Source organism: Antrostomus carolinensis, unplaced genomic scaffold (genome assembly GCF_000700745.2).
Source record: "Antrostomus carolinensis isolate BGI_N321 unplaced genomic scaffold, ASM70074v2 scaffold4798, whole genome shotgun sequence".
Lineage (NCBI taxonomy): Eukaryota > Metazoa > Chordata > Aves > Caprimulgiformes > Caprimulgidae > Antrostomus > Antrostomus carolinensis.
The window spans coordinates 8078-72765 of NW_010330832.1; the positions used below are offsets into that span (position 1 = coordinate 8078).

The following is a 64688-nucleotide window of genomic DNA, read 5'->3' on the forward strand; positions in this document are numbered from 1 at the left end:
AAATTCCAGCCTGTGATTATTCACCCTGCGATGGAGAGCGAGTCAGGTGATCTGAGCAGGAGATAAAAGGTCCTTGATCCTCAGTAGTTCTGGTAGAGGCATAAACAGATCTGCAGCTTATTAAACTATGCTGTCTTTTTAGTTTGGGGGTTTTTTTTCCCCTCAGTTGGCTATAAGCAGAAAATGCCTATTAAAGGTGTTCCATTTCTGGCACCCTATGGGGTGGGTCTAGCAAGGTACTGATGGCATTTGGTTGGATAAATGCAGGGCTTCTTGCAGTTTGTGTATCTGAAAGCAGAAGGGTGTTACTGAAATCTTGCTTCAGCTGAGTCCATGCTGTGTCTCTAAGCTGGAGAAAAGCATGTGTGTTCCTGTGGTGTGTGTCCTCAAGAGCTGCAGCCCTGGTTTCATAACAAAACCTTTGGCAGCAGTATTGGCTCGGGATACTCTCACCTCTTAACACCTCACTCTTTTCCATCTTGGAGAGCACGGGTGCCTCAGCTCTGTGTTTTGTAAAGCTGTGAACTTTGGCAAACTGGAGAGGGGCAATTGATTAAACTTTTAGAAATGTAAGCTTTATTTCTTTAAAAAAAAAAAAAGCACTGAATCATTTACTTCATTTCATGAGCTGTGAGAGCATTTATAGGTAACAAAATTCTTAATTATTTTGATAGAGTTTTTTTTAACCTTTTGTGGCAATCCTGAAAAAATAAATACTGAACAACACAAGGCTGAAGCCCGTCTTGTGACAGCAAAAAGTAGAGCTCATCATAGTCAAGTGCTAATGTAAATGTTTTTTGAGACAGACCTGTGTTTATTCTTAAGGACAAAACTTTAAGCGATCCCTTGTGGATTTAAAAAAAGAACAATTCTTATTGTAACTGGAATGAAAACCTACAGACTCTGGCAGTTTTGGATTGGAAGTTGCTGCAGTGCAAAGGGGGAAGCATTGTTATTTGCAGTTCACAGACAGGAAGCTGAGATGCACAGAGGTGAGGTGACCAGACTCTGGCAGTTTTGGATTCAAAGTTGCTGCAGTGAAAAGGGGGAAGCATTGTTATTTTCAGTTCACAGAACAGGAAGCTGAGATGCACAGAGGTGAGGTGAGTCGCTCAGTCACACAAACCAGCAGCAGAACCAGGCATAGATCTTGGATCTTTTGATGCTCAGCCCTCTGCTCTGTAGATGAGGGGACATTATCCCTTACAAAGGAAGAGGCTTTGGAATAAACACAGTCTGATAAATACCAAGTGGATGTCTGTGCAGGGAGTCTGCACCTTCTTCTACACCCTCGGGTAATGTGAAGTTTAGCTATGATGGTGATAGCTTTGGTTGAACACGTATTGCTATAAACCAACTGTATTTGTGGAATTTCTCCTCTCAGCTTTAAATTCTCGAGTCCTTCTTGAAAATATCCAAAATTTAAAAAATCCTATGGTGCAGAAAAAAGTCAATTATCGAGTCCCAAACAGGGAGAATCATGGATGAAGACAAGGCAAATGAGTCAGATATAAATAATCCCATTATGTCTTGGCTGCAGCCACACCTAGAAACCCTGAACAAACATTGCTGTTCTGTTTAGTTATTCCTGCGTTTGATACACTTTACTTGTTAAGTCCTGTTTTAAAATTGCAGCGTGTAAAAATTGTGTAGGGCTAGTCGTCATTAAAGACTTACAAACATTGTTTTAGTCATTTTGACCAGACATGGATACCTGTGCTAGAGTATATTTAATTTACTCTCATATTTCCCCAAAAATCAGAAAAATACAAAACCTTGGGGTTGGTGTTGCCTTGGAAGACTTTCAAGGCAATTCTTTTTGCAGTAGGCCTTTAAAAAAAAAGTCTGGCTAGAACAGCAAACAGGAAGATGTAATTACCCTTTGGCTTGTGTGTATCAAAACGTTGTTCATTGTGCAAAGCTTTGGTAAAACACTTTTAGTAGCATTATAGGTTATAGAATAGAAGCTGTAAAGAAAAGCATTGGGATCCAGCAAAATCATACTTGATGTGTTATGATTATTGTCATGTACCTTGCTAGGTAACTACTTACCTAGTAGCATGTGTCTCTTTCTTTCCTCTTTTGTGGTGGATAAGCTGATTTTTAATAAATCTGAACAAAACTATTTTTCAGGTGAGACTTAAAGAAAAAAGAAAAGCTGGACCCTTCTTCTCCCTCCCTCCCTCCTTCCTCTGATTCTAATTCTTCTGTTGTAACTTCTGTAAAGGGGAGCCTGATGTCTCGTCTGTGAAGTGTGGCTGTCCCTAATTCCAAGGGTTTTTTAGCAGAGGTTAGGGTTTGTTTTTTTGGTTCTTGTCCAAACACGTACCATTTGCTTTGCATTGTTCTTTTGTACTGACTGCTCTTCTTTGGGCTTTGTATGTGGCCTGTGCAACGTGATCCTCTGGCTTAAAAGAGTTGTAGAGATTTATCTTGGGCACACTTACCTGCAGTAATCCTTCTCGGCTGCAGTGTGACAGCTCGTGATACTCAACCCATTCATTTCCCCGGGATGAGAAGGTGATTTCTTGTGTTGAACCTGATGGAGAAAGCCAAATAGAAATAAAAGTTCATGCACTGGCAGCTCTTCAGGGGCTTATTTATGGAGGTTCACTCTCATCTACATTGAGTCTGTATCGAAGGTGATGCTTTAATTTTTTCACATTCTAGAGATTTAAATGCATTCAGCAAGGGAAAGGGGCACAAAGTAAGGTAGATGATGGTGACAAAATTCTCCACACTATGCAGGATGCCATAACTTGGCCTCTTCTCTTAGCAAAATAATTACTTCTTATGTTATCTTAATTTAAAATTACAGAATACCTTCCTGCGAACAATAAAACGGTGTGAAAGACACAGCCATGTTGTACGGCACTGCAGGCACACTCCTCTTCCAGCAGAGACAGAACTATTTGGGCAGAAGGATAAAAGGAAAGACTTGGCATGGAGAACTGGGGAAGGAGTAAATAGTCTTCTATTAGAATTGAGTTTGGCTTCAGGTTATGAGAGATCTGGCAACAGAACAGCTTAGAGTGTTTGCTACTTTTATTGCTCTTGCCCTGCGAAGTGACAACCTCTGGGTTGTGGTGGGACAGCTGCTTTTGGGTCTGACTTGGGATCTGGATTGAGGAGCTGACAGGCTTAAAAAAATTCACAATATTGCTGTTGAAGAGTTGACATCATGAGAGGATAGCCTGCAGAGTCGTCCAAGAAAGGAAGAATGAAAGGAGCTAGTGAAGTGGAGAGAGCTGGGAGGTGTGAGAGCTGGGGTTTTTTCTGTAATTCTGCTATCAAGAATAGCTATTTAATAATAGCTTAATTTTTCAGTGGGTGAAATGTGACAAAAAGTCTCCAAGAGTTATTGTCACATTGGAGTAAGCTAGCAGTTGTTGGATTGTTTCCACCTTTTAAAGGGATTGTTTGAAGCTGTTTCATAGATTCCTAGTTGAAAGGTAGTTTTCTTGCTCCTTCAGCACATTCTGCCCCGAGCAGTTGCAGACAGCATCTCTTCTTAACTCACTAAACCAGTTAATGTTTGAGCTTTGAACATATTGTCTGCTATTTAAGTGTTACATACTGTTAGATACGTAAATGAAAAAGACTGTGCTGGTTGTTCCAGGGAGTTACCTCATGGAGGGGAAAAGCTGACTTGGGTTTCCTGTGATATCCTTTACCTCTGATTGTGTAGGGTGCAAATTCAAAGCCGCCCTGTGTTATCTATGGATGGAGGCACATATGAAAAGGAAGAAGGCAGCTAGGCTAGGGCAGCTTGCCAGTTGCTTAAAGCCTTTGTTAGAGACTAAAGGAAACCTGCGCCTATTTAGGCACTAGTACAGCCCCAGGGGCTTTCTTGGCCTCGTATGTAAAGAAGATGAAGGCAGCCGCATGGAAATGATTGCACACTTTTGCATGTCAGTCTACATTAGCTCTTTAGGCCCTGCTTGTTGTGTTTGAATACTAAGATCTTGTGCTTAATTCTCAGGATTTTCATCCTGTGGGTCTGTCGGTTTAGCACTTAACCCATCTGTTGAAACGAAACCGTGAGGAAAGTCTCTTCTGCGCAAGAACGCTTGCAAAACCGGTCTGTTATTGAACTGCTCAGAGCCCGTATGTGACTTCATCCTGATCACAAGGAAGGAGATGTCTCCAGTGGTCAGGCTCTGCTGCATTACCTCTGGGAAAGGTGTCTGCCTCTTTCTCTGATGACTGGTTTCTCCATATGATAAATTCCCCATGCTCAGCTTGCTGTGTGCTGAATAAAAAGGAGAGACAAACTGGAGTATCAAAATAAATGTCAGTTTTAAACCAAGCAACCAAGCAAATTAGAAACGGACACAGTTTTACTGTCAAACCTGTGCTACTCTGCCATTCCCTTTCCTCTCTGTGAAAAGATTTTGGGGTGATTTATAGCTGCTATGCCAGTCTCCTCAGGACTCCTACGTACAGTACTGGCTGTAGAGTTGAGTGGTGACTTCTGCACGGTGCATTTCTGGGCTCAGGTTTGGTTGTTTGGGGTTTTTTCCCCCCCCCCCTTTTAGAATTTCAATCTGCACAGCACAATTGATGCAGGTATCGTGCTTCAGAGAACTGGGATGAAGGTGACAGGTTGTGAGCACATCCTGGGTTTGTGGCTTCTATGTGCTTGTGTGTTTTCATGGAGATCGTAGCTACTCAAGTGTGACTTTGGGGTTTCAGGAGAAATTTTGTTGTGTCTTCCTCCCACAGAATTAGTTAGGGCTAGAGGGAACAGCACTCCAGAGTTTCTTGAATAGAGTTAGGTATTTTTTTATGGATGCTCCAGGTTGGCTGTCAATGAAAAGGTGGGTCAGCATTGGATCTGGTAGGAAGATCTGAGCTGGGATACCCCAAGGAATTTATCCTGTTCCTGTATTTTTTGTACAGTACTGTGTTACACTTCTAGAATGCCTATTGCTTACCAAAAAAAAACCCAAACCAGATCCTGTTATACAAGGAATATTGAAGAGAAGTGATTGCTTTATTTCCCAAACATCATTATTTCTCTTAAGAGACTATTACATAGCATGGCACGACTTTTACTTATATGAAACATGTGGAGTCAGCAGACAAGGCTTACTGAACAAATTGGAAGGCAGCAATCCAAACCAATGCCTGTTGTCTACAGTCCTCCTTTGTCAGAGCTTTTGCTTAATTACAAGCTTTCTATTTGGACTTTTAATATTCTTTAGTTTCTATTTCTTGGCAGAATATCTTGTCTTAAATTATTGCTGTCAACACGTCCTTAGCCCTTCCTGCTCCCCACACCCCCCCCTAAATTTTGTAGTACTATCTGTGGTGCTTCGGATTGCTATAAAAAGGCCATTATGTTTGTAGTTGAAAGCAAAGCCTGCTGTGAATGTCATATTTTATCAAAAAAAGATACAAGCTTCTCCCTGTTAATATTATTACTTTGACACACTGGTTTTATAAACATTTCAGTGCTCTTTGAAACGGTTGATAGCCAGTGATTATGGCTCCATTAGGCATAGTAACAGATGGTTCATAGACAAGTAGTTTTTATGTTGCCATCTATAGCAGAAATGCTGAAACAAAAGGGAATGTTAAATTCTCATCTCTTCTAAGGCTGGGGAAGTTACCATGTGGTATGGTGGAGGATCTCTTATTGACGTAAGATTGTGTGACTATGGAGAAAGTAAAATAATACCTAGAATGATGCAGAATAGACTGCAGAGGGGTAATGAATCATGCTGGAGAGCATGGACACTGACACGGACTCTAAGCCAGTGGAGCAAGACTACAATGAGGATGATTTTCAGATGGGTAGACCCCAGTATTCTGTAGGATTTCCAGGTTTTAGGTAAGACTCCTGCAGATACTGAGTTAGAGGGAGAGGCCTGGAAAGTCCCTGCTGCCTTTACCAGCCAAAACAGAGGTGGAATTAGGCCATGGACATCAGGTACCTTTGCCAAGGTCATACCATGGAGCTGAAGCAGCAGCTTTGCCACGTATCTGCACTCACCCCATGCACCTGCGTTCCTTTGTGGCTTCCATCACGTTTTTTTGACAGGAATGATGTGGAATTGGAGAGCTCTGTGTCCCCACAAATGGCTCTGAGATAAAGTCTGATTTAACACAGTTCTTAGCTTGCTTTTTCAGCTGATGCTTTTGTTAAGTTCTCTCTTGGTTTTTTTGGTTTGTTTGGTTTGGGTTTTTTTCTGGACATTTTAGAGTTGTATATTATTAAATCTTGCTCTTTCCATACCTAGAGAGAAATTAATTAGCACTTCAGGGTTTTTTTTCCTGGGAGAACCAGAGAGTTCAAAGTCTTGGGCTTCTGTTTTGGGTGAGAAAGTTGGAGGGCTTACATGGTTTTTTGCACAGTGATAAAAACAGGCTTATACTGTTAGAATTAAGTGCTAGTAAAATAAAGCAATAAAGCAATAAAGATTAGTTTGTTATTTGAAATAATTCTGCTTACACCTTTGAGGGAGATTGGCTATTGCTAAGAGAAACTACACAGTCACCTTTGCTTTAAATTTATTGCAGAATAAGAAATTAAAATATGATCTCACTCTCATTAAAATTAAGTAATTGATGTCATCATTCAATTAAAAGATTTTGAGGGGGGGAGCTTTTGGCAAGTTATTCCGGGTTGCTATTAAGACCTGACCAACCAAACATCTTTAAATTAGAGGGAATGGGGTGTAGTTCTCTGTTAAGTAACTGAAAGATAAGGGAACATCTCCCCAAAATACCCAACTAGCACTATGGTAAGGGTGTGCTACCAGCATCCTCCTCCTCCTCCAAGGAGATTCCTGGCATGAGGTTAGTTAGAGTCAAAGCACAATTCTGAAGTAAAGTTGAATATATTCCTCTGAATGCACTTCTCTCTCCAGGTACCCAGCTGGAAGATGAGTGTCCTGAATGTGCACATGCATCAAAAGTGGGACTTTGAAGGGAGTGATTCTAACTTTATCCTCAGTACAAGTTTTTCTCATCATGCTAAACATAACTGTCAGGCCAGTGCGGTATCGATAACCTTTTGTCTCTGCTTTTCATTAGCTGGCATTATAACAATTAGCTGTTGTTACTAGTTTCCTGTGAATACGTTTTGCTGGTTGGTGCTTTTTCAGACAGTTTGCAGTTCCCAACCTGTACAGCTCTAGCTTGGGGTTTTTTTCTGTTTTATTCATAATTCCATCTAGGCATCAACTGTTTGCAAGAAATCTTTCATCTCTTGCTCTGGGCAATACAGAACTGGAGTGGCAAAGGAGACTTGTGTTTTTGTGCTGGCTTCATCATTTTCAGAATATTAATATTTAATTTAGGCTTTTTAAAGCTTTTAGTAGATTTGTCAGGCTTTCTTCCCCGTGGTAGTGTATGTGAGGACAACTTGAGAGAGCATTCTGATTAACTTACAATATGGAAAGTGGTTTTATTTATTTTGATTTATGACTGAAATACTTTTAAGAAGCTCATCCTGTTCTGTAAGTGACTTTGCCATAATTTTAACCATAAAATAGATCCCACAGTTTTTCCTTTTCCCCAGGTAGAGTCCAGCCAAGCAAATAAATACTCTATTGCATCCAAGTAACACTTTTACTTGCTCGTAAAGACCAGTCTGTGTTGTCATTCTCCAGTGAAAAACATGGGTGCACTCAGCTGTGCTGCGTGGGGAGTAGCAGCTTAGTGCCATCTACTCTGCCACTGCTTGTTCTCTTGCTCTGCTCCATACAGAGCAGGACACCGATGCTGAACTTCTGAACCTCCAAGTGATTTTGCCGTGGCAGAAATAACTCTGTCCTCAGCTCCAGCCCCGTGTTGGTTTCGTGCAAGCGAGCGGTGCCAATGTGGGTGTTTGGTGACAAGGAAGCGTTCGACTGTCACTTGGTGAGGGCTGAAATGTGGTTATTTACACTGCTGTTGTGTGTTTAGAAATTTATATAAATGATATTTCATAGTTTTTGTCCCATTTTAATGATAAATTTGATCTTGGAGAGGTCGCAGCTCATTAGCACAAATACACTGTGAAATTTGTACCTGTTACTAGAAACAGAGTTTCTTCTTTTCCAAATTCAAGATATTTTGTTTGAGTGAAGAGCACGTGACACAAGGGCAGACCTGGTGCAGGTAGGTTGTCTTTCAGTGCATCAGATAATTTGGCCTCAAAACTATTTGGAACCAGTTTAGAGCTTGATTGGGGTTGGTTTGTTTCACTCTGACTGTGCAGCTGCCTTCAGTACACACGCTCGTAGTTGTTTCGCATTGTGCTCCCCGAGTTCTCGTTGAGGCCTGTGCAGGAGTTTGTGCTTTTCAGCTGACAGCTCTTTCATCCCTGACCCAGGCCCACTTTGAACCTCCTGAAATCTGGTGTTGGTGATTCAAGATGGAAACAACGAAGGGGAAATGCAGTTGGCACTCTGACCTGTGGCAGGGGCCCCCGTTTTTGTTTACCAGTTCATGTTTCTTTCTAGTTGACTAGTGTTTGCTGGGTCAGTCGATCTGTTGTTTAAAAGAATTTGTTTACAGCCAACTCTGTCTTTTGATATTTTGATGCTGAATTTACCAACAGTTTGTTTTTTTTTCATTTACCTACTGAAAGCTGTGTCATTTCTAGGGGAACATGCTTGTTTTTCTTCCCTTTTATTATAAATAAACCACAATTAGGATATTTCCGCTGTGTCGAATATCTCTGGCCTTCATGGGAACAGAGTGCAGAGGTGTCAAAATCTAATAGAATGATTTGGAGAATATTTGTATTTAGGTGTTTGCTTATCCAGCAAAGCAGTGTTTGCTTGCTTGCTGTTCTGATATGCCAGGTGCTGGATGGAAAACACGCTTCCTTTTTCATTGATATTCAGCTCTTGTGTGACTCATTAATATTACAAGTGTCATACGTATTGTGTTAGGGCCAGTCCTGATTTTGCAGTCCTCTAAAGTGGAGATGGTGGTGCTGGAAACCATCCAATTTTGTTCTTCACGAGGCTTCTGTCAGTAGATTATTAGGCTTTAATCAGTCTCATGGTGATAGCTTTTGCTTTTCCAGAAGGGAATCACTTTTGTGTGTAGATCAGACCGTGCCAGAACTGGTCAGTGGCCTGTGGAGAGGGTTCCTGCTGTCATGGGAAGAGCTTACCTTGCAGTGCTGTCAGATTTCCTGAGCAATTCAGCTTTATGGAAATACCCAGCCTAGGTAGTCCAGGGCTAGGGAGGAATTCAGATGAGCTGTTTTCTCATCCTCTCTATCTAAACTGCTGCAGAAATTGTCGCTATTGTGCAAACAAAGCAGCGATTGTCCAAAGCTTTGTGTCGTCCTCTGGTTTTTGTGATATTGAGCCTCAATTCCCCACTCACTGAGAATTTCAAGCAAGGTGTTTTGGTGTAATTTGTTGTGATTACTCCGCTGTTATCGTCTGCTTTATTTTTCAGTAGTGAAAGATTAAGGAGATAGAAATTTTCTTGTGTAGAGTTTGATAATGTGAATGTTGGATGAGAAAATGTGATCTCAGAAACAGCTTTTTAACAAGGTTGCAGTGACAAATTTTGCAATAAACACACAGTATTTTGGAAGCGTATTGTATTATAAATAATTCCTGTCTTAATTTGCTGCCAAAGACTTAAGTTTTAAAACTAAATCACATCTGTAACTACAATATCTTTTTTTGGTAAGCTCTTTTGTTCATTTTGTTTGCATTCTTTCTCTTTTTGTCAAGTTGCTGACTGTGCTCTTAAATAATCCTACTGATTTCTTCATACTTCCTTCCCTCTACAAGTAAGACATTTAAGAATTCAGTTTATTTAAATTGGAAAAGGAAATATTGCACCCTTAGAGAGGCCACAGTAGGGAAATTCCCTGTAAGTAGTAATTGTGGTTTTGGAGATAGGTTGTTGAATAAGATCTGTCTTACTTTTAAGCCTGTTTAGGTTCAAGGTCCACTGGTGTCAATGTCAAAAGAATATTTGTCCTCACAGTTTTGTGAAGTGTATTATGGCAGCGGTGTTGTACTGATACAAGGCAAGAAACACCCATGTGTTAAGGTCTTGCCATTTTGGAACGACAGAAATATCTGGCTGACACTGTGATATTCTGCATAACAAGGCCAGCAAATTGAGATTGACTGTTCATTCTCTTTATGATAATTACATGGGTTTTTTTCTACTTAAAGGCAGACAGAGCAAAGGCCACTTTGTACCAAAAACTGAATGTTGTTTTCTTTAAAGAGCTATTAGTGTGCAGAATCCAGAGGAATCAGTGTGCTGGGAGAGGTACGTTTTGCCCATAATTTTGATCTGCCACGCAGCTTAAAGGCTTTCACATAAGAAGGATCTTGCCACATCCAGCTCTCCAGCCTCTGAACAAAGTGCTTCTGAAGCAGCCATTGACTCTTCTTGAGCACGCTGAAAAGAGCCCTGAACAGAAGTCATTCCTTGCATGATCTTTCTTGTAAAGAGCATTGCAGCTGACAGAATAATGGGTTTTCTTAGGCTTGCTGGTGACATGCCAACATGGTTTCCTTAGCAGTGAAATTCCTCAAGAAGCCATGGTTGCTGATGTAAACATAACTGAAAGCTAAACACAGCCTGCACTGAGCTCAGGGCCTGAGATCTGCTTCTCATGCCATACTGTGCAGTGCATTTTTCATCTGCTCTTTCTATTTAAATCTGGTTTCCCAAGCTTGTAACCAACTTGAATGGGTCGTACTCTTCAATCCAGAAAAGATGGCCTGGCCCTCTGCATAGAGGAGCCTGTGCAGAGTCCTGGGCTTGTACCCAGCAAGGATCATCACTCATTCCACGGGGCAGCCTCCCATTAATTTAGATAGCTCTGGTGTTGGAGAACTGTGTTTGGGATGGAGGATGGAGGTTTTATATATAGATATATATATATAGATATATATATATATGTGCCTTCTCCCTGGAAGTGTTGAAGGCCAGGTTGGATGAGGCTTTGAGCAACCTGGTCTAGTGGAAGGTGTCCCTGCTGCTGGCAGGGGGGTTGGGACTGGATGAGCTTTAAGGTCCCTCCCAACCCAAACTATTCTGTGATTCTATGATTTTAAATTACCCTGTGCAGAGCAGGTTTAAGGTTATTTAACAAAGTCCTTTGGTTCCCACTAGTCAGGCTTAAAAGAAGTGAAGAGCAAACCCAGGAACAGTTTCATAGCTGCTCACTGAGCCTGCCTACTCTCTTCTTGTCAGGTATGCTTCTGGAATTCGGTGGGAGTTTCCGCAAGTCAAATTACTAGTGTGGCACACTAATTGGAGGCTGAGTAAAAGATTAATAATTGTATTGCTTTAACTTTTAAGTAGTGGAGAATTCTACTGTGGTGACTAATAATGTTTAATAGTAACTATCCTAGAGTAAGCACTTGTGAAATGACTGTGGTTTGTGTTTCAGATTTCAGTGCTTTGGGAAAAACAATGTTTTTTGCCCTCTTTGAGCAGCCAGCATTTTCTCTGCTGTTTTTTTCTGTGAGTGACGTCCTTATGAATACACACTTGGTACTTCTACCTCTTTGGGAAAACCAGGGTAGGAGGCATGTGGGAAAACATGTCGTGATAGATGTCACACCTCTTTAGTTTAGAAAAAGTCATTCTTAGGATTGATTGGGTTTTTTAATTGATTTTTTTTTTTTTTAGGGGGGTGTGGTCTTTTAACTGTTACTGCTTTAATCAAGATACCTGTCTTTGTTTCATCATGCATAATCATCGAGCTCATTGCACTGTGATTTGGAATAGCACTTTCCCATCTGGAAATAAGTAATTATTGTGCTACCGTGCAGTGTGACATGCCAACTAGGTTAGTGCTCTGCTAACACTGTGTTCAAAAGAAGATCAGAGCTGCATTTCCATCCCTGAATACTTTGTGTGAGAAGCGCTGGGTTTGATCAATAGATAGGGGAATAATTACTCTTAATATCTTTCTTCTCCCATTCTTGCATCTTATTCAAGAATCTAGAATTTAATTATGGGAAATAACTTCAGGAACAGTTGGACTGAAACAGGTTGTGTATCCAAACTGCTTTTCAGGATAGTTTGGCAAGGTGTTCCCGTGGTGTCAGATTTACAGGAGAGTTACCAGCAAGAAGTACCTGTGGCTGTTGGCTTATGTTTGAGAAACTGAAACCTCTTTCAAGAGAATTATTAAATATTGGCATCCGAGAGCCATGAAAGAGCAGGTGGTGGGAATTGTGGATACAATACTACAGGATAAAACCCGTAGTAACTTCTGTTTTAGTCTTACCTCAGATAGATCCACTACAGTAATATTCTGATATTTTTAGGTGGCCACATTAGCTGCTGAACAAAAGGCTGCAAAAATACCATCAGGTTGGGGTTTTTTTTTGTGAGAGAGCTGAGGGGAAAACAGCCTCGACGAGGGCCCGTCCTCCCCTGGAACCCAGGGTGCAGAACACATGCCAGGGACTGTCTGGTTCCACTGAATACCTTGGACTGGGAACTGTGGTGTCACTGATGGCTGTGGGTGGGGTAAAAGTCGTACATCTGATTTTAATCAATCACCACGTTTGTCAGAGCCCCGGACCATCGCTGGATGCTGTTTACTGCAGGTTGTGGTAAAGCCAAGGGAAGGTGCCTTTGACTTTCTCATTGTGGGTCCCTACCTACGTGAGTCTGCAACATTTTGCAGCAAGATACAGAGTTCTCTTTGGGTGCTTGCTGGTTTTTATTTTTATTTTCTATTCCTGTGCTAAAAAAAAAAAACAACCCAGACTTGATTTAGAAATTCATCTGTCCACACTGGAGAAAGTGCAAACTGTTTAGAACAGGCAAAGAGTTTACCTGTGTGTCATCCTTTGTAGTTGGGCTGGATGGACAACTCCTAGGAGAAGGTTATCAGTGCTCACTCTGCTCAGAATTCAATTTCCACCTTAAGGAAGACAGTGAGGTACCTGCCTGCTGAATAAGTGCTGAATCACAGGGTTGTCACTCTTGCATAAAGTTTAGTCATTTCCTGGGAAACTTTTGTTTTCAGTCTGGTGGCAGAGGGCTCGGTCTGTGCATTTGTGCTGAGGATTCAAATGATGTGAATTTCTGCGAGTGTCTGGAACCAGGAGGTTAGTCAGAAAACAGTATTATTCAGGGCAGAATCACTTCATCTGGGTGGTGTTTTTTAAACACATTGTGTGAGTTGTTTCGCTTTACTCAGCTCACACTGTGAGTACAGTTAGTTCTTGTGTACATGTGTGCAACACTGTTTTTCATTTAATGCATTGTTCTGCTGCAGGACTAGTGGTATAAACACTGTTAAATGCTCCTACATCTAAACTCACATTCTTCTTATTGATGACTCAGTAAAAATAGATAAAAACATTTCTCTTGAATAGATTTTTGTACAATCCTATTTGTGACAAAGCCTTGGGTTTGTGCCCTTTGTAGCATTCAGAATGGAAAATGCATTTTTTTTTTCTCCGTGACAAATTGTAGCTATTTAAAATATTATTCCCCCCCTGGATGAGGTTACATGCAAGATTTATTATTTGTATATGGGATTAAGCTACTTGTGTGCATGTGGTGGTTTTATGGGTAACATGTAAAATTTATATGCCTGCGCTTTGCAACGTAATCTCTTGTATAAAGTTGACTTCTGGGATTGTACTTTGGGGATGTTTGTTAGAGGCAGTGAGCAGAACCTGTATTTAGTGGGGTTATCAGAATTTAGTGATGTATTTAAAGGTTTTAAGGGGTTATCTTCAAGAGTTTTTGGAACCTTTTTAAAAACATTTTACCTTTTATAAAGGTAGATGTTACCCACGCATCGATAGCGTTGAGTTGCTGATGCCCCAGTACTTTGTCCATCCTTTTGTCACAGGTACAGGTCTGGAAGTTAAAGCATCTCTGGCCTTGTAGTTCTGACATACAAAGGAACTAAAGGATAGTTCAGAGTTTGGCTTTATGGTCATTTCAGCAACTTAACTGGGGAAATTCTTTAAAGAAATGAACTGTTGAGCATGCCAGGGTCACGCTGATGCTGTGTAAACTGCTCCCGCGGTCACGTGGAAGAATGTTCTCATGTCTGCTGCAAAGAGAAGAATCAACAAATGTGTAGTACATGTACAAGAGGCTCTTTTATTTACAGTGGTAAATTTCCAAGCATTTTTCAGTGTGAAGCCTTGGGGAAACTCATTTTGCTGACCCTGAGTAGTGCCATTTTGAGCAGAAATGATAATGATAAATTACCATGCGTGTCTTTGTGTGTGTGGGGAAGGGAGGGTCTTCAGCTGCAGTTGATCTGGTGACACCTCCTTTTCTTTGGTCACCCCCTGCCCACGCACGCAAAGAAAACTCAACTCTGTCCTTAGCTCACCCAGTTTGGTGATGCATCACATATGGCATCTAAGATTACTACCCATAATACATGGGCCCAGACGGGTGAATTGAGGACAGTGGATCATCTGGAACTCTGAAATGCTGTTGTAAGATAAAAGAGATTCTTCGATATAGTTTCAGCAGTTGGATTTATTGTTTAAGGCTAAAACAACAACAGATTTTAAGAATATTTAAGGTACACAATACCCAAGTTGTGGTGAAGTGCACCTTGTGACCTGAAATGACACGGAGCCAGACCCCTGCAGTGTGGCACTCTGGCAATGACCCTGTGACAGGGTAGACCATGCCACAGAAACATCATCTTCAATTGCATTCTTTTGAAATAATAAATATTGAGATTAAAATAGTTTTAATTTGGTAAAGCAACATTCATAAACCTTTAGAAATGATTTTTTTTTTTTTGAAACTGTGGAACAGAGTCCCCACAGTGTTGGAGCCAAGTGGACTTGTACTGTGTATATAAATTAATCTGGAGCTGATCTGTCTGTGAAACTTCTAGTACTGAAACTGTAGCAGTATAATGCTTGTGCTTAACAAACACAGCTTTGTAAGACTTGCTGGTTTTTTTCAGTAGCCTATTCATGTTCTTAATGGGAACAGAATGGTGCTGTTAAAGGGAAACTGCAAAGCACAAACCTGTTCTGTTTGGTTTTCTTACTGTTTGGTTTGGGGTTTTTTTTTGTGGGGGGTGACATATGGAGCGAGTAAAGCTTTATTTCTTTTGAGAAATCAAGGTCTTTTTTTCTGGAAGATGGCATAGTTTGCAGACCTTGGTATTGTCTTCACAGAGGAAACCTGATATACAGCTTCACCAGAAGGAAGGAGGAGGGAATCTTTGAAGCTGCATCATCATTTGGCCTCAAACAGAAAGAGGCAATTGTCTAAACTTGTTTCAAACATAGTTTTTGTGCTGAAGTTATAGCCAAGGAGTGTTAGGAGTGCAGGACCATTTAACAGGTATAGTCTGTTTGAACTGTTGTCTTTTGGGTTGCTGAAGCCTGGGATTGAGGACGTCCTACTTTAAGCCTTGGTAAAACCATCAGGGGTGAGGGTGTCTAGAAGTCACCAGTCCTCCAGGAAATGGAAGATATCTAGCTGCAAAATAAATAAATGAGTGGCAACAGCATTTCTTACTGAAGTGCTGAACTGATTAGTTTGATTCCTGTTTTCTGCCTAGGCCATAACTGAGACAGTCTGAAGTGCTGAAGTGCATACCTTCCTCATTTTGGGTTTCTCAAACATGCCACCTGACACTTCCAAACACACTTGAAAGGCCTTATCTGGAAGTGGCATGCAAGAAAAGAACATTTTGGACTTTCAGCTACACTTCTGGGTTTCAATATCTCCAGTTTGGTGTCTCCTTCTGGTCAAGGATGGGAAATCCAAAATCAAGCTCTGCAAAACCAAGTTTTATGTTGTATTCTTCCGGAGTAAGTTGGAGATGGTAAAACTACAGGGAGATGTTGCCTGTTGTGTGTGCCTAGAGATCAGTCAGGGGAGTAGGCAGGAAAGGTGAAGTCATCAAGGTCACTTATAGGGGTGAGACCTGAAAAGCAGATAACAGTGGTGATAATAGAATTTATTTCCTTATTTTTGTTACAATCTTGTTACAGCATTTGCTTTTAAATAAAGACAGTAGCTCTCTGTGTTTTGGGGCTAATTTCCAGGATTCTCTGTTAACATAAACTGTGAGAAACATTGACTTTTTTTTTTTTTTTTTTTTAAAAGCCTACAAACACTTTTTTAAATGAGTACAAACTGCTTTCAAATTTGAATCTTTTACTTGATACAGTCAAGTGTTTGGAGGCTTTGTTGGGGAGATGCTGTGCACTACGTGATCATTTTCCTTAATTTCTCCACTCTAGTAATTATGGTTTTGTTAGACAGTAAATGATTCAGTGTTCTCATTCCATGGGGGGAAGGGGAGCAAGGATGTTGAAAGAGGAGTATTGTCTGAGCGCAGCAGGATTAGCTGGTGTTACCACCTTGCACTGATTGAGCACCACTGTTGAGGATAGATCATCAACTCTTAATTGCTAAAAAGCAGCCTGGCGTCACAGGGCGGTGAGACTCCTGAAGTTTCAGGCTTCTCTGTTGGATGATTTGAATATAGGTGGAACATCTAGGCTGATCAGTTGTAGGTGACTGAACTTCCTTCTGCTCTCTCTAAGTCCACACTCCTCTGTTTTCTCATTGCTGAGTTCATCTTTTCTCTTTCTTGCGCTCCCCGTGGTCAGAACATCCAGATTGGCTTTGCGTGATGAGGATCAATTCTAATTTCCTCTCAAGAAATTAGGAGAATCGTATGAAAAAAGGAATCTCAGAATCTATTTTTTGCATTTTTCTAGGGAATTCTGCTTCTCAAATGTGCACTTGTTTAATCACAAACAAGCAGGGCCTCTTGGATTTCATCACAGGATTATTGTCCAGGCATTCCAAGTGAGGAAAAATCATTGCTTCTTGATTGAACTTGTCTTGTTTCTGCAAACCATAAATCTAGGGATATTTCCTACTCTGAATCCACAGAAGGGCATCTCTTGTGTATTTGGAAGACCTGCAGTGTCTTGAAAAGTAGGATTTCTTTAAATTCTTCTTTTAAAACTGTCAGAAGAGAGAAAAGATGAAATTGGGGGAGGAGAGGGTTGAAAGAGTGGAACCCAATTGTGATAAGTAGTGAGATGATGAATTACTGAAGCGATGCAATACCAGTGGCAGGCTCCTGCCAGAGAACCTGTTCTGTGAAGGTGGCTGGGGCTGGTCCATCACATTCTCTGCAAATGAGCAGGAAAACTGAGCTGGTGGCTCTGCAGGAGAAAAATTCTCATGTATTGAGACGAGTTAACCTTTGTGAGCAGTGCAGGTGGTAGCAGAGCTTTGCAATGGAGATGGAAAAGGTATGAGTTTGGGTGGAATAGTGAGGAAAGTAGTGTGTGGAGCTGATGAACTGGACTGTGGTGGTGATGGGCTGTATTTACACTTCAGTCTGTTCTAATATACTGGTTTTCTGGGGAAGGTGAAGACATCCCTGCACTTGAGCAGAGGTGTCAAGGGGAAAAAAAAAACCAAACAAAACAGAAAACAACAAAACCAACAAACCCCCAAAACCTAAAAATTCCTGACATCCCATCTTGAGACTCCAGGAAACATCACCACGTACAAGAATCTTACGGTTGTTTATAGTGAAAGGGTCTTGGCTGAAAAGAAACTGAAGCTTTGTTTCCTCTTGCCAAGAACCCCATTTCCTTAGCAGGGCCCCCTCAGCATGTGGAGGCACAACCGTGGCTTAGGATATAGATAAATATAGACTACAACTGAACAGAAACAGTTGTAGCTGGGAGAAGGCCAAAAGAATGTCTCAGCAGTAAGTGTTTTTGTTGTTTGTCATTTCTTTCCTAGGAATGAACAAACACTAGCACCATTTTCAAGCTAAATTGTCAGCTCTCATTTGCTTTGCTAATGCTTTCTTTGTAGTGCTGGGTCTTGCATCTGTGGAGAGAGGGGTTGTGGTTCTTGGGTTGGGTTTTTTTCAGCTAACTGGAAGAATTTAACACACCAAATGTCACAAAGTGTTGAATTTATGGATGATTTACCAGGTTGATGTAGCAGGAGTGAATGGTTCTTGAGATTGCAGTCCTATTGTCTTGGTTCTCTTCCTGTTGCTGGAACTTCTGATATTTGGTGAGGAAGTCTGCATTTCTGTTCAGATATAACCATTTCCATTTCCTGTAGATCAGCAGAAAAGGAATGGCTGACAGAAAGTTTCTCTCTTAGTGAATCTTTGGTTTCTGGCTCAGTGGATTGAGACCAGATGAGAAGAGGTTTTATACAATAACTTCATTCCACTTGTGCAGCCTGTTAGAGATCCACTTGCTTCCAAGACTTGAGATGTCAGTTTGGGAATAACTATTGTGGTTGTGGTAATGGGATCATAATTGTGTTGAGGTGACTTTACACATGTCACCCAAGCCTACTCCACACAAGGTTTTATTTCTGAGAGCCGTAGTCCCTGTGTCTTGCTGGAGCTTTATTTCAGTTAATTGTATTCTGTTTCTAACCTGCATGGATGGTTATTCTATAGAGAACTCCGATTTATCTGTTTCTTCTGACCTTTTCAGTCCCTACTGCTGGTTCACTTCAGTAGGGCTAGTCTAAAAATTTAAGCATTACACTGTCTAATCCTGCAGGCAGGTTCTTGAGACTGTCAACCTGTTTGTCAAAATAATGATTGATTTTTTTTTTAAATTTATTTATTTTTAAAAAAAGCAAACTCTACCTGGAGATTCAGCAGTGGGAATACAGAGTGCTGCAGGGAAGTCCCAGGAATTTATCACCCTTATTTCTGTTGCTTGAATTTTACTAGTTGGAACTTTCCTGTTCTTGCCAAATAGCATTAGGCTTTTTATTTTTTTATTAGCCTACGTTCAGAGAATCCTTTTTTTTTTTTCAAGCAATAATGTAAATTATCTGCATCGCATGGTAGTTAAAGTTGCAAATATTGTTTTGGCCTGAGTTACCTTCTTGTTTTTTCAGTAATATCTCACCTCAACTTCAAATTTCCAAATGCAAATCTGTGAACCATAGTGCTTGTATTCCTGTGAGGATAAGTTTGTTTCATTGGTAGGATATTAGTGTGGAGCAAGTGACTGGAGAGAATTCTTTGCTTCCCAGTAGGTAAAACAGAATGTGATGCTACTAGTACTTAAATTGAGTGTGCTGCTCTTTGTCTGTAAGGTACTGGTATTCCTTATTAATTCCAACAATTTTCTGTGGCAAATGTTTCATTATATATAGTGTGTAACCACCAATGCCAAGAGTCCAATTAAATCTTGTGGAGAAATTAATCATAAAATAACGAGCTACAAACAAATCTGTGGGTTGGCTTATAAGGAAAAAGCTTTCCCCCTTTCCGTGCAGGTTTGTTTTTCCTGAAGCTGCAAGTCCCCCTGCTCTATTTGTTACCCAAATGTGGGGAATTAAAGCTGCCTCTGAAAATGGAGAGGCAAAGCTCAGAAAAGCTGGTGGATTTTTGTAGCTCGTGCAGTCGATGAAAACATTCTCCTGTTGGCGTGTGTTCTTTGTGCAGCTCTTTCTGGAAGGTGTATTTTTCTTAGGCTGGCAGCATACCTTTCCTGTGAGCTGGATTAATTTCACTGAGCTATGTATTGCAGTCAAGCATTAAAATTAATGCTTTGCTTGGCATTTCAGTGCTTCATGGACATTCTAATTTTCAGTTGCTCGATGTGTTTGGACTTGTTGGGGCCTGACTCAAACATCATGTTAGAGGAGTGAGATAAAATGTTGTGTGCAAATGCATACCCTCCGCTAAGCGGTGTGCCTGCCCGTTTCAGCTTCCAGACTCAGCCTGGGCATTCCAAGTGATGCTGATGTTTCATTGTTGAGCACAAAGGAATAAAGTTCCTGTTAGGACAGGGAACTGCTGGAGAGAGTCCAGCACAGAGCCACCAAGATGATGAAGGGAGTGGAGCATCTCCCTGCTGAGGAAAGGCTGAGGGAGCTGGGGCTCTTTAGCTTGGAGAAGAGGAGACTGAGGGGTGACCTCATTAATGTTTATCAATATGTAAAGGTGAATGTCAGGAGGATGGAGCCAGGCTCTTCTCAGTGATGCCCAATGGTAGGACAAGGGGCAATGGGGGTGAGCTGGAACACAGGAGGTTCTGCTTCAACTTGAGAAGAAACTTCTTTCCAGTGAGGGTGCCAGAGCCCTGGGACAGGCTGCCCAGGGAGGGTGTGGAGTCTCCTTCTCTGGAGACATTCAAAACCCACCTGGACGCCTTCCTGTGTGATCTCATTGAGGTTCCTGCTCTGGCAGGGGGATTGGACTGGATGATCTTTTGAGGTCCCTTCCAATCCCTAATATTCTGTGATTCTGTGATTCATCCCCTTTCCAAGCATTGCAGTGCTGCAAAATCACCTTTATAACCCAAATGGCCAGTTTGGAAATGGAATGTTTTAGCAGAGAGGCTGGTTGTGTTGGGAGGCTTAGAGCTTAAACCCTTTAATCACCTTTTCTGATGTGGTCCTGCAGATCAGGCTGGAAGTGTCTGGCAGAAGGATGCTGTGAGGCAGCAGATCCAGTGGCCTCTGCTAATACTCCGTGTCCCTGCAGTAATTGGGCTCCCAGCAAAGAAAACACACCTTTTGCAATGACTAGTTTCTTGTTGTAAATACAAATTTTAACTTGAGAAGTAATACCAAATAATTCTGTTTTCTTATTGCTATTTGTTTGATCGCTTCAAATCTTTCAGCCCCAAGAGATAAAGAGGTTACAAGTGCAGGTCAGGCTACAAAAGGCTTGAAATGCTGCAGGGCTTTTTGTTTAAATCCCTTCAAGGTTTCAGTCTTTCTTGTGGTTCTGATGTAATGTGAGAAATTAAAACAAAAAAAACAAAACAAAAAACAAACCAGAAGCCAGATGGTCCATCTCCCGGATCAGACAGATTAGGTTTTTTAAAAAGGGAAAAGTTTACTAATACTTAGGTCTCTTCTGGAGTTTTTGCTTCTGTGGAACTCGAGCATCTATCTTCTGCAAACTTCTACCAGGAGGCAAACAGTGGAATTACAGCTACTACCAGGTTAAAAAAACCACAACCCCCTAACTTGCTTTCACTGAAGATCAGACAGACTTGATTAAAAGTCTGATTTTCTGATCATAGGGTGTGCTTGCTGGGCAGGAATCTAAAAGTTGACTCTGTTCATCCTTGCCTCGATTTTCAGGGGTGCCCTAAACAGCTCCTGGAGTGGGCTCACTTTATTTGCTAAAAGCTGTTCTCGATTTGATTAGTTGAAGATGAATTTGCACTTTCCCTTTGCCCTGTTGTTTGGGAATTATTCCATTTTGTTCGCCTAAGCTGGCTTTGTGGTTACAGAACATTTTCATGTACTCTGAGTTTCCCTTTCATAGGTTTTCATTGCTTTGATATTCCATTTAGATAGCTGTTCTGATTCAAATTATTGCATTTAAATAGTGTATATCTCTGATCCCAAGGGAAACTCCAGCAGTCCTGTAATATGGAGGCTTTGAAATCATAATGTACTTGCATATATTTGTTTTCAGCTTTTTTTCCAGCATGTGCATTGCTGTGTTCAGGTGAAACCTTCATATCACAGAAAAGAAAAGCAAATAGATCTCAGACTGAAAAATGAGGACATGGTTAAATGAGTTTCCTTTCCTTGGTTTTAGGGGACATCACACAAAAGGGGTATGAGAAGAAGAGAGCAAAGCTTCTGGCTCCGTATGTTCCACAAACCCAAGGTAGGTGCTTGTTTGAGCTGTTCTGAGGGTTTTGCATGGCCTTGACATTAGAGATCTGTGGAGTGGAGCACTGAGATTGCATTTCCCAGCTCTGAACTGTTCTGCTTCATACGTGTCTCCTTATCTAAGAATCACACTGTGGAGGTTGCATGGATGCCATGAAGTCATGGGCACTATTTTGCATCTGGTTCACTTCATCCTGAACTCCAGGGATTCCTGGTAGTTCCAGAGCAGTTTGGTGGGTCTCTGTAGAGTGCTGTGTATTTCAACACTTTGTATGCCCTGTTCTTTTATCTCCCACATACATAAATCACATCCTACTCCCTTGTTAGCAAAGAACTCGAGGGCTTTGAATCAATCATGAAGTGTGAGGTCCTCAAGAACCATTCTTGAAACCTTCTTAAAAATGGTTTAACTGCAGAGTTGGTCTGTACTGTGTCCTTTCAGCCATCTGAATTCCTTGTTGGAGAAACATTAGAATTTTCATAATTTGTTGGTGTATTTTACCAGAGTAGCTGAATTCATGTGCTGGTTCTTTGGTTTAGAGATCCTTAGCAGTAGAGCTGATTATATGTAGGATAATTATAGATAATTGTAAACTGAAGGACATGGCTGAAAGTATGCCTAATAATTATTACGGGCATGCTTACCCAAAATAATTGTGCTACTGATATGCTGAGATGCTTCACCATTAAAAACTAATGTGTCTGGCTCGTAGCAGTTAGGGGAGTGAATGGGGATGACAGGCAGCCATGACTGGACTTACTGGAATTTACTGAGACTGAATTACTGCCAAAAAATAATAATAATACCAAAAGAGTAAAGGCTAAAAGTCCATTTATTGACCATCAACATTGCATCCGTTGGGGAAAGATTGTAGAGGGTTTTTTTCTGCTGAGATTACAGCAGTTCACTTCAGGCAATTGCTTAAGGAACATGAAAGGACTCTGCCACTGTCCTGTGATAACTTCTAGACTCTGCCACTCCAAAACACTTGATGGTTTTGTTCCTGCTCTCCTCCATCCCAAAATTGTTTCTCAATTTTGTTTTGCTTGTGTATTCAACAAAAGCTGGTACCCTTCCTCTTGTCCAAAACTTAACTGCCACAGTGGATGCTTTGTACAGGAAGGAACAGTGTATTCTGAGCTAACACACTGGAGGCAGCAAGGCAAGCAAAGCTTGGTTTTTAGCCTTCAAATTTGAGATCTTGTTACAAACAGCTCTCTGAGTGCTGAGAACTGCCTCCCTGAACCCGGATGGGATAGGAATCTCTGAAGACTCAGTTGCTACCTTTGTATCAAATCTCTTTCTGTTATTTAAAGAAACCAAAAAGCAATACTCATGACTAACCCCTCTGTATAGTCTTTATAAGTAGATATTTGTTAAGCAGGTTCTGCCATCTCTCAGTCCAGGGTGTATACCGGTGGAGATCTTGAGCCTTAGAAGGAAACATGGGCTCCCTTTGTATGTTCAAGTGCTTTCTTGGCAGACTTGCTTTTGTCCAGAAGTCTGGTGGAAGCTGAAACTCTACAAGTTGCTTTTCATCTGACGACGTGATCTTGCGGCCCTCACGCCTGTCACTGTGCACGCACGTTTGGTTTGCTTCAGAAAAATGTTGTTTAATTAGGAGAGGAAAAAAAAAAAAAGTGTTTGGCAAGACTGTCTGTGGCCCTGATATTTTAATTGTTGCTCTTTTGAAAGCTGCAGAATGAGCTGAAGTTCAGGAAGAGACACAGGCTGATGGGAGGTCACCAATTAAGATAGCATTTTGACTACCGTTCTGGCTCAGCCCTCCAGCTTTTTATATATCTCTCTATATCCAGCTGCCCCTGTATCTGGGAGTCTCCCGTTGTAAAAATCCTGTTGAAGTCATGCGTGAGGGATTCACAATCAGGTGACCTTGTTAATGAGCAGAAAATTAATTTAGTCCACAGCAACAACAACAAAAAATATTTCCTCCTGGCACTCAGTGCATCGTGTTTCTCAAAGCACCTTCCTCAGATGTGAGCTAATGTATTGTCTCCACTTCAGAGATGTGAAGTGAGACGAAGGTGTGATGACATGTCAGGGCCTGTCAGCACTATCATTTGGGAGATTCTTGCTGCTAAATCTGTGCTCCCTTCACATTGCCTCTGGGAGCTTGCTTCATTACTTTAGAGTTAAGACAACAATGTTAATTACCTAAAGATACATGTTTTCCTGCTGCAACATCCATTTTTTGTCAGTGGAACTTACTGAGGTGGTGGAGCTGTGATACCCAGAGTTGATGCTCCTCTCTTAGGTGCTGGCTGCTGCACAAAAAGGCTCTGAAGGAAAATGTTTTGAGCAGGTTGTGCATGTTAAGTAATGCTGCTGATTTCACTGTTGCCCAAACCAAAACAGGGAGGGCAGGAACGCTTCTTTCTTGTTGCACTGCTGCCTGACCACCTGCCAAAATAGAGAAAGGCCGCCCTGCTGTCACCTCCTCCTTGGTGTCTTTCTGAATGTGGATAACTCAAGCTAAACCCTGAGTTGCCTTCTGAAACAGACTGGGGTCTCAGTGCTTTGAGATGTTGCTTTTGTTGGAATAACACTGACGTTTTCACATCACCCTCAGAGTCATTTGTGAGAACCAAATATTTTTATGCCTATTTTAAAAGATACAATCCAATACTATTTATTTTTTAAATTTTTTTTGCTATTTTGCAAAACCCTTTTTGAATGGACAGATGAACTGCTCTGCTACTAAGAGCTGGTGCAGCAACTGGGGAGATCTTATAGCTGCCTTCCAATACCTGAAGGGGCTACAAGAAAGCTGGGGAAGGACTTTTCCTAAGGGCAGTTAATGACAAAACAAGGGGAAATGGGTTTAAACTGAAAGAGGGGAGGTTTAGATGAGATATTAGGAAGAAGTTCTTCACTGTGAGGGTGGTCAGACACTGGAACAGGTTGCCCAAGGAAGTTGTAGATGCCCCCTCCCTGGAAGTGTTTAAGGCCAGGTTGGATGAGGCTTTGAGCAACCTGGTCTAGTGGAAGGTGTCCCTGCTGCTGGCAGGGGGGTTGGGACTGGATGATCTTTAAGGTCCCTTCCAGCCCAAACCAGTCTATGATTCTAACTCACCACCTCTTGCAACTAGTTTTTGCTGCAGACTACAGGCAGGTTTCTGTGTAGAGCTCCCGTCCATCTTAGTTGCTGCAAATCTGGAAAAGCATTTCCAACTTTTTAGCTCAAACAATGCAGACACAGGAATGTCTTCTGCCAAAATTAGCAGCCCTTGCACACAGACTGTTGGCAGACTACGTTTTCTTGCTATTTAAGATAATGCATTTGGTTCCTCTGCTAATGTGTAAAGGAAATTATATTCATTAAGCACTGTTTCACTGTCAGAACCTTTTTATGTAACTTCTAGAGTGCTCTTGCTCCTGTTTTCTATTCTCATGATGATGAAAAAAAAATAAAAATAAAAATTTTAATCAAGCAAAGAGAATGTTGGAGTACTCACTGCTTTTATTGAAAAGGTAAGATGAATGTGATCTGGTGTTTTTTGTGTTCCAGTACCTCAGAGAAGAGGGTTGGAAGACAGCAGTAATATGCTTGTAAACCTGTTGAGACTGAGAACATTTGAAGCTCAGTGTGAATTTTAACTGTTAATGTATGTCTTGTTGGTTTTTCTGCTTCGTGTTATTAATGGATAGCACAAAGTGGGAACATTATGGATTCTGTTCCTTTAGTGCTTCATTTCTTTGAAATCATGGCACTTTGGAAAAGAAGTGTTTCTTCTTTGCTTCCCAAGTGGGCTGTCATGTATTTCCTGTCTCAGAAGAGTCCTTCCTGCCACCCTGTGTGTTGTGGCCTGCCAATAAGCCAGCAGAACTCTACTCTTTTTCTCTTTATTCCCCCCTGCTGTCTTTCAGCATCATATTATTTCAAATGGAAGCTAATGTGAAATAGTAACAGTGATAAAACAGCTTTGTCTCACCCTGTAAATCATGCACACGTGCTCCAGCTTAGTGTGGTTGAGAGTTTCACCCCTTTAGAAGATCTGACTTGCAGCTTCCACAAATGGGGAATTATTTTCTTCCTTATTCAGTCTGAGGGGTATAACAACTGCAAATAAAGCTTAGCACTTGTCTCTGGGAAATAAATGTATCCATCTTTGAAATAATATCCAGAACTAAATCAGTGGAGCATGTGAATTCTTCCTTCGTGTCTTGTACAGGGCAGCATTAAGATCCATCTAGCTAGTAACTCCTGCTAAAGTCTCTGAATCTCCTCAATCTGGTGAGTTCTCAGTGCTGGAAGGCAGCAGCAATCACACCAAGCGTGTGCAGCCGTGCCTGCTGCTGAGCCAGCCTGTCCCCTACGCTCTGGAGGTGCTGCTCAGGCTGACATGTAAACTCTAGAAACTTGTGTTTGTTATTTACACGATTTCTACAGGCGTGTAGCTTCAGAAAATCATCTTGTCACAAGGAATTGCTAGTCCAGCACTAGCACTTCTGTTCAATTCTGTATGCAAAACATACAGAATAACAGGTTTGCTTGCTGCTTTTCTTCTGTCAGATGAATCTAGCACTTACTGTCCTTGTTATTAATGTAAATACTTCTCCTCGTTGATCATAAATGATGCTTATAATGATTCTTTTAATCTAAAAATCTTTTAATGAAAAGAAATCTCTGAATCTTATTGAACCTTTTCCTTCAACAAAATGCAGGGATCACAGAGCAGTCAATTCTGGTTAAGAACTAAGGACAATTAAACAATCTATACCGTCCTTCAGAAGTGAATCTGAAATAATTTCTTTCTCGTGTCTCTGTAGATTTGGATCCTGCCAGCAGAAACTGCAGCTGTAGCAGGATTATTCTAAAGGCAATGCTAAATAAGTCACCTGCCAGACTGAGCTCACTTAGGTTGCTTTGTTGTATAACCATTTGTGATTTACTGTAGCTATACACTTTTTTTCCCCTCATCTGTGCTTGAATGTTAGGAGACTGTAACATGTTATTATGTCATTGCCAAATATTTAAACAAAGAGCTTGCTCTTGGTGTGTCATGTCACTTCCAGACACGTTTGATCCCTTTGTAAATGGAATGTCATGTTTGCCTTGTGATGCCCTGCAGAGCAGATGAGATGCTTTTGCAAGACTTAGAAGAGAGAACTGAATATCAATTTAATAATTCATTTAAAATAGTGTTAAATCTGCTGCTGACATCTAGTGGGTACTTGAATCTGTAAATACTCAAATGATCAGAAAGCATGAAGCTTTTCTTCTCAGCCTGTGAAGTTGTCTTGTCTTTGGATCAAAATAAAACACTCTCATTTTTGATGAAGGAAAATATATGTTACGAAGATGTTAAAGTAATTATCAGTGAAATGTGTTCCAGAATGACAGGAAGGTGACACAAACACTGATTCTGTGAGTAAACTGAGATTTTTGAATTGAAAATCTTGCTCTGAAGTCCAGCTCTTCTCATTAGCAGATCCTGCACCTAAACCACAGAAAACACAGAATTCTCTTTTCCATTCTACTTTTGTGCTGCTGGTGTCTTTGTACAGGTGATGGTTATGTTTTGATGAGTGAATAGAGAACTCTGTGTTATATGTTATGACATCCAAAAAATACCAGTGAAAATGAGGAATAGTTGTTTGTCTCCCTAATATGGTTTGTGAATTTCTGAGTAGCAGGATGTGTTCTTTTTAATTAGAAATAAAGGTTCTAATTTTTTGGCATGATAGTTGAAAGAATCATTAATACATAAACCTGGTAACTTGCATCCATTGAATGTTGATATTGCAAATGGAACTACTAAAAATTTGAGTAAGAGATGAAAAGTTTTGGAAAGTCTCCCAGACCAAATAGTAACGCTTGGGGTTAAGAGAGAACATCTTCCAGGAGCACGGTGTCCCTGGATTCTTGAATTTTTTCCAAAGCATATAATGCTGGGCTGAGTGGATAGTTAATTGCTGTAACATTCAATTAATATTTTGCTCTTTAGGATGTTGGAAGGTATAGGAGATGGCTGAAGATTTCTGCAACTAGTTAGGTGTGATTTGCTGGTATTGTAAGTTCCCTGAGCTTGAGGCGCTTGCCTTAAGTTGTTTACCTAAAACCACACACTAAGAAAGTGGTATAACTGGAATTGGAGTCCAGGATTTGTGGTTTCCTCTTCGTTTCTCTAATCCTTTGGTAGTTTGTGAGAATTCATAAGTGGCACAGATTTAGATGATACGATTGCTCTTCTTTTTGCATGACTTCAGGTGACAACCTGAAGGTAATTACAGCTCTGTGACCTGTTGTTCTTAGTTTTTAAAAAGTTCCCACTGATGCACAGATTCATTTTAGAATTGAAACTCCCATAGCAACAATTCCTAGTGTCCCTTGCTGAACGAGGTTAAAATGATAATTTCTTACCAGATTATCTATTTAGCTCCTTGTATTCATGGGCAAAACAAACTTTTCCATGATGATAAAGCCACTCACTTCTTGAGTCAGAGCCTGGACAGCAAGAGGTCTGTTTGCTTTTGGAATTAATGTGAACAGCAGAGGCTCTTGCTGCTGATATATTACTGGTTTTCCTGTCAATAACACACACTGGTCAGTGGAACACTGAGTAATAAACCCAGCTTCTCAGCATATTTTTCTGTGGGTTTGCTCTTCTTCACAACTGAAACTTAATTTGGGATAATGACTTAATGCATCAAACCCCTTTGCTCTGTGTGCCCATAGTAGTGGTGTCTACAAGGAGGCTGATGTAAATGACTGTGATCTCTAAAAGCAGTTTGCATAGATCGCTTTACCACAAGTTAAACTGCTAATTCTTTTCCATTTTAATGCAATAGTGAGAGTGTGGTGCAGTCCTGTTCTCACTGGAAACATGGCAAATCAGGGAACAAACCATACAGACTCTAAATCACAGAACACTGAAGTTCATTGCAACTGGCCCTGTTATGTGTTTGGAGGTGTAGGATTTACCTGCCTTATCTACTGTGTCATTTATCAAGACTTAACTGAATCTTATCACCTTTGCTTTTGTATTTTGTAATGGATTCTTTAGAGGTGACTTCATCTCCCTCTATCACTGATAGGTTACTTTAATTATGTGAAACTTTGTATTGTGTCACCTACTTTGGATTTGCTGTCAATTGTCTCTTACTTCAAGTACCTAACAACCCCTTAGAAAAAAGCTGGAAAAAACTCTTCAGAGTAAGGTCAAAGAAGGGACAGGTATATCTTAACTGATTAAGGTATAATTGGACAGATGTACTAATATACTAATTAGATCCACTTCACTACAAAAAAAGGGGGGGAGAGGGAAATCCTGTAATTATATGGTAAAAGAGAAAAGTATCATCAAAAAAGCTGCTTTAATTTCCTATTCTCAGAGAATTGTGGACTGTTTTCCAGGGGTTGATCCAGCATTACAGAAGGAATCCAGAACTCAGATGCCTGTTCCATCTGCAACTCCAGCCTCAGCATCATCATCATCATCCTCCTCCTCATCCAAATTTCACCGAGCTCGCTCAGGGGGAGCCAGAGATGAGCGCTATCGATCTGGTAAGGCCAGGGGCAAGAGTTCACCTGAAATTCCTGTTAATGAGGAATAATGTACCATGTCCTCTCAAGGAATCAAGCTTATTATTTGTCCACTGGTAGAAGTCCTACCTTGGTGTTTCTGTTTACTGAAACATCAGACTTGTAGGACTGCAGCTGAGTATAAAAAGCAAGTAACTTTTTGCCACCTTGATTTGCTGGCTTGAATGCAACTATTCAATGCAAGTCATTCTCAGAATGGAAAGCTTATTTTGACCATGTCTGTAGGTAACCAGATTCAGTGAAGTAACAGGTAATTTGTTCTGAGATTTGGTGATTGCTGGTGCATATCTGCTCTAGGAGCTTGGAAAAATGAGAGCTGGCTTTCTCCATCGGTTCTTAAAGTACTTCCAAAGAGGAACAGAAATGGCTGACTAGCACCCTGCTGATTTCCTTCTCCCCATAAGGGAAGGAGAAGGTGGCAGCACCTATTTTTTCTCTGCAGCTGGTTTTGTTTTTCACTTTCCAGTAACAAGATTTAAGTTTTCTTCTCAATAGGGGCAAATAAAGTATATCAAATAGACCTTCTCCAGTAACACTGCTATCACATACCACCATTTCATACAGCATTAGAAGAGCTTAATTTTCTGGTTTTTGGAAAAGCATCATTAAAATACATTAATCTGAGAAATTAATGTAGATGAGCTCTCCCTTGTCATAGTAGTTTCTTAATAAATTGTCTTCTCATCATCAGTGATGTTTTTTTTCCTTTAAAGAGTTCTGGATGTTTGCAGAGGGATGGAAGCCTCATGTCCTAGCCTGTTTCAGTTACTAATCAGCATGTATTTACAACTGCAGTTAGTAACTTTCAAGATTTACATGAGATCTGCATCCTTTCAGGTTTTGGAACATAAGGTTTTTCCTAAATCAGACAACTGGCTCAGAAATTTGTCAGTTTATAGACTAGAGTTGCACCTGGGGCTGGATGCACTTTTAGCTTATGTGCATATTTGAAATTATGCACAAGCATATTTTAGGATAATCTTTGTTTGAGGGAAACAATCTGGTGGGGTTGGGGTTTCTGTAAAAGTTGCTAGAGACACAAGAATATAATGATTTACCCAGAAGATTCTAGACTAAAAAAACCTGACTCTGCTATTAACTTGCTAACTTTAGAAACCTCAGTTAGTTTCCTTGGGTTTTTTTTTGGGGTTGTTTTTTCTTTTTTTTAAGAAAAAAAAGGAAATGTTACTCATGAGGTGGCAAAATGTAGTTGTTTAGGAAGGTACTGCAAAATGGAGAGTTGCATAAATACAGATGACTGGCAATAGTTGCACATGTGTAAGCCTTGTGTGTTTTTCTTCCTCCTCTACTGTTGCAAAACCGAGTGTGTGAACTTCCATTTTTGCAGATATCCACACAGAAGCGGTTCAAGCAGCACTGGCAAAACACAAAGAGCAGAAGATGGCCCTGCCCATGCCAACCAAAAGACGGTCTACCTTTGTTCAGTCTCCAGCTGATGCCTGCACTCCCCCAGGTTAGGCTCTTGCCGTGTGTGTCTGTGTGGATGTTGAGGTACGCATTAGTAACGGTTCCCAAATGAAGAGGCTGCAAATTGTCAAAATATTCAAGCTCTTCAGCACATTTGTAGGTAGTCTCTTCCTCCTGTAGTTCTCTTCCTACATTTGAGCAGCTGCTTGCTTTCATGGAGCTGCTGTTAGGGCTGTGAAAATGACTCCTCTTCCGGGAGCTCTTAAAGAATCAATTGGCAAGAGCTAAGTGGACTTTCTGGACTGAGGCTTCTTCTTTTGCTTCCCTCACTTTCAGTTGCTTAATTCATGTTTTGATTTTGTTAAGGCTTAATACTCAACATACAGGAAAAGGATTTGCAGGAATATATATTTCTGGGCAGGGACCTTGGAGGGAGTCCTGTGGGATTCATTGACTTGCAGGACTTTTCCTTCCTAACCCCTCCCATGTAATGGCTGCAGCAAAATACCTCGGATAACGTGGTGTCTGTCATGGTGCATGTGCATCAGATATTAATAAACCTCTCTGTTTTCAAGCAGCTATATGCACTGGCTTAAAAATTAGTATGTGTAATTTTCAACAGTGACTTTTATGTTGTCTCTTCTTGTGCAGAAGCATCACAGTCATTTGGATTGATGAAGTCATCCTAAAAGTATGAATTCATATCTCTATGAATTCATATGTCTCTGAAACTTCTCTGCTCGGCCACTTCACTCACACCTATTCTTTTACCTCCTCTTTTCTTCATACTTCCTTTTTTTTTCTTTTCCTTTTTACTGGGGTATAATGCATGTTCCTGGTGTCTGCTTGGGTCTCAGCTTTGTACTAATTCATCCAGGACTGCAGCACGTTCTGAGCTGTGGGTGCTACACAAATAAAGGTTAACACTTGCAGTGTCTCTGGAATCAGTCTTTTTCTTCAGCTCGTGACTGCATTCTACTTTGGCAAGTAGGTAGAACGTCATTTAGTAGTTTGATTTACAGCTGTAGTATAGGCAGGCAGTCACTTTGAAGAACACATAAAATTTTAGACCAAAGCCTGTATGTATCTAGCACTGTACAGCTTAAGATATCAAGTAATGAATGCTTTCTTCATGATATATAAGTGATCACTTCACAGCTTTAGGATAGACCAAGTATCTGTTCTCTCAGAAATGCAGGATGCAGTTCCTCGGTGTAGTTTTCTCTGTTTTGGTTTGGTTTGTTTGTTTGTTTTCTCCAATTGAAAGGGACCCATTTAGAATACCAGACAAAAGCATTTTCTGCCCCTGGCCTTGGCACATTTGTTTCCCAGTGCCTGAGTTCTGCTTTGTTCTGGCAATTTTCACTTTTGACGATGATACTGACCCCTCACTTTCCATTTCAGAATTACCAAAGTTAGGCAATACAGCATCTGATATTATAGAACATGAATGGAAAATTAATGAGAGATAAGTCAATAAACTTGGAGAACCCAGGGGAAGGATACTTGTCTGAGGAGGTGAATCTTTTCATGTGCTTTAAACAGGGGCAAAACACAAGGGGTAAACACATTCACATTGGAGATGTCTGCTGCTTCAACTCCTGTTTTGGCCAATGTGACCTTGTTTGACACAGCCTGTGGGGGAAAAAAAAAAACCCAAAAAATCTTCATATTTACAAGCCTGTTCCATTGCTATGTGAATTGGAAAGAGAGCATGTTCTATGCCATGTGCTTTTCCCTAAGCAGCTAGATTTTCTTTTCTGCTTCCACACAGACACGTCTTCCGCATCCGAGGATGAGGGGTCGCTAAGGCGCCAAGCTGCTCTTTCTGCTGCATTGCATCAGAGCTTACAGAATGCTGAGTCTTGGATCAACCGATCTATTCAGGGGTCATCCACATCTTCATCAGCATCTTCTACACTTTCCCATGGAGAAGGCAAAGGGACCAGTGGGTCACTAGCTGATGTATTTGCCAATACTCGAATAGGTAGGAGATGAGTATGAACAGAAAAAAATTGCTTCAAGTTCAGATTGTATTAATAAAGCTGGAGTTGTCCGTGGCGTAAGGGAAATTTGGATCAAGAGTTTAGTGAGTTGTGATGGAATTTGCCAGGATTTGTTGGAGTTGCACCATCATGATTTTTTTTTAATTTTTTTTTTCTGAAGAATCTCAGAATATTGAGTTGGCTGAAAAAGGGGAAGTGGGGAGCAGGAGTTCATTAAAGTAGAAAAACCTCCAGGGTGTGATGACAGGATCAGGAGGCACGACTTTCTTTCTGTATACTGTGTTGCTTATGTCTACAGCTCTTTGAAGCTACTGTGTGTACGAGGCTGCCCTATGCAAGTAGCATTTGGCATCTGTGTCCTGATGAATTCCATAGGGGTGGCTTTGCCTATAGAGTGGGGGAAATGCTGTGTGTTAACATTCTCATTTTGCTATATAAGCCCTTATGGTTTATTGTTTGTGTTAGATTAAAAAAAAAAGAAAAGAAAAGAACCAAAATCAGCCATCCTATATAAGCCCTAATGGTTTATTGTTTGTGTTAGATTAAAAAGAAAAGAAAAGAACCAAAATCAGCCATATATATGCACAAATGAGCATGTCATTAAAAGAAATGATTTGAGCAGAGTGAAGATTTAGCACAGATCTTTCATGACTATGTCTGAGAAATAATCAGAGCATCCAGGTATTGAGAAGACGGAGCAAAATCTACAGATCTGGATACCCCAGGCTCAGTTTTTTGAGGTTCTGAGGTGCTCCTCGCTGCTGATGCTTCTGTATGAAATGGCAAAGTTTGTTTTTGCTCTGTGTTTGTCTTTTTTATCTGCTGTGGAGGATATTACTGCATCTCAGGAGATGTCTGTATTTTGTGTGCTCTCTGCTTTTGCTTAACTGGTTTGGGGCAAGCAGTGCATAGAAATGCTGGTGTTTTTTAACTGTTTAACTTATTTTTTTTGTTGCTGTTATTTTTGTTTGTTTATTTGTTGGGATGCAAGTTGTTTTCTGAATTGGAAAACTGGGGAAATTGCCCATAAAATATGGTCAATATAATTAATGTGTCTTTGAAGCAGAGAGGCTGTTTTTAATCGGAGCATACAGAAAGCCACGTTACCTTTTGTAATGAATTCAGATAATACAGCTTTTTACCTACAGAATAACTCCTATCTAATATAATTACTACTTTATGCAAAACAGAAGCTTTAAATCTTTGTTGGAATTATATTTGCTATGTGGATGCCACTTTCATCCTGTGTTAACACCTAATTTAAATGAATAGGAACTCTCACATACGCAATTTTATACATCTCTTTGGAGAGAGCAATAAAAAGTCCTGCAAATGTTTGGAGTTGTACAAAATTTAGGACCTTCCTAGTGATCTTAAAAGTTCAATATATGAGAAATATTCCTTGCCACTCTTATCTCCAAAGGTACACAGAATTGGATGGTTTTTTCTCCATAAAAAGAGAGGCACAGAGAATAAACCACAAAAATCTTCCTTCAGACTCTCTCTGTGTGTGCCAACATCCAGTTTCAAAGTTGGTGGGTTTTTTAGTTCATAAGCAACAGTTGCTGGTTCTAAACAGAATATTCTTGCCCTAGGAGATGATTGAACCTACTGTATTGTACAAAGAAATCCCATGTAAGCAAAAACTGCTTATTTAAGAGAAAGTTAATGAGAGAATTACTGAAGTATGCCGGCTTACTTTTGCAGTTTTGAAGCTTCCAAACTCATCTGAAAAGCAGAATAGTGTCTTGCAACTTAAACCAAACTAAGACCCAGCTCACTGAATTTATTAGTTTTTAAGTTTATTATTTAACTGCTGGGAGGGCTCATACTGTTTAGCCACTGAACTGGAAGAAATTTAAACCCAACGTGATTTTTTTGCTGATCTGCTTTAGTCAATAGACTACCACATGTTTTGTTTTAGAAAGCCCTTACTGACAAAAAAGTTAAATAGTATAATTCTAGCAAGAGAGATTACTGCATAGGTGATGTAGGTTTTTGTTCTAGGGCTTTGAATATTTCAGAGCTCATGTGCTTCTCAAACTCTTTTTTTTTCTTTTTTTTTTCCTTTTTTGTTCTCAAACTTTTTTTTTCTTTTTTTTCCTTTTTTCTTTTATTTTCTTTTTTCCTTCTTTCTTTTATTTTTTTTCCTTTTTTCTTTTATTTTCTTTTTCCTTCTTTTATTTTCTTTTTTCCTTCTTTCTTTTATTTTTTTTTTTCCTTCTTTCTTTTATTTTTTTCTTTTTTCCTTCTTTCTTTTATTTTCTTTTTTCCTTTTTTCTTTTTTTTTTTTTCTTTTTTCTTTTTTTCAGTACTGAATGTCAAGAGATTTGAACTTGATTTGAAGGTTAGAAACCAAAAATAGGAATTCTGTCTTAGTGAACCACTTTCCTGACATGGACAAAGCCACTCATCTCATGCCTTTGTTTTCTGTTTTCCAGAACAGATAATGTGCACCTCCTAGAGCTGCTTAATATTTAGGAAGCCGTGTGTTTAGCATTAATAAGAACTCCCATGCATTCAACCCATTAAGTTTTTATGATTGTTGGTAACAGGTAACTAACACTTTGCTTGTTCCATCTGTTAATACAAAGTGTATGTTAACTGCTATCTTAATTTTCTCCCTTTGTTTAGAAACTTTCTCAGTTCCCCCAGATGTCACAGCAACTACCTCCTCTTCCTCAGCACGCCCAGCAGCGATTGACCTTCCTCCTTCAGGGATCGTGAAAGGGATGCACAAGGGATCTAACCGGTCTAGTCTCATGGATACTGCTGATGGTACGGAACCTTTCAGAGTACCCAGAAATTAAAATGGTGTTAAGGAAGGACTTAAATCACGTGATTTATTCTCCCAACTCAAGTTTATCCCATTTAAGCACTTCACAAATCTGAAATGATTATGGCATTAGCATTGGGGGCCTACAAGAAAGTTGGGGAGGGACTTTTCATAAGGGCAGTTAATGACAAAACAAGGGGAAATGGGTTTAAACTGAAAGAGGGGAGGTTTAGATGAGATATTAGGAAGAAGTTCTTCATTGTGAGGGTGGTCAGACACTGGAACAGGTTGCCCAAGGAAGTTGTAGATGCCCCCTCCCTGGAAGTGTTCTCGGCCAGGTTGGATGAGGCTTTGAGCAACCTGGTCTAGTGGAAGGTGTCCCTGCTGCTGGCAGGGGGGTTGGGACTGGATGAGCTTTAAGGTCCCTTCCAATCCAAACCATTCTACGATTCTATGATTAACACATCCCTGTGCTGCAGTTATGACATTGACATTAACACATTCCCATGGTGCAGCGATTACCTACTATGTACTGAACTGGAGAACATCATGGGAGAGATAGTAGACTTTCCTCTACCACTTTTTAAGAAAAAAAACCTACAAATGCATAGGTAGGCTAATTGTTTTTAAAAGCTTTTGTCCTAAAATCTCTAAAAGGAAAGGTGAGGTGCATGAAATAATGTAGGCTGTGTTTTACAGCAAGTGCAGCGTGTCAGAGACAGATAGAAATTGGGTTTTGGAAGGGAGTAAATGCTTTGAAAATGAATTTCTATTACTAGCATTTTCTGACCACTGAGATAATACAGAACTGATGTTATACTTACTAATGTCATCTTGCACTGGCACAGCCTTTAATAATGGAAGCCAGTAGTTGAATGAGTGGGCATACCAAGAGAAGTATCCTGTGGTGGAAGGAGGTAAGATGTAAATGTTAATGGACACGATGAACACTTTTATTAGACAAAATCTTTCCCTCCAGGTGTTCCTGTGAGTAGTAGAGTCTCCACAAAAATTCAACAGTTGCTTAACACCTTGAAAAGACCGAAAAGACCACCCCTAAAAGAATTTTTTGTGGATGATTTTGAAGAAATTGTGGAAGGTAACAGCACCAAATAGTGTTTTTTATTGGTAATTTGTTTTAAGTACTCAGATAGGCACAGTACTGAATTTATTTATGCCATTCAGAGCTTTCAAAGTCCACTTGCTATTTGCACCTAGCAGTAGCCTTTATGAGTCAGCTGGCACAAAACCAGTGTTTGAAGTAATTTACTGTACTGCTGAGCTTTGGGTGGCCTCCTCAACGCTAAACTTCTTACAATAACTAAAACTTATTAACCAAAATATTTAGATAGATTTTTAAATCTTCATTTGCTTAGGCTGCTTGAATTAATTTCCCAAAAGGGATTATCTTTACTGGTAATGTCATTACAACCTGATCTTATAAGATTGTTTTTCTTTTCTCCAGTTCTGTGTTGCTTTCCTCACTGTTGTATGGAACACCTTTGAATAACACATTAGGAGAAGACTGTGTTCATGATGTTTTGTTTTGTGCAGTGCTTCCTAGGAAATGAAATGTGATAGGGGTTGTTAAACCTAAACATGATGAGGAAAAGCATTTGTTTTCAGTGCATCTTTCCAACTTAACAATCTAGTAACAAATGGGCAAAGATGAACTGGAAACATGATTGAATTTTCTTCAGTTCCGCAGCCTGACCCAAATCAGCCCAAGCCAGAGGGACGCCAGATGACACCTGTGAAGGGAGAACCCCTGGGAGTTGTTTGTAACTGGCCTCCTGCCTTAGAAGCAGCACTGCAGCGCTGGGGAACCACACAAGCTAAATGTCCCTGTCTGACAGCACTGGATGTTACAGGAAAACCAGTTTACACCCTCACCTATGGTGAGTCGAGCCCTGACTTCCATTGCTAAACTGCTCTGAAAGAGCAGTGGTGGATAGAACACAGGGTTGTTGGGTCTTACTGTGGTTGCAAATACCTTCCTGGTTTTTGAGAGCTTTGTAGCCAAAGCTGTGTAACTGAAAGAGAGGACGTGACTGAAGATGGTAAAAGCAGTAGAGAACTGAAATATTCTCTTGTATGCTGGGTTGATTTAGAGTTGTGCAAGTCTCTCTTCTTTGTGTTCTAGGCAAATTGTGGAGCAGAAGTCTCAAGCTGGCCTACACACTGCTTAATAAACTGGGGACCAAAAATGAACCCGTGTTAAAACCTGGAGATAGGGTAATGAGTTTGGGACTGTCTGGTTCTCCCTCTGAAGTAAAAAGAGGGTTTTGGGGGGCTGGAACTTACCACAGACACTATAATCTTGTTCTTTTAATAGCGAGACTCATCCCAGGGACAGGCTATTTGGGAAATAAACTTCTGTGATTTTTCAGTCCTGCTGACTCCTCTGTAAGCAACTTCTTGGCTCTGGACATTGAAATACATCTAAGGAAGAGCATTGCACCTCTGAGAGAAATACAGAGTGTTAGATGTCCTCTGTGTTTTGGCTGTGTGTGCATCTTCATGTGTATGGGCACACAGGGAATGCTGACGTTACTGCGTGAGAAACTCATGCACGTACCATACATGCCATGGAAGAAAGAGCACTTGAAGATGCCCTGTGAAAAATGCTGTGGTAGAACATGAAATAACAGAAAGTTTTCTGACTTTTAGTTGTTCTAGATCTGAACTTTGCAATTTTTTCCCTGTATTTCAACTAACAAAACATTTTTCTGAATTGTAGGTAGCCCTTGTTTATCCCAACAATGACCCAGTCATGTTTATGGTGGCATTTTACGGCTGTCTCCTAGCAGAAGTCATACCCGTGCCTATAGAGGTACCTCTTACCAGAAAGGTAACGTTGTTGGAATTTAAGAGCAGTGATAGGCTGATGTGGGATGAAAACCAAGTCAGACCATCAACCTCTGAAAGTGTTTCACAGCATCCAGCTGCTGCCTGAGCAGCTCCATATCAACGCAGTACGCGAGACCTTTGTGAACCTGGAATGGCTGCTTAAAAATGGAAAAACTTATTGACCAGAGAGCTGTGCTGAGCAGCTGGAAATGGTCGATTCACCTAAATGCTGTAGTCTTTGTTCTGTTACCACAAATAATTTCTGTGGTACCCATAATAATGTGAATCTACCCTCTGATTGATGTGAAGGGAGGGTCTCATTTCCAACCATGCTTAGCACCTGCCAGTGTTTTGACTTTGCTGGAGACTGAAGGTGCTAAGTATTTCTGAAGACTTCAAGGCACTATTTGTAAATTGTGTGCTCAATGAAGAGTTTTCTTTACCCTTACCAGAATTTTTGCAATATTGCCTTGTTATTGCCATGTCAAGAACTATCTAAAACTATAGGATTTCATAAGAGGAATGAAAAGAAACAGGATAATGGCAAACATGGCAAGAGAGGTGGTAATGAAATGGTAAGCTGGTCTGGCAATGCTATGGGAGTCACAGAGCTTTGCTTTCATTTGGCTGCAACACAACAACTGTTCTAGCAACTAAATACAAAATTAAAACTTCTCCCAGTATTTACCCAGTCAGATTTCATAGTGAGGTGCCTCATTTCAGTGTGTTTCTCATTGTGCAATAGAAATTAGTTCCTGGGGAAAGAGAGGCCTTGTTATTTCGGTGTAATTGTACTTTTTGCTCTTCTTGCCTCGTGATTTTCCTCTTTGAAGCATCTGGGCTTCCATTAATGAAAATAAATGGTGGATGCTGGATGCCTAGATGCTGGGCATGAGCACTTGTTTTCTGTGGATTTCACGTCCAATGCATTTTAGTCTTGCCAATGTAATATTTGTTTTATGTATAAAGAGTTCCCTTTGCCAATCACCAAATTTCTCTGCAATCTGTCCCCAGTTACATAATCATTTCATTTTTAAAACAAAATTAATTGAAAAGAGCAGACTTGGTCTGCAAAGGATTAAGTAGCCCTTCTGCATTTTTCTAAGGGCTTACTATTTTCCTGTGGGCTTTTACTGGCTTGTAGGTATGTCTCCCATTTTCACTCAGCAGGCCTTTGTGCTGGATATATATCATCTTCCAAAATGTGTTATTGTGTAAGCTTAGAAGCTCTTGTGTTCATCCCTTCCAGACAGTGGTTGTCATTTGAGTTTCATTTCAAACCATTGCCAGACATTGGATGTGGGAGGAGAAACACAAACCAAAGGAAAGGGTGTTTGTGGACATGGGTTGTTTCTTCTTTTTCCTCCCCATGTGATCCATAATGTTACTATCCAGTTACCAGAGCATTACCAGACCTTGGATTTTGGTAAGGGGAAAGTTGACTTATGTCATTTTTAAACAGAAATGACTTTTTTTCCTCCTCTTCCTCAGGATGCTGGTGGTCAGCAGATTGGTTTTCTCCTGGGAAGCTGTGGTATTGCTTTGGCCCTCACCACTGAAGTTTGTCTGAAAGGGCTTCCAAAAACCCAAAATGGAGAAATCGTGCAGTTTAAAGGTTAGATTGGTTACATACTTGCTTTTGATTGTACTTTTACTATAGCTGAACTGTCTGAAAGGAGTTGTCAGAAGTCTGAATGCATTTGGGGGCAGCAAAGGGAGCAACTTTTCTGATAGCATCACTGAACTGTTGTAGGTTTTATGCGTATGGTCTAGATTCATCCATGTGTCTGACAGAATTGCTTTGTTGTTCTGGAAATCACGATGAATCCACCCTACAAGCCAGGGTTGTCCTCAAATCCCTTCAGCAGCATTTGGCCAGTTCAAAAAGCAGTTTTATTAGTTGATACAACAAGCTATATTTAGAAATTCTGCAGGGATCTTTCCTGAGTAGAGGAAGTGCCTTGTTGCCCACTGAACTCCCTGATGAGAAACAAGATGAACCTTCTGGCTAGTAGCTTGGCTTGAGTTGGTATTTTGCTTGTGTAACTGAACTTGGACAAATGATGAGGTTTTAGTGTATTCTTACAGAATATAAATCTCTCAATAAACAAACTGATATTAATATTCCACTTTAATTTTGGCTCTAGGTTGGCCCAGACTCAAATGGGTTGTGACAGATTCAAAATATCTCTCCAAATCTCCAAAGGACTGGCAGCCCAACATCTCCGCTGCAGGAACTGAGCCAGCATACATTGAGGTAAGTAGTGAATGGGGAATAGAAAGGAGTTTCCAGGAGCTGAATTTAATGTTCTAATCACCAGAGAGATAATACTTTTGCCTCACTACCTTAAACTTCCCAGTTTCTAGCCACTGAAACGATTCTTACTTATTTTAGTTTTGAATACCTTTGTGGCCTTGAGCCCTGCTCAAAATGAATTGGAGAACACTGTTCCAGCATGCTGGTAATGGAGATAACTGAGCTCTCTGAGAGCACTTGATAACACAGATTTCTGAAACTACTTAAGACAGCAGCATTTTGAGTTTGCTCTTCTTCCTAGAAGGTTTCTTCCTAGAAACCTCTTCTTTTGGTTTGTACACCTCACTAAGGCAACTTCTAGGAATTGCAGTGGTTTAAGTAGTAACAGTACTTTGGCTATTCTAAAATTACAAATTGGCTTTTCAGTTTACTTATGGGAGGAGGAGGAGGAGATGTTGTGAGAAGTAGTAACAGTAAAATAAATGCAAACACATTCAATTGTCATCTTTATCTCACGTCTCTCTGGAGTTCTCTGAACATGTTTGCCACTTGAATAACCATCTTCTCATCAGTGAGCCTTGCTGATACCTTTCTACAAGCACGTACTTTATTGAGTATGTCTCGGCAGCTTTTGAGGAACACAACTTTTTTTCTCTTCTGTAGTACAAGACGAGCAAAGAGGGCAGTGTCATGGGTGTTACAGTGTCTCGGATCGCCATGCTGTCTCACTGTCAAGCCTTGTCTCAGGCCTGCAATTATTCTGAAGGTAGGTGATGTCACAGAAATGTGAATCAAACGTGGAGCGTTCTCCGACAAGCTTGAGTCTCCCTCTCACTGTACTGATCCCTCATTAAAATATCTTTCCATACTTCTGTTCTTGATAGTGTGTGTAAGTATCAAAGCACCTCTTGCATAAACTGGTTCTGTACCAGTCACATGAGGCTGTTTGACTGGTCCAGAAATGGGGATTGGAAATTGCTAGTGGGAGTACAGAGAGTTCTGCTATAGGACATGGTTTTAATCTGGTCTGCCTTGTAAATCGAGCTAATTTATATATCTATGACTGAAACTTTATTTTTAGAGCTGTATGTCATAGTAATTTAAAATGCAGAGTTTGTCTTTTGGAAGCCATTGCTTTAATTTCCATTGCTTCTGGGAGTCAGTGCTTGAATGATGTTCTCTACTCTCTTGCCCTGCTACTGCTCATGCATAATGAGGTTAAGACCCTTTCTGTTGTACTGAGTTACATTACAGGCTGGAATGTAATTTTCTTGTAACTTTCTGGGATGTGTTCCTTCTCTTAAATTGATGTTCAGTCTTGTTATTTTGCATAACAAGGAGCTCTGACTAGTAAAATGTATCATCAGACGAACAAGGCTCTGACTTTGCTTGCTACACGTGTACCTCTTGGAGCAGATCTGACAGATTCCAATGACAGATTCAAACGTATGCAGATTCTGGCATAAATAATGATCACAGCTGTCCTGGCACATTTCACTTCAAAACTACAACTTCTCTTTTCCCAGGTGAAACGATAGTGAATGTTTTGGATTTTAAGAAGGATGCAGGGTTGTGGCATGGCATTCTAACGGTGAGTTGAACCTGTAAAGACTTTCTGAAGCATTTCATAACTCTTTATAATTGCAACATTTGAGGAGATGGTTGAGGACCATTACCTATTAAGTCAACCATTTCTCTCCCTGCTGGATCTGCAGTTCTCTGGAGGGAAGTGTAGAGGCATCCTCAGTAAAATTCTCTGTGGGATAGGGCTTGATGGGCAGTGAGGGTGACTCCTATTTCTGCTTCATAATAGGTTTTGTGAGCCCTTTTCTAAAAATCTTTTTCTGCTTTTCAGAATGTAATGAACAAACTTCATACCATCAGTGTGCCCTATTCTGTGATGAAAACCTGTCCACTCTCATGGGTGCAGAGAGTTCATGCCCACAAAGGTAACTGTGTATGTTCTACAACTTCAGCCCATCAGGATAAATGAGTGAGGGGCATTAAAATCTCAAATGCTTTAGAGCCTGTCTTCTTGCTTTTCCATGACAAATCACAAGGGCCAAAACTCTTAATTCATTTCTAAATATGCACAAAGTCCTAATGCCATGTGAATGTCTGAACTTGATGGGGACCTCATGACCTATGTACTTAAAGCCAGTGCTTTTTATGAAACCAAGAAAATAGTTGAGCACAGCAAGATCTATTGATTCCCCAGTCCTCATTGAGGACATTCAGATGGTGATAATGATTTCTGCATTTTGGAGGAGGGGATGCCACAGTAACAGACCCTGGCTCAGGTGGTGAGCAAATGGCCTGTATGCCACAGCAGATGCTATTGCATGTTGGGGTTTGCTGTTACTGCAGGCTCAATTAATTAAGGCTTCCTTGCTTTAGTGAGAATTTTCTTGGGAGTGTTGGAGTGTGTATTCATATGAAGATGACTCATGGAAAGCTTTTACTTGTCCTTTTATGGATTTTTTTTGTGTGTTGGTTTGCAGCAAAAGTTGCTTTAGTCAAGTGTCGAGACTTGCACTGGGCCATGATGGCCCATCGAGACCAAAGAGACGTCAGCTTGAGTTCTCTGCGCATGCTGATTGTCACTGATGGTGCAAATCCTTGTGAGTATGAACATCCTCCTGTTCATGGGAGAGGGGGTTTCTCAGCTAATTGTCTCACTGGCTCAAGCTTAATCCCTTTGGTAGATACTTCTGAGAAGATTTCACTTAGGGCAGCCGTCTAGTAACACAGAGCTGTGGATTGTGGTACTCGAGCACCAGGTCAAAGACTTTTCTGTGCTTTCATCCTTTGAGTATGAGTTGTGAAAGACTACAAAGTAAGAAACAGGAGAGTTTAATGAGGAGCTCTTGTGTGTAAAACAGAATTCTGGTAGATACAGTGAGATTGGTTTTAAATTGCTCACAGGGGATAAGGTAAAGGCTTTTAAGAAGAACTTTGAAGGGGGGGAAAAAATGTCCAGAAAAACCTGCAAGGAATGCTGGTAGTGAAAAGGCTTAAAGAATGTTTGTCTAAATGGCACCAGCTGGGAGGGATACTTGGAATACCGTTAGACCTGTTTGGATTATGCCTGCTGCATGGAAACAGACACCACATGTGTGCACTAATTATTGGAGATTTGGAAAGTATTTTAAGCCTGTTGTTGTATATAACAGGATATATAATATTGTGTAATAACTCTGAAGCAAACTGGGGGAGAAAAGCAGAGTTGTTGAAGAGAATACACCTGTTCCCAAGTCACATGCAGTAGGCAATTCAGCTCCTTTGTGGCTGGTAACTTGCAAGATGCTACCTGGAGTTTTTAGAAGTGATACAGTATATATTCTCTGCAAACACACTGCACTTATTTCTAGGTTATTTTACAGATAATTTTAAAAATCAAATTCATAATGGCATATTTTCTTTCTTCTCAGGGTCTGTTTCCTCATGTGATGCCTTCCTCAGCTTGTTTCAGAGCCATGGGCTTAAACCAGAGGCAATTTGTCCGTGTGCCACATCTCCAGAAGCGATGACTATTGCAATACGGAGGTAATGGGCGTGCAGCATTGCAGTCTGTCTGCTAGATTAAGTGATCCAGGCTGAGGTTTGTTCACACAACAGTTTGTCATAGTTGACTTAAGCATGTAATGAGCTCCACTGACATTTACTGTGTGTGCTCAGGTATTCAAGTAGCTAAGTTGTTAAACATTTCTCCTAAGATACGAGGGCTTTTTTTTCCTCCAAGATGTGTGACAGCTCAACAGTGCCTGTAAGAACTGTGCACTGCTTTTTCCTACTCTTGATTTACACAGCTAGTGTGGCATTCTTGAATCTGAGATTAAATTTGATACCACTTTGGATAGTCATTTTCATAGTCTGTTTCTGTCCATTACTGCCTTCTGTATTAAATAGCCCTGTGATCATCTGGCCTGGGAGCTGATGTTTAACATGGGATAAGCTAAAAGAGCTGGAAGAAGAGTTGCTCTTGCCCAATTATTGATGAGTCTTCTGGGAGTCATTCTCTGCTGCCATCTCACAGCTTTAATTTTGTTCTGCAAAGAAGAGACACTGAAATATGCATACTTCTCTTGCTGCACTGTCTTAATCCGAGTCTAATAATAGCCTGTGAGCCTGATTGAGTGTATTGATTTTGTGTCCTTCAAAGGCCTGGGGTCCCTGGGGCACCTTTGCCTGGAAGAGCCATCCTGTCCATGAACGGGCTGAGTTTCGGTGTGATTCGTGTCAACACTGAAGATAAAAACTCTGCTCTCACTGTCCAGGACGTTGGCCATGTGATGCCAGGAGGTAAAGATGTGCAGGAGTCTCCTGTGAGACCTTTTTGCAAACAATCTGGAGTGTTTTAGAAAAAGAACTGGTCAATGTTCTCTTCTATACTCAGCCTCAGCACTGGGGGAGGTTACGCAGTCCCCGTACTCTGTTGTCATATCTGTCATGATTAAATGTGCCATTTCTGACACAAGGCACATTTTGGGGACTATTTTAACAATGCATCATTTGTCCTAGGAATGATGTGTATAGTGAAACCTGATGGACCACCTCAGCTCTGTAAAACAGATGAGATTGGTGAAATCTGTGTTAGCTCCAGAGCAGGAGGAATGATGTATTATGGGCTGGCAGGGGTGACAAAGAATACATTTGAGGTATGTACAGTAAAATGCATCTACTGTAAAATGCATGTACAGTAAAATTCATCTACTTGCCTTGTATAATCTCTTGGTTTTGTAACTTAAGTGTTAATGTTTTTTTAAAAAAGATACCCTGAAAAATTCCTTACAGTCAGATATATTCAGACCTCTTTCATAAAGGTCTCCCACAGGGCCAGAGGTGTTAATGTTTTTTTAAAAAAGATACACTGAAAAACTCCTTACAGTTAGATATATTCAGTGTTCCTCTTTCATAAAGGTCTCCCACAGGGCCAGATGACTGTAGCAAGGAGTCCCTCCCCTTCTCATCATCACTTCACTCACATACAGTGCAAATTCTTGCTGTGGGGAATGCTTTTCTATCCTCAGGCAAATCCACGTTGCCTCCAATGTCCTCCCTTCTGTTGCAGGTTATCCCTGTGAACTCAGCTGGCTCTCCAGTGGGTGATGTGCCATTTGTCCGTTCTGGCTTGCTGGGGTTTGTTGGACCTGTACGTAGTATCATTTTTGAGCTTGCATTGCTGTATATTGTTCATGCCAACAGCCTTGAATGTTTAAAAGAAAAGCATTTGGGTGCAGAAGTGTGTGTATAGCCAGTTTGCTGTGGATGGGACAGTTGAGAGTTAACAGGTTTGCCTGAGCCATTAAGAACCCTTACTCTTCCAGCATGTTGTCATTACAGTGCTTGACTGTGTTCCTTGGTGCATTTTGAGATTGCTCATTCTCCTAAAACCAAGTGTAAGAAGCTTTTTGTGTGGCAGTTCTGCTCTGCGTGCTGGAGTGTCTTGTCTCCCTCAGTGACTAGAATGCATCTCTTGGTTTAGTCATAAATCCTGCAATTTAAAGAGAAAGAAAATGTGTTTTATACAAATTCCATCGATCTAACCATAGTTATGAAATATGCAAGTCATCAAAGACATTCGAATATCCGCTTTGTGTAAGTTACTCACAGGTACCTTCTTATCTTTCAGGGCAGTTTGGTGTTTGTGGTTGGAAAAATGGATGGATTGCTGACGGTTAGCGGACGGAGACATAATGCTGATGACATCGTAGCAACTGGATTGGCAGTAGAGTCAATAAAAACAGTTTACAGAGGAAGGTTAGCAAAAAAACCCTTGCCTCTCCCCAAAAACTCTGCATGTGACATAACAAAACACAATATTTAGGGTGATCTTTGGTTTCTCCTCAGTAACTGGTTCATTTGGGAAGCTCAGTTAAAGTAAATATGTTCTTAGTTGAGACAGTAACTGGCCTGATCCTGCCCAACACAGGAGATTTTCCCCACTATCCTGTCTGGCTTTTCATCAAGTCTGTGTACTTCAGGGGAAGGAATCAAGTAACAAGATAAGTCAGACACATGGAGGATTGAATTATCCGTCTCTGTAGAATTTACTTTTAAGACTCTGTAGTAGTTAGCTGCTGGCTGATGCTCTGCAGCAAGGAAGGGTTTCATTAATGTCCAAAGATACTTAATTTCATTTAGCAGTTGTGGATGTAATTCTCTGATCCTCAGGCAGGGTCAGACCTCGTGTTTCTTAAGAGTTAAGAGATTTTAAGCCCCCTGCATCACACAGATACTCTTAAAGCTTTTATTGCACTGGTGATTTGCCACAGGAATGTGATAGCAGGTTGAGAGGACAGGGGACTGTGCTCTGCAGAAATGTCATCAGCAGGTAGAATTAATCCCTTACTTCACAAAGTCTTTCCCTTGTTACTCACTTTTAATTGTTTAGTGTTTTTTTTCTCTATCTTTGCTTCATGGTTTTGTTTTTTCTTTAATGAGTTGTGTCTTTAGTCTGTTTCCTTGGCTTCCTATTCCCAAGGAATTTGTGCCAATATGGCTCTCCCCTTTTCCTTAGGATTGCTGTCTTCTCAGTATCTGTCTTCTATGATGAGAGGATTGTGGTGGTTGCAGAGCAGAGGCCAGATGCATCTGAAGAGGACAGTTTTCAGTGGATGAGTCGAGTGCTGCAGGTAAATCCATTTACATAGGTGGGTGAGGTGAATTTGTGCAGTTTTTCAGCGTGTGGGCAGATCAGAGGCCACCAGCATGCCCCAGATGGAAAGAGCACAGGCTCACGATCCCTCTTGGCACAAGGTATTTTTACAGGGTCGCAAGCTGGGTACATCTGCTGTGTACAAGCTGTTCTGTTAATGTCCTGAAGGTCCTGGGAGAGCGTCTGCAACACAGAACAGCGTAGGCTCTGCCGAAGCGGTCAGCATTGTGCTAGCAAGATGATTGTGTAGAGAAACACAGTTGCCTCTCAGCACAGCAAAGCAGATGTACTGCTCAAGCTTAGGGGTTCTGCTGTTAGTCTTGGATCATGCTGGTGCTCCAAGTTGTGCTTTAAAGCCACCCTTATCTTTGGAGATGGATTTTTCAGCAGGGAAACAGTAAGCAGAGAAAGGTTAAAACAGCTGAATGAGTGTAGTGCTAAGAAAGTAGAATGAGTAGGAAATACATAGAAAGCTGCCTGCATTGCATCTGTGTCATTCTTGGGAATGATGTTTCAGGTTGTGAATGTGCAAACTGGGGAGAAAAACCAGGGAAGTACCTGGTGGTCTGAATAATGTATTAGATGCCTGAATGCTGAGGCGGACGAAAAGGAACAGAGTGTGATGGTTCAGAGGAGGCAGATGGATAAAATCCCGAGATCAAAATCATATGATTCATCAAGCAACTGTATATTTTGGGATTTTGGTCATGAAAAATTTAAAAATGGATTTCTCGTATATGAAACGAACTATAAAAGCAGGGGTGGTAACAAGCACTTAACTCTTAGTATAAGGCTCGCTGATGTTACAGAGGTGAAGTGAAATTATATTGACTGACTTGCTCCCCAGTACCTTATAAATGCAGGAATTTATCTTGCAATATATCAGTGTGGCCACTAACAGCAGACTGTCTCCAGTAGTACCAAGAATTCAAGTGAACCATCTTTCCTTTCCCTAGGCGATTGACAGCATTCACCAAGTGGGTGTATATTGCCTTGCTCTCGTGCCAGCCAATACATTGCCAAAAACTCCACTGGGAGGAATCCATATCTCTCAAACTAAACAGCACTTTCTGGAAGGCTCTTTGCACCCGTGTAACATCCTCATGTGCCCGCACACGTGTGTGACGAACTTGCCAAAACCCAGGCAGAAACAACCAGGTAACACCAGTCCCTTTTGTTTAATGTTAGTAAACTAAAGTTCACAACCTCTGACCTAGGCAGCTGTGTGATGCCTCTGACACTGAGTGTCCTACTTTGCTGGGGCCACAGTTTGTCTTGTAGCCTGTAGCTGGGGCATGTTTGAGGCCTCTCTTTGCATGTGTCAGTCAGGAACTTTGATTTCTACCTTTGAATTCATTGGGATTCTCTCTCCTGATGAATAGGAGACTACCAATGTCTTCTGAACTCTGACAGAGTTTTCATTACCTCTCTTGCACCCAGGCCCAGGGGCAGTGGGATCCTACAGAGAATCTCTGTGCCTTTGCTGTCCTGCAGATTGCAGTTCTAGGCCAGCTCTTTCCAATTTGCATTAAAAGTCCAGATTTTAAGGAGCTGTTCTTTATCAACAGGCGTTGGCCCTGCCTCTGTGATGGTGGGGAACCTGGTTGCTGGGAAGCGTATTGCTCAAGCCTCTGGAAGAGATCTTGGTCAAATAGAAGACAATGATTTAGTTAAAAAGGTAAATCAGTATTTGTTACACCTAGAGAACAGGAAAAGAATTTATCCTACAGCTGAATGCAAAGCAGCAATGTGAAGTGGACTGAAGTCCTGTCTCTGGAGCAGAAGCTCTAGTATTTAATTACTGCCTCTTTGTTTCAGCACCAGTTCCTGACAGAGGTCTTACAGTGGAGAGCTCAAGCAACTCCTGACCACCCACTCTTCCTTTTATTAAATGCCAAGGTACAGTCAGTGCTGAATTGTTGGGTTTCTTTTAAGGTCTGCAGCATGTTAATTCAGCACAAGTTTGAGATGGTTTAAAATCTTTTGCCCACTGCAGTGTCCGCTGTTTAATCGCTCTGTCGGATTTTGCCCATAGATTTGTAACTTAAAATTTGAACCTTTGAACCTGTAGGTCGCTTAATCTAAATGACTGTCATGGTTCAGTGCTTCATTTTAAAACTGAGCATGTTTATAGGTCCCACTGGTTCCTGTATCTTTTAATGGTGTATCCCTGTTGGGTATATTCTGGCAATGTTTTGGTGCAAGAAGACCTGAAACTGACTCCCTGGAAGGTAGAATTTTCTAGAGCAGATCTAACTCCATCTCTATCTTTTTGATATTGTAGTGGATAAATGGCTCACTGAATGCCAGCAGCCTATAGGTATAGATAACTCGTAGCTCTAGACTGATGCTAGCAAGCAAGTTTGGTTTTGGTTTGGGTTGGGTTGGGGTTTTTTTTGCAGCAGCCATTTTACTGACACATGTGTTGTGCCAGGCCTTGTTTAGAGCATTTTTGTCTCCTTTCAAGGGAACTACTGTGTGCACAGCCACCTGCCTTCAGTTGCACAAAAAAGCTGAGAGAATTGCGTCAGTTCTGTGTGACAAAGGACATCTCAATGCAGGAGACAATGTGGTGCTTCTTTATCCTCCTGGTAAGCGAGTTTTAATAATGACTGCATCTCACTGTGGAAATGTAGCATGGTCTTTCTTTCAAATCTCATTGGGATCTGGAAATATAGGAGAGTTCATTGAAACAGCAATACCTTAGAGACTGCATAACTCACTGATCTAGTTTTGACTCCAGAGAAGACTGTCCTAATGTCTTGCACTATCAGGACTCGAACTTTGATTCTCTAGAGTCCTGGAAAAGCCAATTTGTACCTTCTCACTCCTGGCTAGATCTTGCTGTGTCATGATGTTTAGAATAAAAACTTCAACTACTCCTGCAGTTATCAAAGGTCCTCTGGTGTGATATGTTCACTGCAAAGTTATTAGAAACTTGTGACCTCACTGCATGTCCTGGAGAATTGCTTTAGTCACCATACCAGAGACTCCTCACCTCCTGATCTATTCAGATCTTGTTTGTCTGAAGTCACATTGCCAGTTGGCAGCTTTTCATCCAGGGAAAACATGTAGTTTGCTATGGGAAATGACAGGGTGGCTTCTGGTAGAGACTGGTACCGTCACCATCAGCTGTGCAGGAAATGGACACTTCATCTGAGAGTGTTGGGTGCCTTTTCTATAGCAGCAGCAGGCTGGGAGCAGTGGGAAGCGTGGTCTGCCTGCTGTGGCCGGTAGCACACAGCTTAATCACTTGGTGGGAGTAAGATGCTCGCTGCTGATGAGAGGTGTTCTCTGGTGTGTGTGCTTCTTGCCCTGCCAGACAATTCTGTTTTGTCCTGATTGATTTTTGAGACACTTGGAACATTCTTTTCCTCTAAGATGGATATGGTTTTCTGTGTGGTCAGTCTTCTCTACTTTCCCAGTCCCCTTTTCCAAGCTTTCTTAGCTTCCTTGTTGTGCTGCCCTTGGTGTTTGAACTGTTGATGTTGCACATCTGTGCTGTGGAAGTGAGTAGTGTGTGTTCCTTCTTTTAATGGAAATTGTAACCAATGCTTGGCGAAAAAGTACTCAGGGGGAGTGGGGAGGAAAGGCTGGTGTCACCAGGATGTCCACCCACCACTGTCCCACACTACAGCCTCTCGTGTCCTTGCAGGCATTGAGCTAATCACCGCGTTCTATGGCTGTTTGTACGCTGGCTGCATCCCTGTGACCGTGAGACCACCTCATGCTCAGAGCCTCACTGCTACTCTGCCCACTGTGCGAATGATCGTGGAAGTGAGTAAGGGGATTGGAGCAGAGAGCATGGCTGGAGCTTTCTTGCTTCTGCCACTCAGCCTCAAGTGGTTAACACAAACCCCGTGCTGTTTATGTGACAGCAGTGACTGAAGCACGTCTTATAACTGAAGGACAATGTTTTCATTCATAAAATACAAGAGAGAACCATCTCTTCTTATGTGGCAAGATGAATTGCTATGAAACAGGTGCTTTCTCAGAGGTACTAACGTGATATTAGCCCTTAAAATTTCACACTGGCACTCCTTACTGCTGGGCAAGTGCAGATCTTGCTATTAGTTATTTTCCAAGTCCAGGAACCAGGAAAAGATGCCTCCCCATTATAACTGTGGGGAGAAAGCTTGATGTAGACTGTGTGAAGTTCTCACCTGCTCTGAAGCTCCTGATGTGGTTATTTGCATTTTAGTCTGTGTTTGGGGTTTTAGTGAAGTAAGAGTAGAGAGTAGTGTTGCAAAAGCCAAAGAAATTAATGCAGGTTTGTTAGGGGAAGCTGGCTACAGATGGTAAAATACACTCTCTGAACATCAAATCTTGTAATGACAGTGCCACTGCACCGTGCTTTTGTCTGTATTTTTTAGTAAGTGTTTATCTTTTCAGGTCAGCAAAGCTGCCTGTATTCTCACAACTCAGACCTTAATGAGACTACTGAAATCCAGAGAGGCAGCTGCTGCTGTAGATGTGAAAACCTGGCCAACCATCATTGACACAGGTGCGGTCCATGGCCTAAAAGACTTTTTGAAGTTCTGTGTAGGCGTTACCATTGACTTCCAAAGGGACTGTCCCCCATTTCAGATGCAAACGGAATAGCTTAAGAATTTGTTTGAATATTTAGAAAAACAATCCAAGAGATAAGCTAGGTCTGACCTTGCTTACTGACATTTTTGCATTTGTTGAGCTATGCATGGAAAATAATTTTACTGAAAAGCCACGTTGCAGACAACTGTTAATTTTGTTAAGACAAGAGCGAGTTGCTGTCTTCTCCCTTTTCCCAAGAATAAGTAATTTTCTACATGGGAACTTTGGCAAGAGTCTTGTCATATACTGGTCTGTCTCTTTTGGAACAAGAATTAATAGAAGCTTTATCATCCATCTCGTGGTTTTTGAAAGTTGTGTTCTCCTTTCAAATACCAATTCAGTAATCAAAAATTACCATGTTTGTTCCTTTCTTGTACAGATGACTTGCCCAGGAAGCGGCTGTCTCAGATCTATAAGCCACCTACACCTGAAATGTTAGCATATCTAGATTTTAGTGTTTCCACAACAGGCATGCTTACAGGAGTAAAGGTACAGTAAAATGGTTCTAGAAGATGGAGGGGTTTTGGTGTCTCGGTTTGGCTGATATTCTGAACCACCCTTCCCCTCAACCTCCATCAGTGCTGGCTCTTGTAGCTTAAATAAAGACTTTTCTTCCAGTAAAGCTGTGGATTCAAAGCAGAAAATGCAGAGTGACTTTGTGCTGAAGAATTAATTCTGCACTGTAGGAAGATGGGTCTTTACGGTGGGCATCAGGAATTCTGCTGCTGCCTCCCACTGGAGAGCTGCCTGTTAGGAGAGCAGTGATCATGCGAGTAGCTGAGCTGGGAGCTTCTGGTCTTCCCCCACCAAGAGCAGAATAGGAACGCAGTGGACAGAGGATAAGAAACTAAAAAATGAAAGCCTGACACTGTTCTTAAGGATCAGCTGTGTTTGGAGCCTGAGATGCCTCAAGAGTTTAAGCAATAGCTGTTGGTATCACTACTTCTGGTTTACTATGGCTCAGCGGGTTCTGCAATGCTCTGCCTCTGCTATGGAGGATAGAGGAAGAAGAAACATAGTTTATGGAGAAGTGTTACCAAGGCAAACCTATCTTTATTCTTACCTACCTGTCTTGATGAAGTCCTGTTTTGATGTCCTTGAATTTCAGCAGTTTCTCTGTTGTTGCAGATGTCCCATGCGGCGGTGAGTGGCCTTTGCAGGGCAATCAAGCTGCAGTGTGAGCTCTACTCCTCTCGGCAGATCGCAATTTGTCTTGACCCCTATTGTGGACTGGGTTTTGTGCTCTGGTGCCTTTGCAGGTAGGACTTTTGAGAGGGGGGGGAAAAGGAAAATATTAACTCTATTGGCTGGTTATAAGTGGGAAATGGCCGTGCATATCTTTATCTGGTGTAATTACAGACAGATTATGTTGACATTACCAAAATGACTAACTTACAGTAAGGGGAGAAATTGTCTTTGAACTGACAATAGTATGTTCCCTTTTCCTGCAGATTAGCAAGATGTTATCCTATCTTGATTATGCCTATTTGTGCTGCCAAATATTACTGGCTCCAGAATGTTTCTCTTGCCTTTCTTCCTTGATTATATGTTGCAGTAAGGGAGTTTTCGTTCTGTAAACTGTGTGGTTGAGCCAGTTCTCTTCCTTCACTCTGACAGTGTATGCACACATTTGTGTGTGTATAAATTGATATTCCTGTACAGTAAGTTGTATTTTTAAAATGATGTTGCTACAGGTGGGCATTGGAACTATTATCAGTTTGCCTCAGATGCAGCAACCCACAACCTGCTTTTGGTCTAGCAAGAATGTAACCTGAAAATACAGGAAATATTAATTTAAAGATAACTACATGCTACAGAAAAATGTTTTCTTCCTTAATGTTCTTCACAGTGTGTATTCTGGACACCAGTCAATTTTAATTCCTCCTATGGAGCTGGAATCCAATCTTTTTCTCTGGTTATCTACTGTCAGCCAGTATAAAATAAGGGACACTTTCTGTTCCTATTCAGTCATGGAACTGTGCACAAAGGGACTTGGAAACCAAGTTGAAATGTTAAAGGTAAGAAATGTTTCCTGAATGTTATGTTACATAAATGAAGGCAACTTGTGGTAGTAAAGCAAAATGATATGATTGTTAAATACAGCAGTTTTCCTGTTGCATGAGTCTCCAGTCCACAGCTTGCTCAGAAAGCAAAGGCAATGAAAAAAATGTTTGCAGCCCCAGGAAATTAGAAGGATGGGAATTGGGGGGGGTGTATGTGTTGCAGTGGAGGTAGCACGTTGGCAGTGAGTGTCAGAGACTGCTGGGCAAACCCTAAAGAGAGGATGCCAGCAGCAGAATGCTATGCAGAAGAATTGCTTATATAACAGTCTGCAGTGAAGGCTCAGACCAGCACATGATGTAAAGCACACATGTTAGGCAGTTTGCTAAATAGAGGTGTTTTCTCCTTGGAGATGAGATGAGAGGAAAGGGGAAAAAAAATAGCTACAGAAAACGCTTGAGGTGGATTTTTGCATGGAATTTACTGATATAGCATACTCCACCTCTGAGATTAAGGATCAGTCTTGTTCTCCTGGTGGCACAGAGTTCTGAAGGTGTCTGCTTTGGGGTGTGCCACCAGTTAAAACAGCATAATGCACACATCAGTGCTGTTCAGTCCATTCATGATCATATCTAGACATAATAATGGTTTCTGGTCCCAGTTTTGTTGAAGACAGTCTAATCCCAGTACATGACTTTACTCTCACTTGGTTTGGTTTCCATCTATATAAATAACAGCTGGAATTGTAGCTGAAAAGCACTGCAGAAGCACATCATGCTGCGTTCTGTAGCTGAGGAAGAAGCACTGTTAATACATATTTTGTTCCAGCAGTATTTCTAGGCTCTGGTCAGACACATTTTATAGTTACAAATAGAAGCTGAAAAGAGAAAATAACTTTAACACAAGCACAGGGTTTGTCCTACATTTCCCGAGTAATTTCTAGGGATAAAAAGCAAATGTCACTTCTTGTGAGGTGACAGATCTTGGTGCAGTGTGGCATTGGTAATTAACACATCTAGTCCTTTGCACTCATGTGTGTTTTTTCCCCAGGCACGAGGAATTAATCTGTCCTGTGTCCGGACTTGTGTGGTAGTTGCAGAGGAACGGCCACGAGTTTCTCTCACTCACTCCTTCTCCAAACTCTTCAAAGACATTGGCCTGTCCTCTCGTGCTGTAAGCACCACCTTCGGGTCAAGAGTCAACGTTGCTATCTGTTTACAGGTAACACAAGTGCTTTCTACTGCCTGTGTTGCCACTGGCAGCAGATTTCCAGGTTCTGTTCTATTTTTTACACCCACAAACTCTGTAATCTGTGTCCTCTTCTGCATTGGTAGGGTAGCCCAACATCTGCTTTGTAGAGAACAGCTGGTACAAGATTTAAGCAGCTTCTCTTGTTTTCAGCTGCCAGATTATAGCACAGATGCTCAAAACAACTGAAACGTGACATTAGAGAACTGTTTATTTCCCTGTAAACAATGACTAGTTGCTCCAGGGCTGATAGCTGAGAGTGCCTGGGCTGTCTCCATACCAGCTCCCTCCTCCCCAAAGATGCATCCCACACTGGAGTTGGTGTAGAGAAAAACTAGCCCGTTTAGTGAAGTGTTTCCCTTAGTGCAGCTGCAAAGGTGGGGAAATGTGAATGTGAATTTTACTGCCAGTAAGAAACCCCTGGAAACGTTTATGAGCTCAGGCAGAAGTTACCTGGACTTCTGTAAATACATTAATTATTTTTTTAAAATGTTAACTCTTCAGGGAACATCTGGACCTGATCCCACCACGGTGTATGTAGATCTGAAATCCTTGAGACATGACAGGTACTGTAAATTTACTTAAACTTATTTAATAACTCTATATAAAATGTTGAATTGGTATGGAGCTATCTCACCTCTCAGTAGATTTCAACTCCTTTTTTTTTTTTTTCTTCTTTTTTTTCTTTCTTTTTTCCCCCTGACAATGTTTTCTTTACCTTCAGAGTACGTCTGGTGGAAAGGGGAGCTCCACAAAGCCTGCTACTTTCAGAATCTGGGAAGGTAACTTTCTGTTGTTACCTAGAGGCCTGACACACATCATCTGATGACCACGTGTCTTTTTATGCCCCTTACGATGTAGATGTGTAGCTAGCAAAGGTAGTCTTGTGGCATGACATGAGAACTGGTGATAGCTGGTTACACTGCTCCTCTAGAGATTAAGTTGGACTTAGAATAAAGTATGTGTTGATTTAGGAGCGTGCTTTGGTGAAACAATCAGAAGGATTGATTCTGTTTACAGTAAATGAACAATATCAAAAGTGTCTGCTGTCATATCCCTGAAATCAGCATGCATTTGACATCTGCTGGAGCTCTTGTTCCCTTCTTTAAATGGATTAGCAGAAAGATGTTTCCCAGTAGTTTTTTAACGTTGAATTTTGCAAAATCAAGATCTAGCAACATTTACAAGCCTAGAATGCTGTACCAAGGTGGCTTCAGTCATGAAATCCATTCATTCACACCGTTAGCGTACTTCAGTGTACGTGTCCTGGCATGTTTTATACCTGTTTGTAATTCTGATGGGTGAAATTGTGCCTTTCCAGAGGTAAACGTACAGCCTTTGTGTTTTAGTTGTGCCTGAAGATAATTCATCTACAGATGACGTATTCCTTCTTGTGATCTTTAGATTTTACCTGGAGTCAAAGTAGTCATTGTTAATCCTGAGACAAAAGGGCCTCTTGGAGATTCTCATCTCGGGGAGGTAAGCACAGATTTTGCTATTTGGGTAACTTCTCCTGTTGTCTGCTCCCTGAGCTATATTCGCTCTGTTTGATTATGTAAGTTGCTGGGTGACAGTTTGTGAGTGGTAATGCTCACAGGCCTTTTTAAACTGAATTATTGCTGGAGTGTTCAGAATTTGGGTATGTTAGCTTACTGTCAAGTTGAAAGAAAAAGTAAGGAAGGCATATTCCACTCTAAATCTTGCATAACTGGCATCCAAATGATCTAATTTACAATTTTGCTTTCATTATCTTGATTACACACAAGTATATTTGAACTGTGTTGGTAGATAATTATCAATTTTTGGACTTCACATGTTATAAAAATCCGCAATTTATTTACTCAGTTAATCCTCAGCTTACAGTTATTAGGAGAACAGATCTGCAAGGTGCATTTTTAAGATTCTACAGGATATTTGGAGGTTTGAGCTTAAACACAAAGCATTTTTGGATCTAGAAAAGCTTAGATAAAAAGAGAACCTTCTTGTTACAGTTTATTATCTGCTTCGTTTCAATATTCAAGAGATGCTCTGGTTTTGTAGTGTGTGGATCTGACTGGTTTTTCCACTCTCTGTACAGATTTGGGTCAATAGTCCACACACAGCCAGTGGCTACTACACTATCTATGACAATGAAACCCTTCAAGCTGATCATTTCAACACTCGTCTGAGCTTTGGTGACGCTGCTCAGACGCTTTGGGCTCGGACTGGATACCTTGGTTTTGTTCGTCGGACAGAACTCACGGCTGCCAGCGGAGGTACGGCAGAAATCAGTCTTTACCTTTTAAATGAAGAGTTTTATTTCATACTGTGCAGCAACTTTGCAGCCCAGAAGGCAAATAACTGTATCCTGGGCTGCATCAAGAGAAGTGTGGACAGCAGGTCGAGGGAGGTGATTCTGCCCCTCTGCTCCGCTCTTGTAAGGCCCCACCTGGAATACTGCATCCAGTTCTGGAGCCCCCATCACAAGAGAGACCTGGAGCAGCTGGAACAAGTCCAGAGGAGGCCACCAGGATGATGCGAGGGCTGGAGCAGCTCTGCTGTGAGGACAGGCTGAGAGAGTTGGGGCTGTTCAGCCTGGAGAAGAGAAGGCTCCGGGGAGATCTTATAGTGGCCTCCCAGTACCTGAAGGGGCTCCAGGAAGGCTGGGGAGGGACTTTTCCTAAGGACAACTAATGACAAAACAAGGGGAAATGGGTTTAAGCTGAAAGAGGGGAGGTTTAGATGAGATATTAGGAAGAAGTTCTTCACTGTGAGGGTGGTCAGACACTGGAACAGGTTGGCCAGAGAAGTTGTGGCTGCTCCTCCCTGGAAGTGTTGAAGGCCAGGTTGGATGAGGCTTTGAGCAACCTGGTCTAGTGGAAGGTGTCCCTGCTGCTGGCAGGGGGGTTGGGACTGGATGAGCTTTGAGGTCCCTTCCAACCCAAACCATTCTATGATAACTAAGCCCTGATCCATGTGTCTGGATACAAGAGACACTTTCTTTTATCTAAATTCCATTTATTGTCTGCCATTTTGTGTTTTCATAGTATGCATACACTTCATTTCCCATCTCTCCTCCCTAGAGCGCCACGATGCACTGTATGTTGTTGGAGCACTGGATGAGACTTTGGAACTGAGGGGACTGCGTTACCATCCAATTGATATTGAGACTTCTGTATCTCGAACGCACAGAAGCATTGCTGAATGGTAAAACAGCTGTGAAAAATGAATGAATCCTCACCTAGCTGAAATGTAGCAATGTTCATGCAAAGATGCAGGATTTAATAGAAAAAAAAAAAATAACATAAGGCAAATTCAGATACTTTTTTGTGTTACCATCAGCAAGTCATGCACCTCATTTCCCATCTGTAGATCAGAATAATACTGGGCTGACTGACTCAATGTTTTCTCACGAGCCTGAATTCAAAATAGAAATGATTATTTCCTGCTCTGTGGTGTAAAGAACCGTTTATATTGGAGTCTGTGAAAGCAGCATTTAGTTCCTATGTCACACTGGGTAGTACTGAGGCATGTTTGACACATCGGAACTAGGTCTTGGAGTTAGGTCACTTGGAAGTGCAGCCCAAAGCAGGTGGTAAACTCCATCTGAGGGTAAAGACTTGTAAACTTTGGCTCTTTGTGTTTTTGAAAATAACTGGGTTTTCTGTTTCTTTTTTTTTAACTTGTAGTGCTGTATTCACATGGACCAACTTGCTGGTGGTTGTTGTGGAGCTGTGTGGCTGTGAACAGGAAGCTCTGGATTTAGTTCCTCTAGTTACAAATGTGGTCCTGGAAGAACATTACCTAATTGTGGGAGTGGTGGTGGTAGTGGATCCTGGAGTTATTCCTATCAATTCCAGAGGAGAGAAACAACGAATGCATCTCCGTGACAGTTTTCTAGCTGATCAGTTAGACCCCATATATGTAGCCTATAACATGTAACATGCATGGGGGAAGTGATGTTCAGAAACTTGGCGGGACCACTAAACGACAGAGCGTGGCTAGAGAAATGAAGCTGGTGAATATTACTAATACTTGATATAAAGTTTGAGATTGCTGCCATATTTCCCTTCATCTCATCCTGTGGTATTTAAGATCACATTAAACTACCAACGGACAAAAGGAAATGTGGTAGACAATGGAAAACATTGACAACAGTTTACTGAAATATTAGCTTTATAGAAAATGCAAAGTTGACAAGTGTGTGAGCTACAAAATTCCTAAGGCCTTTACAGTAGTGTTACTTTTTTTTTTTTCATCTGTTGTACATATTTGTATTTTTATCTAATACTGGTTTAGGATTCTATAAGGGGAGGGTTTATTTAGTTAAGATAATAAACTATTAAGAAAAGGGTCATCAGAGTTCTGCAGTTCCCTACTATATAATGTACTTTGCATCTGTACTGTAGCTGTTCATTCCATGGGTTCACACAGCTTATTTAAAATTGTGCCATGACCAAATCAATAACTTACGGAATCTAAGAGTTACTTATTCATATAGATATCTCTTGAATTTAAAAAGAAATTTTGCCTATATTTTAAATATGTAAATATTATTATACATAATTCGCTTAGATATAAAATTAACTTGGATAATGATGACAGCTGAAGGTAGAAATTTTTAAGGACAACTCACTTTTGTGTGGTCCTTAGCATACTTACATTGGGTCAGACAACTCATGTGAGATACACACACCTTTCACAAGTTTTCTTATTTCAGTATCAGGTCTTTTATTGCTGGCCAGAAGTGTGTCACAGCATGTGGAAACCAATGATTGTAAGGCACGACTTTCTAAAAGAGGCTGAATTTAAACAGGAACGTGGAATTTGGTAGCAATTGCTGTGCAAGTCCAAAATGCTCAACTGAAGTGATGCACCTGAGTGGCAGCCTCTGCCTCCTCCCTCTGTGGCACCTCGTGTTTAAAGGGGAAAAAAAAGATAATCTTTAGATTATTATCAGAGTTAAATTCACTGTTTGTGCAATTCTGTCATTATTCTGTTCAGTTCCATCTTGGTAGAGCAAGAAATCTTGTAAATAATGGAAAAAACTGGGAGGCAACAACCCAGTTTTCCTTCAAAGCATTCATTAGAAAGAATCAGATAATTCTGGCCTGTAAATTCAATGCAGTTTTTCTTTTCCAGGAGGAGGCACAAAAATGAGACAGAGCAATTCTGGTATAAACACATCGTTAAATAACTTTGTGAAAATGAATATCCCAGCTTTCAGAATACTCTGTCAGTTTTCACATTAGTAAATGTAAAGACACAGAAGCCTTAGAGCAGCGGGTGTAAGCTCTCGCTGGTAGGAAGCAGTTGAACACCGGCCTGAGGGAGAGACGGTGTTTAAGCTTTGACTCAAAATTACCTTTCTTTCATCTAATACTTAAGAATCTTTTTAGAACAATTAAATTCCTGTGGGTGTTATGAAAATACGATTTTTTGGAAGCAATGAGAGCTGATACCAGATACTGCAACAGGTTTTTTTGAGTCAAACGTGGTATACAGTGTAAATAAACTTATTAAAATGTTCCAGATTACCTCATTCAAAGTTTATAGGCCATTTTTAAAAGGTTTCTAATATGAACTCTGAAGATCCTGTGGCAGTTACCAGAGCAGAACCCAGTGGATCTGTAAGCAAACTCCCAAGTTTTGTCCTTGGGGAAAAAAAAACTGATGAGTTCTGTTAGTTCTTCACTGAAGAAAAGAATATTAAAATTTAAATAAGACATTCCTTAATGTTATTTTTGAAAAAAAAAATAATTGGTGGGGGGATAGATTTAGAAACTGGAAGTTTTTATGGCAAGTTCTAGATTTGCAAACACTTCAGTTTACAGGTGGGTATTTTTGAACAGTTTATTTTTCCGCCGGTGCCGCGGTGGTACGACAGCGCCGCAGACGCGATGGTCACGGCTTTGTGCTGCTGCCTGGGTGTGAAAGGTGGTTCTGTTGGCAGTAGAAACCAGATGCTGTCTGGTTTCTGAAGGTGCATCCTAAAATACCTGTGCATCAGGTTTTTCATATATTTAGTTTTATCCAATTGGCCACGAAGTGAGGGAGGTGATGGGTAGAACTGTGACCGGCGCAGCTGGTACCGCCGCTCGCTAAGGGCGTAAAGGGGACAAAAATGGTTCTCCCTTTTCAGCCAGCAAAGTCTCGTTATCACACGTTTAGGCATCACTATTTTTTTATGTTTTCTTGTGCAGAGAAGTGACTTGCAGTACAGCTTCACATTGCAGAAAAAAATCTGATGGTCTTGACCTTTTTCTTATCCCAGTGAAAGCTTTAGGTAAATAGTTTCCACAAATATTCTGTTTGCCCATTGAAGTGGATTTTAAGTACAATTCTAGGATTATCTTTTCTTTTTACTCGTGGTTTTTCAGAAATAAAAAAAAAAAAATGCACATATTGATTTGATCAAAGATTCCCAGATTGGGGCAGATTGATTTTCTGAAATGGCATTTTTTGAATGACATACTGGATTATTTTTGATTATTTTTCTTTTCCTCTTGGTTTTTATTTGGCTAGCTTTTACTTGATAACTTCTTACAGTTTGGGGTTTTTATCTTGCAAGTTTACTGTGTACTCTGAATCGTTCTTCTGGCATGTTACATTTCTCTGTGTTGGAGAACTGTAAGTTTACAGTCCTGCCCATAGGATGAGATAACATTCCATTCTCCATCGCCAGGAAGTGACATAGAGCAGCTGGCCAGTTCTGACTTTATTGAATGCTTTTGTCCATGTTTGGCACAGTGAAAAACAATGTCCTGGAGAGGAGGAAGTATGGAGCTGGGAATCTGGAAACACTTCAATTTCTTAACTCCAGCTCTGCTAGTGAATTGCCACAAGACCTTCCACAGGTCGTTTCACTCCTTCAGTTTCTTCATCTGTAGATGAGGATATGATCTAATCCTTACAACATCCCTGTGAGGTAACTAACTGTATGGCACTACGTGCTAAGTATTTTTCATTGCTAGCCTCTTTGAGGTTGGGGTCAGTTTGTTCTTCCAAACTGAGAGATGATTATTTGGTTGTCGTGGGAGGGCTGTCAAAAGATGGGACCGTTTGGTTATCATTCCATAACGAGAACGAACCGAGATACTTAACTCCAGAAAATTGGCAGGGCCACTGCTGCTGCGTGTTCAGAATCAGAGCTGGATCCTTTTCCTTAACTCCTGAACCAAGTGATGAGTCCCAAGAAGCTGACTCTCTCCACACCAGTTTGACTTTGCAGCTTCTCCAGTTGCAGAAGCCAAATTACTTCCTACTGTTGTCCATCAGATTCCAAGCTAACAGCTGCAGTGAAACTTAAAAACTAGGAATTCTTAACACTTTGAACTAAAATATTTTGTATCTCTTACTGTTTATGAATATTCCCGAAGCAAAAGATGTGGGCACAGGTAATTTCAAGTCCTGTTTTGTTAAAATTTGCACTGCATTTCTGATTTAAATAAATGTAATTAAGATGTGTCATACTAACTGTCCTAAAAATAAGGTTGTAAAAACGAGATAAATTTTAGCCCTAAATGCAATTTTTCTTTCATTTCTGTCAACCTATTTACCACTGTCAAATTCAGACCTACAGCATTATGTAATTATGTATAAAGTTTTTATTTATTTAAAATTAGATTAGATATACATTTTTAAATTTAACATCTGGCTGGACAGTGTTCCATTAACGCATTGATTGTGTTTCCTTTGTCTTGTGTTAATAAATATTGATGCCTGATTGCTCGCTTAGTTCTCATCTGCTCTTTCTCCCAAGGGTTTGTTTTAAGGAAGCAAACACGGGTTTAGCGTTTTTCCTGGTGAAAGGGAGAATTTGTGAGTGTTTTTGTAAATATGTCTCTTTGTCTATAGAAACGTGTGAGACCTGGAGCTGCGAAGGGCTGAGCTCCCTGCGCTGCCGGGGCATCGGCCATTTCGCTTTTGAAATCAGAGTTACAACTGAGCTCACTCGCCGAGGGTGAACTAGGTGCAGTTTTAAGCACAACCTCCTCATATTTAAGATTTTACTGTAGTATTAAATATTCTCCATTCAGTTTTTGGTTAGGATTCAGGACTGCTGTGTTTCCTTTTGAAGTGGAATGCAGTGAGGGATTTTATAGACTCTCAAACCTTTGCAGTTCCCAACACGATGTGAGGGGTTTTGTCCTCTCGAGGGCTAAAGCAGCTGCCCCAGGCTTTGTGTGAGCTGGTGAAATAGAAACTGTCGTGGCATTTGAGATTTAACTGGATTGTCTCTGCTGTCCAAAACTAACCATGGGGTTTTTAATGGAGATTTACTTAAAATATTCCTAAATCTTAAGATACATTTTAGGTTTACAGCTGGGCTACAGTTTAGTACCACTGAGGATGTAATTAATATTCTAATCTTAACACCAGCTACCATCTATACATGTGCCTATGAATGCTTGGATGTTTCTGGGTGAGACTATAATACTTAGACACATTATTTCCTACAAGTGATGAGTAGCAATTTTCCTGTGGTTTCTTTTGTAAAACTTCATTTTCAGTAAACCTTCCCTGTATTTTTTAAATTATTTGCTTAATATTGGGAAAACCTCTAAAAAAAACCTAACCAACCAAAAAATAAAGCCACACTAACTGAATTGTTGTATTCATAGAATCATAGACTGGTTTGGATTGGAAGGGACCTTAAAGCTCATCCAGTTCCAACCCCCCTGCCAGCAGCAGGGACACCTTCCACTAGACCAGGTTGCTCAAAGCCTCATCCAACCTGGCCTTGAACACTTCCAGGGAGGGGGCATCCACAACTTCCTTGGGCAACCTATTAATCAAATATTAATCAAGTAAATTGAAATAGCCAATAAATCTTTCCTTTCCATAAATACATTTAGAATTGAGTGATTAAATTTCCCAAATGTCTTGAAGATTCTTGGGCTGGAGCTGTGACAAGAACAAGCCCATTCTCAGGTATCGTAACTCATTCTATACTGTGAGTTTAATACTAATTGGGGAGATAAAACTTGGCATAATTCTCAGGAAGAGAAACCTGGAAAGTGTTGGAAGCTCGTCAGCAGGGGCTGTGGAAGGTATTGTCAGGGGAGGAGGATGCATAACAGGATTTACTGCAAAGACATCCTCCATCTGCTAACGTTGATTAGTTTGACTTTACAGAGATGAAGGGCTTGGGAAACCCAGTCAGAACTACAGAGACATCGGGGAAAATCAAACTAAAAGAGAACAAACATTGAGAACTGCAACTGAAATAATGAAACAATGGCAGAGTTGGATGTAGCAGCAAGAAAAACGTGAGTATGTTGCACTGAAGCTTTAATCCAAACCTTTTCCAATACATTATTTTTACGGTTTGTGTTGGAACAACACCCAGGAGCTGCTAAAAATGGTGGGAAAGGTTTGTGTGTTTTACAGGAAATCCTCCGTGGTGCTGTGAGAACAATCCCCGCGAGGAGAGGAGAGGAGAGGCTGGTGCTGGCTCTGTCTGCGCGGCTGGTTCCACCTTCAGCAGCTTTTAATTAAGAGAAATAAAGAAACCATCCGTCCTGCCCCGGCCGCGTGTGGGGAATCGGCCGCGATCCTCCCGCTCCGTCACCTTCGAGCTCTGACAGTGTGAAGCGGTCGCTGGGCTCCGCCTGACGCGGCTCCTCACGGCCCCGCTCCGCTCACGAGCAAAATCAAAGCAGCGAGGTGACGGCGGCCCCGGCCCCGGCCCCGTCCTGCCCCGGCGGGAACGGGAACG

The 64688-nt window shown here is 41.0% G+C and overlaps 1 protein-coding gene across 1 annotated transcript; it reads left to right on the plus strand.

The window, feature by feature from the left end:
* Positions 1 to 21534: 21534 nt before the first annotated feature.
* LOC104528875 (disco-interacting protein 2 homolog B) lies at positions 21535 to 59278 on the plus strand. Its single transcript, XM_010173021.1, has 37 exons — positions 21535 to 21601; positions 28986 to 29135; positions 30523 to 30648; positions 32377 to 32589; positions 35243 to 35386; positions 36364 to 36483; positions 37085 to 37282; positions 37528 to 37619; positions 38125 to 38235; positions 39726 to 39849; positions 40382 to 40491; positions 41155 to 41257; positions 42018 to 42082; positions 42347 to 42440; positions 42993 to 43112; positions 43923 to 44037; positions 44654 to 44793; positions 45013 to 45149; positions 45563 to 45643; positions 46124 to 46251; positions 47012 to 47126; positions 48106 to 48307; positions 48718 to 48827; positions 48968 to 49048; positions 49617 to 49740; positions 50805 to 50926; positions 51542 to 51653; positions 52119 to 52228; positions 52868 to 52998; positions 53589 to 53757; positions 54791 to 54961; positions 55493 to 55554; positions 55713 to 55770; positions 56393 to 56467; positions 57066 to 57243; positions 58051 to 58174; positions 58657 to 59278. Exons 2-37 carry the CDS (start codon positions 29024 to 29026, stop codon positions 58907 to 58909), a joined length of 4530 nt encoding a protein of 1509 aa, XP_010171323.1. The 5' UTR covers positions 21535 to 21601; positions 28986 to 29023; the 3' UTR covers positions 58910 to 59278.
* The last annotated feature ends 5410 nt before the right edge of the window (positions 59279 to 64688 follow it).

Bases quoted from the DNA above. Each gene is read 5' to 3' on its own strand.
- LOC104528875 (XM_010173021.1), top strand. From the start codon at position 29,024: ATGCCTGTTCCATCTGCAACTCCAGCCTCAGCATCATCATCATCATCC. The intron at 48,828-48,967 runs GTAAATCAGTAT...TCTTTGTTTCAG, and splicing joins ACAATGATTTAGTTAAAAAG to CACCAGTTCCTGACAGAGGT. The intron at 55,771-56,392 runs GTAACTTTCTGT...TGTGATCTTTAG, and splicing joins TACTTTCAGAATCTGGGAAG to ATTTTACCTGGAGTCAAAGT.